Source organism: Salvelinus alpinus, chromosome 15, assembly GCF_045679555.1.
Source record: "Salvelinus alpinus chromosome 15, SLU_Salpinus.1, whole genome shotgun sequence".
NCBI classification, from domain to species: Eukaryota; Metazoa; Chordata; class Actinopteri; order Salmoniformes; family Salmonidae; genus Salvelinus; species Salvelinus alpinus.
In genome coordinates this window covers 9876605-9946680 of record NC_092100.1, presented here as the reverse complement: position 1 = coordinate 9946680, position 70076 = coordinate 9876605, and the positions used below count along the sequence as shown (strand labels likewise).

The following is a 70076-nucleotide window of genomic DNA, read 5'->3' as shown; positions in this document are numbered from 1 at the left end:
GAGGTAGAGGTAGAGGCGAAGACGGAGGTAGAGGTGGAGGTGGAGGCAAAGGTGGAGGTGGAGGCAAAGGTGGAGGTGGAGGTGGAGGCAAAGGTGGAGGTAGAGGTGGAGGCGAAGGCAAGGTGGAGGTAGAGGCGAAGGCAAAGGTGGAGGTGGAGGCGAAGGCAAAGGTGGAGGTAGAGGTGGAGGCAAAGACGGAGATAGAGGTAGAGGTGGAGGAGGAGGCAAAGGTGGAGGCAAAGGTGGAGGCAAAGGTGGAGGTAGAGGTGGAGGCGAAGACGGAGATAGAGGTAGAGGTGGAGGAGGAGGCAAAGATGGAGGCAAAGGTGGAGGCAAAGGTGGAGGTAGAGGTGGAGGCAAAGGTGGAGGCGAAGGCGGAGGTGGAGGTAGAGGTGGAGGCGAATGCGAAGGTGGAGGTGGAGGAGAAGATGAAGGTGGAGGTAGAGGTGGAGGCAAAGGCAAAGGTAAGTCCTTTAGCAGAACCATACACCAAATCTGTACCTCATTTAGCAGAACCAGACACCAGATCTGCAGTACTACTGGCACATGTTTTGCTTTAAACTCAGATTGTAATTCAATAACAAACATTTGGCAAAACACAACACACAATTATTTACCTTCGGCACAAACTTCACAACTAAAATATATTGTGTGCAAATGAAAAGCAACACTGTTCAACAAGCTAAGCTCAATTACTAATTGATCACATTCACTCTTCACATGTGCAAACACTAACTGTGTAAATGTTCACTTTGCAATCAGACTTTTGGTATGGATAAAAAGGCGGTGGAGGCAAAGGTGGAGGTACAGGTTGAGGCGAAGGCAATGGTGGAGGTGGAGGCGAAGGCAAAGGTGGAGGTAGAGGTGGAGGTGGAGGTAGAGGTGGAGGCAAAGGTGGAGGTAGAGGCGAAGGTGGAGGTAGAGGTGGAGGCAAAGGTGGAGGTAGAGGCGAAGGCAAAGGTGGAGGTAGAGGTGGAGGCAAAGACGGAGGTAGAGGCGGAGGTGGAGGCAGAGGTGGAGGTGGAGGCGAAGGTGAAGGTGGAGGTAGAGGTGGAGGTGGAGGTGGAGGTGGAGGTAGAGGTGGAGGCGGAGGCAAAGATGGAGGCGAAGGTGGAGGTAGAGGTGGAGGTGAAGGTGGAGGTAGAGGTGGAGGTGGAGGTGGAGGTGGAGGTGAAGATGAAGGTGGAGGTAGAGGTGGAGGCGAATGCGAAGGTGGAGGTGAAGGTGGAGGTAGAGGTGGAGGTGGAGGCAAAGGTGGAGGTAGAGGTGGAGGTAGAGGTGGAGGCGAATGCGAAGGTGGAGGTGAAGGTGGAGGTGGAGGTGAAGATGAAGGTGGAGGTAGAGGTGGAGGCGAATGCGAAGGTGGAGGTGAAGGTGGAGGTGGAGGTGAAGGTGGAGGTAGAGGTGGAGGCGAATGCGAAGGTGGAGGTGGAGGTGAAGGTGGAGGTAGAGGTGGAGGTGGAGGCAAAGGTGGAGGCGAAGGTGGAGGCGAAGGTGGAGGTGGAGGTGGAGGCGAATGCGAAGGTGGAGGTGAAGGTAGAGGTGGAGGTGAAGATGAAGGTGGAGGTAGAGGTGGAGGCGAATGCGAAGGTGGAGGTGAAGGTGGAGGTGGAGGTGAAGATGAAGGTGGAGGTAGAGGTGGAGGCGAATGCGAAGGTGGAGGTGAAGGTGGAGGTGGAGGTGAAGATGAAGGTGGAGGTAGAGGTGGAGGCGAATGCGAAGGTGGAGGTGGAGGTGGAGGTGGAGGTGGAGGTAGAGGTGGAGGCAAAGGCAAAGGCAAAGGTGGAGGCGGAGGTGGAGTTAGAGGTGGAGGTAGATCAAGAACAAGGAGAGTAACCTCTGATGAAATTCGGGCGACTGTGGTGTACCTTGTGGTCAACCACGGTTTGACCTTGAGAGGGGCAGAGAGTCCAGGCCAATCTGAGCCGCTTCATCGTAGCATCCATCATTTGAACGTTCCAAAATTAGAATATGTACGTACTGTACACATTGGACTTATCTACTACTTTTACTACTACTAATGCAACATAAAGCACAGTAAAAACTGTAGACTCCAACACATGATATAAAGGAAAACAAAGTAATGTATGAAATTGGGAGCTATACTACTAAGTAACATGTTTATCTTAGTATACTATACTACTATGTAACATGTTTATCTTGTATACTGTATTAGTGTAGTGTTTACTGTACTGTATGCTATTTTGTTTTTGCAGAACTGAACAACGATTACGATGTGGTGGTAGAATGTGTCTATTTACAGACTAACAGGAGGCTGCCATTGTGCAAAATGGTAATTGAAAATAATGCCATAAAACTGCGGGAAATCCAACAACAGATTAGTGAAAACCCTGCCATCTTTCATAACATCAGAGTGAGCTTATCAACCATAGCCCGCATCCTTAAGAAACACCATCTCCGGGGTGAAGCAAATCTGTCCCATTTGAAAGTAATTCCCAAAGAGTGAAAGATAAACGGTACGAATATGTGCAAGTAAGTACTGTACTGTATTACACTCCTGAAACATTAAAGACTCATTGATGTTGCCGGTGAACTTTACTATACAGTAATTACTGTATGTACTGTCATTTCAGAGAATCATGGAGATGGATGCATGTCCCATCCCCCAGAAACTCATATTCATAGATGAGGCTGGATTCAATTTAACGAAGACAAGGAGGAGGAGAGGAAGGAACATCATTGGTCAACGAGGTACCTGGTCAGCGCGGTAGAAATATCACCATATGCGCAGCTATGAGCCACAATGGGGTCCTCCACCGCCATGCCGCCCTTGGACCATACAACACTACCCATCTTCTTCATTTCCTGAACACCTTACATGAGAATCTTTTTCAGCCAGAGCAGAGAGGGCCAGGTGATCCTGAGCAGCAAATGTATGTTCTAGCATGGGACAACGTGAGGTTCCATTTGGCTGCTCAGGTCCGCAACTGGTATCCATGACCATCCCAGGTTTACAATTCTCTATCTCCCACCATATTCCTCATTTCTCAACCTCATTGAGGAGTTGTTTTCAGCATGGCAGTGGAAGGTGTATGATCGCAAACTCCATGAACGTATGGCTCTTCTCCAGGCAATGGAGGAGGCCTGTGGTGTGTGATAGAAAAATTACATATTTACATGATTTTTTAAATATGAATAGTTAACGCTTATATACTTAACAAATAGTAGGAAATTTCTGTTCTGTTTAATTCTGTGTTTCTGTAAAGAGATGGTTTCCACTCTAGCTTCCTGCAGTTAGTCTGGGCGAATGGTCAAGGAAATTAGTTTGACTTGGTGATAAAAACCTAAAGCTGGCATTCCATGTACAAGATGTGGTGTGTGTGAGCCGAGATAGAGATAGCCTAGAAGAGTTTAGAACAATGCCTCGTTGCCTCATCACCCTGGCATCTGAGAAACTAAGCGGCTTGGAAGTAAAACAAGATTCTGTGCAGATAACCAGCAGTTGGACCAAGGTGGCTTCTGGGAGGGGTTGAAACCAGCCTGACTAAGCATTTGTAAGTCCTATATAATATCTGTTTTTTCATTTTCAGTTAGGCTACTCAGCCCAAAAGTCAAGACTGTTGAGTTGACTGGTTTCATTATTGCAATAATTAATCGATATTGAATAAAGATGATTGTTTGAAGAAATGACAAAGTCTCTCTAACTTGAATAGAATATTCCACCACAGGTGACATTCCAGCAGAGTCCTGTCAGGGGTGGATGCGTCACGCCAGAAGATATTTTCCCCGCTGTCTGGCCAAGGAGAATATCACCTGTGATGTTGATGACAATCTGTGGCCGGACCAAAACAGACATGACTGATTTTGTTTCTTGGCTTCTGATTTTGATTTTACTGTATTTTGACAGTTTCTTTATCTATTCTGTGCAATGGATCTAACATACAGTACCGTTGTATAAATAGGCCTATTTTTCTTCCGTTGAATATGAAAAATATATTCTTTACACTGAAATAGGTTCAGATAGTAGATGCAGGACTCCCAAACGAGCTAAATACCCTTTATGCTGCTTTGAGGGATATAATATGGTGCCTTGTGTGAAATCTCGCTCTCTGTGGCTGATGTGAGCAAAGCGTTTAAACAGGTTAACAATTAAACAGGTTAACAATCAGACGGAATACCAGGGAGCGTTGTCAAAGCATGAGCAGAACACCCGGCAAGTGTCTTCACGGACATTTTCAATCTGTCCTTGTCCCAGTTTGTAATCCCAACATGTTTCAAACTGATCACCATTGTCCCTGTTCCCATGAGCTTCCCAAGAGCTCCAAGGTTTGTATCATTCACAACTAAAGTTGCCAAATAACTCTAAATCTAGCTGGCTTGAGCGTAAAAACATATATTATAGGACCTGTTTCAAATGATCACGTTTACACTCGACATAGCCACTTCATATGCGCACTTGCACCGAAATGGGAAAAATATCCTTTCTATTTTATTCAGCGAAATTCAATTATATTCTTATTATAAAATCATATACAATAATGGCACGGGACTGCTAAATGAACAAGCCTACAGCCTATGGCATGGTGTATAGCCAGAGAACATACAATAGGCCAACTCATATTCTGTTCTTCTGAAATAAATCTTCTTCATATCATAATGTTTCTTTAGACCTGTCTAAAATAAATAATGGATTTATTGTGATGGTGTATGTTAAACTGATTTAATAGACTTTTTAAAATGTAGATGTTCCAAAGGTAAGCATCAGTGGCGTGTATTCGTCTTGTATGCGTGGAGACATGGAGATGCTAAATGTGTTTATGTTAATTAACGGTCATTTATCGTGAGACTGCCAGTCTTTTGCATGACAATAACCGTCTGACAAAATTTTACGACCGGCCACAACCCTAGGCATGGATCCTCAAACAGTTATACAGCTGCACCATCGAGAGCATCTTGACTGGCTGGATCACCGCTTGGTATGGCAAATGCACCACTTTTGACCACAATGCGCTACAGAGGGTGAAAGACTTCAGCCACCCAAGCCATAGACTGACTGTTCACTCTGCTACCGTCTGGCAAACGGTACAGTAGCATCAGTTCTCGCACAAACAGGCTCCAAGACAGATTCTACCCCCAAGCCATAAGACTGCTAAATAGTAAATCAATGGTACCCAAACTCACTGCTCAGACCCTATCTACGCACACTCACTAGACTATATGCAGTGCCTTCAGTAAGTATTCACACCTATTTCCACATTTTTTTGTGTTAAAAAGTAGGATTAAAATGATTAAAATTTAATTGTAATTTTTTGTCAAACAATCTAGACAAAATACTCTGTAATGTCAAAGTGGATTCAAAATAAAGCACTAAAATATTTTGATTAGATAAGTATTCATGTCACATGTGCTCCCTCTCCGGCCTCTAGGTCACCAGGCTGCTCATTATGGCGCACACCTGTCACCATCGGTACACGTACCTGCATGTCGTCAGACTCACCTGGACTCCATCACTTCCCTGATTATCTTCCCTATATATGTCACTCCCTTTGGTTCCTTCCCCAGGCGTCATTGTTTCATGTCTGTGCTTTGTTTGTGTTTCTTGTTTTGTATTATGTTACGTTTATTTATTAAAACACTCACTTCTTGTACTTGCTTCCCGACTCTCAGCACACGCCGTTACAATTCAACACCATGAGTCAATACATGTTAGAATCATCTTAGGTAGCGATTACAGTTGTTAGTCTTTCTGGGTAAGTCTCTCTGAGCTTTGCAAACCTGGATTGTACAATATTTGCCCATTATTCTTCAAGCTCTGTCAAGTCGGTTGTTGATCATTGCTAGACAGCCATTTTCAAGTCTTGCCATAGATTTTCAAGCTAATTTAAGTCAGAACTGTAACTAGGTTACTCAGGAACATTCAACATCTTCTTGGTAACTAAAGTGTATAATTGGCCTTAGGTTTTAGGTTATTGTCCTGCTGAAAGTTGGATTTTTCTCCCAGTGTCTGTTAGAATGTAGAATGCACCTGGTTTTCCTCTAGGATTTTGCATGTGCTTAGCGCTATTCCTTTTCTTTTTATCCTAAAAAACTCATGAATGTCATGCTTGAAAATATGAAGAGAGCTACTCAGTGATGTGTTGTGTTGGATTTGCCCAAACATAATGCTTTGTATTCCGGACAAAAAGTTAATTTCTTTCTCACAATTTTTTGCACTATTACTTTAGTGTCATGTTGTAAACAGGATACATGTTTTGGAATATTTGTATTCTGTACAGGCTTCCTTCTTTTCCACTGTCATTTAGTGTTGTGGAGTAACTACAATGTTGTTGATCCATCCTCAGTGTTCTCCCCACAGTTATTTAACTCTGTAACTGGTTTAAAATAACCATTGGCCTTATGGTTAAATCCCTGAGTGGTTTCCTTTCTCTCCGGCAATTGAGTTAGGAAGGAAGCCTGTACCTTTTCAGTGACTGGGTGTATTGCTACACCATCCAAAGTTGAAAAACTTCACAATACTCAAAGGGATATTCAATGCCTGCTTTTTATCAATAGGTGCCCTTCTTTGCGAGACATTGGAAAACCTCCCTGGACTTTGTCGTTGAATCTGTGCTCGACTGAGGGACCTTACAGATAATTATATGTGTGGGGTACGGAGATGGGGTGAGTAGTCGTTCAAAAATCATGTTAAACTCCATTGTTGCACACAGAGTTAGTCCATGCAACTTAACATCTGACTTGTTTAGCATTTTTGTTACTCCTGAACTTATTTAAGCTTTCCATAACAAAGGGATTGAATACTTTTCACTTTTCAAGACATTTCAGCTTTTCATTTTTTATGAAATTGTAAAAATGTCTTAAAACCTCTTAAGGATCGGACCCTTTTTTTTAAAAACAATTTCCTAAAATGACATACCCAAATCTAACTGCCTGTAGCTCAGGATCTGAAGCAAGGATATGCATATTCTTGATATAATTTGAAAGGAAACACGTTGAAGTTTGTGTACATTTGAAATTAATGTCGTAGTATATAACACATTAGATGCAAGAGAAAAGCCATAATGTACTATTCCAGGTTAGGCGCAATTTAGATTTTGGCTACTAGATGGCAGCAGTGTAAGTGCAAAGTTTTAGACTGATTAAATTAACCATTGCATTTCTGTTCAAAATGTTGTCTCAAGACTGCCCAAATGTGCCTAATTTGTTTATTAATACATTTTAAAGTTCATAACTGTGCACTTTCCCGTAGAGGTTAACATAATTCCACTTTGACTTCATGGCGTATTGTGTGTAGATTAGTGGCACAATTTAAATGCAATCCATACCCATGGCATCCAAAAAGTTTGTTTTTAATTATCTGTCCAAAGGTGCTTTTTGGCAAACTTGAGTCAACCTTTCGGACGACATGGGTCCCATTATGTCTGGTGAAAACCACACACTGCATTCCACAGTAAGAACCTCATACCTACGGTCCAGCATGGTGGTGGTAGTGTGATGGTTTGGGGATGTTTTGCTCCCTCAGGACCTGGATGGCAGCAGGTAGCCTAAGGGCGGCATGTAGCCTAGTGGTTAGAGTGTTGGGCCAGTAACCAAAAGATTTCTAGATTGAATCCCTGAGCTGACAAGGTAAAAATCTGTCGTTCAGCCCCTGAACACGGCAGTTAACCCACTGTTCCTAGGCTGTCATTGTAAGTAAGAATTTGTTCTTAACTGACTTGCCTAGTTAAATAAAGGTTTAAAAAAATTATTTGCCTTTATAGAAGGAACCATGAATTCTGCTCTGTATCAGAGAATATCAGGCCATCAGTCTGTGAGCTGAAGAGCAGCTGGGTCATGCAGCAAGACAATGATTCAAAACACACAATCAAGTCTTCATGAAAAATGGCTAAAAAGTAACACATTTGAAGGTTTGGAATGGCCTAGTCAAAGTTCAGAACTAATCCCAATTGAGATGTTGTGGCAGCACTTGAAACGAGCAGTTCATGTTTGAAAACCCACAAATGTCACAGTTCTACATGGACGAGTGGGCCAGAATTCCTCCACAGCGATGTGAGAGACTGATCAACAACTACAGGAAGCATTTGGTTGCAGTCATTGCAGCTAAAGGTGGTACAACCAGTTATTGAGTGTAAGGGGGCAATTCCTTTTTCACACAGGGGAATTGGGTGTTGCATAACTTTAAATAAATAGAAACAAGAAAATGTTTTGTTATTCATAAACTCAGGTTCCCTTTATCTAATATTAGGTTTTGGTTGAAGATCTGATAACATTCAAAAATATGCACAAATAGAGATAATCTGAAAGGGGGAAAATACTTTTTCACAGCTCTGTATATCAGCATATATAGCCAATATATTTGATTATATTTGCACTTTTTGTTTCTAAGCATACTCACAGGACTTTACACACTCACTCACGGACACTCCGACACACACACACTCACACACTCACTTAATTTGCTCAAACACACATAACATGCACACACATTCATACTGACTCTAAACACACGCACGCACACTCATATACAATCATCCTTTACACTGCTGCTACTCTCTTTATCATATTTCCTGATGCCTAGTCACCTTATCCCTACACCTATCTACCTCTACCACTCCAGTATCCCTGCACCTTGTAAATATGGTATTGGAACTGACCCTGTATATAGTCACCTTACCCCTACACCTATCTACCTCTACCACTCCAGTATCCCTGCACCTTGTAAATATGGTATTGGAACTGACCCTGTATATAGTCACCTTACCCCTACACCTATCTACCTCTACCACTCCAGTATCCCTGCACATTGTAAATATGGTATTGGAACTGACACTGGAACTGACCCTTTATATAGTCACCTTACCCCTACACATATCTACCTCTACCACTCCAGTATTAAAGGTACCTAAAAATGAGCTGACATGAATGCACTATAGATATGCTATGGACATATTTAATTAACCTTCAAGAATGTGGTTGGGACCTGTTATGACACGTTCATGAAACGCTTATAGATGTCATAAATGCGCTATGGATATGAGGTCAAAGTAAATTGTTACCAAATATTTTGCAGATAATGTGGGCATGAAATGAAAAACATGTTAGGTGGGAGATTGTGACCGTCCTTATTAAAAGAAGGAAAAGAGAAAATAAATATTAAAAACTGCCTGTCTCTTGCCTGTCTCTTGCCTGTCTCCTGCCTGTCTCTTGCCTGTCTCGTGCCTGTCTCTTGCCTGTCTCTTGCCTGTCTCTTGCCTGTCTCTTGCTTGTGTCTGTGGTTATTGGAGCTAGAGATATCCTTGTTGTTTTTTTTATATATTGGGCCAACACATTTGATATTTTTGTATGTATGTACGCAACCTCCAAAATTATCACATTTTAATAAGTTTTATACCCTTTTGAAATGTATTACATGTTAAAGGAGCGCAGACCTTCAAAATCCCAACTCAGTACATACCCTTAGTACACACACACGCACACACGCACACACATACACACACACAAATGTAAATTGCCGCTATTATGTTTGCTTCTGCTGCCAGAAAAGTAATCTAAACTATACAAGGAAGAAGGAAGACATTTAAAATCTACACAGAGAACCTGTCTGTTGGCATTCTGGTTTCAGTTCCAGTAATTCACCTTGCCCTTGGAAACAATGTCCTGCATGTTGTAGTTATTCAAGATTGTAAAGAAATTGGCTAATCCTTTACTTGAGAAATAAACAAATACCAGTACGCCTAGAACTTGCCATTGTTCTATATAGAACCTTTCGGTTCTTTGGTCAACATGTAAGAACCCTTTTCAGAAGAAGATTCAATTATTGAGGGTTCTGGTAAAAAATATATATATATAGATATATATATTTAGGGGTTTCATATATGAACCCTTTTTGGTTCTCTATTGGTTCTTCAGTATGCTCCAAAAGTATTGGGACAATGACTCAGTACTCCAACACTTTGGATTTGAAATAATACAATGACTATGAGGTTAAAGTGCAGATTGTCAACTTTAATTTGAAGGTATTTTTATCCATATTGGGTAAACCGGTTGTTAAATTACAGCACTTTTTGTACATAGTTCCCCCATTTTAGGGGACCTAAAGTATTGGTACAAATTCACTTATTTGTGTATTAAAGTAGTAAAAATTTAACTATTTGGTCACATTCATAGCACACAATGACTACATCAATCTTGTGACTACAAATTTGTTGGATGCATTTGCTGTTTGTGTTTCAGAATATTTTGTGCCCAATAGAAATGAATAATAAATAATGTATTGTCATTTTGGAGTCACTTTCATTCTAAGTAAAAAATATATATTATATTTCTAAACACTTCTACATTAATGTGGATGCTATCCTGAATGAATCGTGAATAATGATGAGTGAGACATTTAGACGCACAAATATCATACACCCAAGACATGCTAACCTCTCACCATTACAATAACAGGGGAGGTTAGTATACAGGGGGTTTGATAGTTATGCCTCTGTAACTTTGTCAATCGTCATTATTCACGATTCATTCAGGATTATTGTATAATTTCAAATCCAAAGTGCTGGATTACAGAGCCAAAACTAGAAAAAAAAATAGTTGTCTCAATACTTTTGGAGCTCACTGTACGTAGCGCCTTTGTGCTGATGGGACAATAAACATTGAATTCCACATGCCCGTGCAACGTCTCTCCTAATGTTTTAATCACAGGTGAAAAGAGAGAAGGCGGTATCAGATTTCTAGATGACTAGACCACTCCCACTTTCAACCAGTATAATACTACACAGACCTGCAAAAAAATTAAACAGACACTGAAATAAATACGTTTGTTTGTGTTGCTAACGAACCCTTCTCTACTGCCAACATTCACAATGCTTTATTTTATTCTCTTTGTTGGGACGTTCGCCCTGTCCTCGGGGCAATTCACGAGTAAGTAGCCACTTCTGAATCCTATTTTTTGTGTAGTCAATATATATCAATGTAGGTATTGGTATGTTGAGATTCAATCAAGGCTATTGTGTTTTATCTAGCGAGCCTATACACCGTGTTTTATTGGTCAAAGTGAGCTTCACAAAAAAATCGCTTTGTAGGAATTATGACACAAATTGTGGTAATTGGTAGCTATTTAATTACTTTTGTCCAGTTGATGTGCACTTTAAACTGGTAATTGGTTGCAGAAAATGAAGATTATTTTAACAATAAACGTTGACGTAATCTTATCATCAAATAAAGTGTGTACACATCTATGATATGCTTATGATATGACGCACAAACCGATCTTTCAATTCACATTGGAATCTTTGTCAGGTTTGAGCATATCCGAGTTGCTTACAATACGGAAATACGTTGTTAAACATAGGCTAAATAGTATTCGCGCTGATATGGGGACTAGGCCTACTGTAAATTGCAGTCTGGACATGGACATGCCACACGTAGTCAATAAGCAAGATTAAATTCCCTACACATGTGCAGAAATCTCTATATTTTTAGTCCAAAACTTCTGTGTTCCAGAAGATCCAGAACCACAGCCACTCCTTGTTTCAAAATAGGATTTTTATCAGAAGCATGACATCATAAATTGTATCTCGTTCCATGAGCGTAGGGCACTGTGTGCACACATAGACCTAAGGGCTCTTCTATTCACTGAATATAGATTATTAAATAGCAGACAGTAACCCTACAATAGGTCTAGTTATAACAAAAATATAATTTCGTGGAAATATTCATCTACACACATTTCAGTCGCATTTCGAAAATGCTCTGCATGTTGGAGCCATGGCCAGTTGGACATTACCCAAACGTTATAATAAGATTCACCTACTATCACTGTTGTTATGGCCTGTTAGTTTGTTTACCTTTCGCGTGGCAAAGTCACTAACAGGCCAATAGCCATGGCAACAAGCAGATTCAGCACCAAGGAATTACCGCGATTTAACAGTTAGGCCCTAAAGCTTGAAAGTGGAAGATGCCATTTTTTTTACAAAATGATAAAGGAAAAACAATAAGCAGTCTAATAAGCAGTTCCTAAACAGACTTCCTACAGTCACTGACACCTTTCATTCTATTGTAATAACTTGACATAGACAGACTTCTACAGTCACTGACACCTTTCATTCTATTGTAATAACTTGACCTAGACAGACTTCCTACAGTCACTGTCACCTTTCATTCTATTGTAATAACTTGACCTAGACAGACTTCCTACAGTCACTGTCACCTTTCATTCTATTGTAATAACTTGACCTAGACAGACTTCCTACAGTCACTGACACCTTTCATTCTTTTGTAATAACTTGACATAGACAGACTTCTACAGTCACTGACACCTTTCATTCTATTGTAATAACTTGACCTAGACAGACTTCCTACAGTCACTGTCACCTTTCATTCTATTGTAATAACTTGACCTAGACAGACTTCCTACAGTCACTGTCACCTTTCATTCTATTGTAATAACTTGACCTAGACAGACTTCCTACAGTCACTGACACCTTTCATTCTTTTGTAATAACTTGACCTAGACAGACTTGCTACAGTTACTGACACCTTTCATTCTATTGTAATAACTTGACCTAGACAGACTTCCTACAGTCATTGACACCTTCCATTCAATGGCCATCACACATAGGCCTAATGAGTCCAAACTTTTCACAGAAGCTGCATGGACAAAAATAATGTCCAATATAAAGAAAAAACGTGAACGCCTGTTGACTGTTTTGCTGCTCGTGATATTTTAATAAAACATTGGTTAAAGGCTACTGATTAAGCTACTGTGTGCGTCTGCTGGCAAGATCGATACCAAAACTAATTTTGTTACTGCCGAGACCAGCTTTTGGTGAGTCTAAATATCAACAGTAGCGCTGATTGAAATTGGGACATTGGCCAACGTTTTTAAGGACACACCTCAAATATGTCCACCCTTCAGAGCAAGCAAGTCGAAATTAGCCAAAGAGCATGCGTTTGACACTAGCGCCGCCTTAACACTGGGCTCCCAAGTGGCGCAGCGGTCTAAGACACTGCATCTCAGTGCTAGAGGCATCACTACAGACCCCCTGGTGCAGTGGTCTACGGCACTGCATCTCAGTGATAGAGGCATCACTACAGAACCCCTGGTGCAGCGGTCTAAGGCACTGCATCTCAGTGATAGAGGCATCACTACAGACCCCCTGGTGCAGTGGTCTAAGGCACTGCATCTCAGTGATAGAGGCATCACTACAGACCCCCTGGTGCAGTGGTCTACGGCACTGCATCTCAGTGATAGAGGCATCACTACAGACCCCCTGGTGCAGTGGTCTAAGGCACTGCATCTCAGTGATAGAGGCATCACTACAGACCCCCTGGTGCAGCGGTCTAAGGCACTGCATCTCAGTGATAGAGGCATCACCTTAGACCCTGGTGCAGCGGTCTAAGGCACTGCATCTCAGTGATAGAGGCATCACTACAGACCCCCTGGTGCAGTGGTCTAAGGCACTGCATCTCAGTGATAGAGGCATCACTACAGACCCCCTGGTGCAGCGGTCTAAGGCACTGCACCTCAGTGATAGAGGCATCACTACAGACCCCCTTGTTTGAATCCAGGCTGTATCCCATAGGGCGGCGCACAATTGGCCCAGCGTCGTCCGGGTTTGGCCGGTGTAGGCCGTCATTGTAAATAAGAATTTGTTCTTAACTGACATGCCTAGTTAAATTAAGGTTACATTTTTTTAATCTTTATTAAAAACGCCAGCCAATCATAGAGCCTTATATGTGTTGTTCAGAACCTAAATTAAAAGTCAACTTTTTTCCATTCAGCTTGTGGTGGTAGAGACGCACGCTTGTTTGCATTCAGTCAAACAGCATCCACTGTTGCAATGACATGACTGTTACACTTCTCCGTTTTTGTTATGACAGCATTAACTTATTATTGGACATTCAGGCTATATTTCCTGTGGCAACACATCCTCCACTCTATTCAAAGTCCACAGCATTGCAAACATTTGGGATTGAGTGGTAAACACCAAGTCTTTCGCAAAATTGTGTAACAGGCTGTACATTTGTTTAATCAGCATTGATGATAATCTGTTTTTACTACATCAATTCTTTCTTCACAACCACAACAGCTAGCCCATCGTTTACAACATCAACCACAAGTTCCATAACCTTCACTGCTAACCCGTTGTTGGCACCAACAACAACACCACCTACAAGCACAGCCGGTGTCTTCGAGGGTTCAACAACACCCACACCCACAGCCGGTGTCTTAGAGGGTTCAACAACACCAACACCCACAGCCGGTGTCTTCGAGGGTTCAACAACACCTACACCCACAGCCGGTGTCTTAGAGGGTTCAACAACACCCACAGCCGTCCAACCAACAACAACAATGATTCCTACACCAAGTACGTGGGAATTTAGTTTTTATGTCAAATGTACATTGTGGGCCAAATGTGACTAACAAAGTTTGCTTGCTATCAACTTAGTTAATTCTTAATATAGAATTTATTAGCCCAAAGTGATTTACAGTACAAACATACAGCCCAGATGTTATTGTATTCAATTCCATTTACTTCCTGAGCATGGCATGCATTCTTTCTGTCTGTGATTGTAACAATCCTAGCTCATGATCCCCTTTTGAACATTCCTAATCATCGTTATGTTATTCATATATTCATACCAGTCAAAAGTTTGAACACACCTACTCATTCAAGGGTTTTTCTTTATTTTTACTATTTTCTACATTGTAGAATAATAGTGAAGACATCAAAACTATGAAATAACACATATGGTATCATGTAGTAACCAAGTGTTAAACAAATCAAAATATATTTTATATTTGAGATTCTTCAAAGTAGCCACCCTTTGCTGTGATGACAGCTTTGCACACTCTTGACATTCTCTCAACCAGCTTCATGAGGTAGTCACCTGGATTGCATTTCAATTAACAGGAGTGCCTTGTTAAAAGTTAACAGAGATGAAATAGTAATTAAAAAATCATGTTAAACACTATTATTGCACGCAGAGTGAGTCCATCCAACTGATTATGTGACTTGATCAGCACATTTTTACACCTGAACTTATGTAGGCTTACAATAACAAAGGGATTGAATACTTATTGACTCAAGACATTTCAGATTTTAATTTTTTATTAATTTGTAAAAATGTATAATTCCACTTTGACATTATGGGGTGTTGTGTGTAAGCCGATGACAAAAAAATCTAAATTTAATCCATTTTAAATTCAGGCTGTAACACAACAAAATGTGGGAAAAGTCAAGGGTTGTGAATACTTTCTGAAGGCACTGTACAAGGGAAGGGATCCAAAAATCACAGCGGTGCAGAAATATGGAAATATATGGTATAGTATATACTCCCTGAACATTGACCTTAACTATTTATGTGTCTCATCACTTCCATCTTCCTCAGACCTGACCACGTTTGCACATGCAGCGGTGAACTTATCCAGCTATGAAAATCTGGATAGCGATGCACTCGTTTCAAACATTGAGGAGGTATGTTGACAATCTATCTCTCTTCCCTCTGTCTCTCTTCCCTCTGTCTCTCTTCCCTCTGTCTCTCTTCCCTCTGTCTCTCTTCCCTCTGTCTCTCTTCCCTCTGTCTGTCTGTCAGTCAGGTGGGTATCAATTCAGAGTTGAATGCTTGATAAATTCCAATTCCTTTTGTAATTTTGAATCAAAATAGTAAACAGGATGAAGAATTTGAATTTATTAAATTGATATGGTTAAAAACTGTAAATCTATAGATTCCAGGTCCATGCTGGTGACTTTCCCAAGAGAATCTGTAGATCTCCCACTGAATGTGTAAAAAGAAGCCTTTTTGAACAGTGGTAGGCAAATGCAGGCAGGTATTATCATGGATGTGCGTGCAATATTACATTTTTGGGCCATCTTGGTTCTTTTAGATCAATAGAAAGCGATAGGTTAGATTCACCCAGGACAAGGACCTTCTTTTGTGTTTTGAAATCAGTTTTCTGCTTCCATGTGTTAGATTAATTACTTTTTTGTTTTCCTTTTGCTCACAAGAGTTAGCTATGAGGCAGGCAGATTAGCCTTGCTGGTGGAGAGTTTTGGTGAGAAAACTTGACACGAAAGCTAAAGCAACATGATTGATAGTGTTGGTTTGACCTAGATAGATCTCACCAAGAGCTTTCTGTTGATCTAAAATCCCCAAGTTACTTATTTGGCCCAAAATGTAACTTTGCCCCATACACACAGACCCATGCTACTATCTGCCTGCATAAAATCCTACTGATGTTCAAAAGGCCTCTTTACACATTTATCAAAAATCTTTGTCTATCTGGTAAATCTATAGATTCCCCTGTAAATGTGTAGATGAACCAATAAGATGGGGATCTATACATATACAGTACAGGTAATTCTATTTGATTTATTGTTTTTACACATTTAGAGTAACATATACATAAATGTATTTCTTGTATTTCAGTTCTTGAAGCAAATAAGCGATAATGCCCTTGGACCTCTGAAGATAACAGTGAAACGTTTCACACAATGTAGCGGCGCCCAGTGTGGGGACCAGCAACCCTCTACTACCTCTCAACCCTCCCCTGACACTCAACCCTCTACTACCCCTCAAACCTCCACTAGCCCTCAATTCTTCCCTGACACTCAACCCTCTACTACCCCTCCATTCTCCCCTGACACTCAAACCTCCACTGGCCCTCAAACCTCCACTGGCCCTCAACCCTCCACTGGCCCTCAACCCTCCACTGGCCCTCAACCCTCTACTACCCCTCAATTCATCCCTGACACAACCTCCGCTGGCCCTCAAACCACATCTTTAATAGATACCATTCCGGTTTCATAATCACCACTGATTCATCAGACATCTCTATAGCCGACTTGTTGATTGTTAACTTGTCAATAATTTGAAATGGAGTGGGATAAATTGAAATGTAGGTACATAAATATATGTCATACAAGTTCATACTCTAACTTTGAAGGAATAGCTATGATTTTTAAAAGTGAGTGATATTGGTAACACTTCCCATTGAGGTATCCTTTAAGTGAGTTGTAAAAGGTATATGAATACTTCAACATCAACCGTATTGACTGGGATTAGGTTTTGTATTTTACTGTATGACAGGGACTGGTAGATATTGTAATCAACAAGTTTAAATCAATATGTGGAAATATCTCCATTGACCCTGAACTTGGATGTAGTAAATAAAAGACTCTGCTTTGTGAAGATTTAAATCGCTTTTTCTATAAAGTATGGCAGACTATTTAGAAATGTTTGTTTTTTTAGCTAAATATTTTTTAGCTTTTTATTATGTTAATTTCATTACTTTTTAAGATGTATTCTTTGTGTTGTTTGCTTTTGTTAGGTTGGGCCCCTCTCAATCAAACCTGTTTTCAACCCCAGTGTTATTTATTGAACCTTTATTTAACTAGGCAAGTCAGTTTAAGAACAAATTCTTATTTACAATGACAGCCTACCCCTGCCAAATCCGGACGACACTCGGCCAATTGTGCGCCGCCCTATGGGACTCCCAATCACAGCCGGATATACAGGTGTAATATACAGGTCTGATATACAGGTGTAATATACAGGTGTAATATACAGGTCTGATATACAGGTCTGATATACAGGTCTGATATACAGGTCTGATATACAGGTCTGATATACAGGTCTGATATACAGGTGTAATATACAGGTCTGATATACAGGTCTGATATACAGGTCTGATATACAGGTGTAATATACAGGTCTGATATACAGGTCTGATATACAGGTCTGATATACAGGTGTAATATACAGGTGTAATATACAGGTGTAATATACATCAAAATCTTATTTTCCTGAGCCGTGAGCTCAGGAAACACATGGCTATGGAGGAGGCCTTGATCCATGTGGACTTTTCAGACAACTATGTCTGCAGATACACATGGGAGATCCAAGCTGTTGACTTTGGGGCCCCACACCAGCAGCCCACTCTACATACTGAGGTACTGTACGTTGACCAACAGGAGCCGATACGCTTCACAACCATCTCCCCCTCGAGGCACAAAGGCCCTCCTGCTATATGGAAACACCTCCATCCAGTGCTGGACTCCCTTGGTGAGCTGATGTCTCGTGATGTCAACTGTCTTTGTTCAACACGTGGTCCCGTGTGGCTCAGTTGGTAGAGCATGGCGCTTGCAACGCCAGGGTTGTGGGTTCATTCCCCACGGGGGGACCAGGATGAATATGTATGAACTTTCCAATTTGTAAGTCGCTCTGGATAAGAGCGTCTGCTAAATGACTTAAATGTAAATGTAAATACAGGCCTGGAATCAAATCAGGGTCTGCAGCGACACCTCTTGCATTGAGCTGCAGTGCCTTAGACCGCTGCGCCACTCGGGAGCCCAATTGTGGTATGTTAGTTTGTGCCCCTCTTAATCAAACCTTTTTATTTCCAACTCATTGTGGTATGTTAGGTTGTGATCCTCTCAATCAAACCTGTTTCAACCCCATTGTGGTATGTTAGGTTGTGATCCTCTCAATCAAACCTGTTTCAACCCCATTGTAGTATGTTAGGTTGTGATCCTCTCAATCAAACCTGTTTCAACCCCATTGTGGTATGTTAGGTTGGGTCCCTCTCAATCAAACCTGTTTTTCAACCCCATTGTGGTATGGTAGGTTGGGTCCCTCTCAATCAAACCTGTTTTTCAACCCCATTGTGGTATGGTAGGTTGGGTCCCTCTCAATCAAACCTGTTTCAAGGCGTTTCTAGGTTCAGACAAAACAACTTTCTTCTTGTGCTCATTTGGAATCATTGATTAAAAATAACATGCCAAATCTCTTATGGTGATTATATTGCTAACTGACTTGATTTAAAATTACTTTCAGATAATGTGGGCATGACATTTAAAACATGCTGTGTGGTTGATTGACTTAGATGGGGTTTTTGTAAAAAAAAATAAAAGCATTGTTGGGAGTGGCTAGTTTAAAGGGGGCCTGAGCATACTGATTTCACCTCGGTTTTCCTCCTCATTAAGTAAAATGCATTTTCGTTTTAGGGGTGTGGTTTGATGTGGGTGTGTTATGTTCACTATATAAAATAATATAAAAAATGTGATTTGTATTTGTTTTGCCTCTTGGGCCCCCTATAGGGGCAGTAGGTAGCCATAGCGGTGGCAGGTAGCCTAGTGGTTAGAGTGTTGGGCCAGGTTGCTGGACCATATCCCTGAGCTGACAAGGTAAAAATATGTTGTTCTGCTCCTGAGCAAAGCAGTTAACCCACTGTTCCCCGGGTGCCGAAGACGTGGATGTTGTTTAAGGCAGCCCCCCCGCACCTCTCTGATTCAGAGGTGTTGGGTTAATTCAGAAGACACATTTCAGTTGAAGTCATTCAGTTGTACAACTGACTAGGTATCCCACCTTTACAGACTTGGGCCCAGAATCTGACTCACAAAATTGACCAGTTACATGTATTTAAAATGGAATACAATGATATATATGTAAATATTAATCAGCTACCCAATCAAGGCAGGGCCACCCCAGTTACCCAATGTGAGTCCTCCTCTCCTTCCCCCATCTGACGATTAGCAGAGTGGCACAAGGCAGCGGCAGGTAGCCTAGTGGTTAGAGAGTAGGTGAAAATATGTAATTCTACCCCTGAACATGGCTGTTAACCCACTGTTCCCCATTAGGCTGTCATTGTAAATAATAATTTGTTCTTAACTGGCTTGCGTAGGTAAATTTAAAAACTTTTTTATATATATATAACATTTTGCCTATACAGTATATTGCCAAAAAACATACTTTTTAAAAATGGTATTATTTATTTTGTTGTCTTTTGGGCCCCCCCATGGGCCTGGGCCCAAGGTCTTCAGCCCCGGTAAGCACCTGCATTAATCCAGCCCTGGACATGTGGGCATGGTTGAAATCCATACCCAACTATCAAACCCAACCAGAAAATCGGCATATCTATAGACACACCTATGCCACACTTCCGTTTCAGTGATCTCCACCCTGAACGAATAGTGGGGTGAATAGCATGCTATTCTCATGCGTAAATTCAAGGTGTTATAGAATGCATTTTTGTTGGTAGGCCACTCTGATAGGCCTACATTATGCTCCAATAGCCAGAGTAGTCTACTTGGCCACTGTCTACAACTGTAACTTAAAGTGGGTACAACCTCAGTGGTCACAGTAAACGTTTGCCAGAAGTTGCACAGAATGCTCATAGCGTTCAAGTTTCCAAGACCATAAAATGTGCTGAAGAAAATGAGGGAACATTGGTTAACAGTTACATAGATGTAGAGGTTGTCCGGCAGAGACAAAGTAGTGTGTTTGTACTTAGAACAGTTGTTTTGGAGTGGGCATTTTACTGTTTTATGTCAATGCTGCATAAGACTACATAAAATATTTATATACTGTAGGGTATAAACATATGTAGGGTATCGTGACTCTATATGTAATGCCTATCAATGCTTTATGAAAGCTACATACAACCACAAAGTAACGTGTTACTGGAGGTTGCATCAGTATTGATACAGAGCTTACCTTTTTTCTAATAGTTTGAATAGACACCAACAATGTGCAACCACATTTTTTCTGATGTTTTTAAGTTACGCAAAGTATCTCCTCTAGTTTCTGTATGGCTGCAACGCAGCTAAACCTAAGATCTGAAGGAAAATATGTTTGATTGACAAGAAGGAAACTACAAAATGTATATGACTTGTTCAGATCCAGGCCAGGATTCACACTGCTCTGCACTGCGTAGACATTACATTGCACTTGACTTTGAAAAGCAATTTCGATGACGTTCGTGGCGGTCACATTCACGGTAAACTGTGAGAGAAAAATTACATATTTACCTTATTTGTTTGATATTAATAGTTAACAATTCATATTTAACAATTAGTAAGACATTTCTGTGCTACTAATGCTGTGTTTTTGTAAAGGGATAGTTTCCACTCTAGCCTCCTGCAGTTAGTGTGGGCAGATGGTTATTTATTTAACTAGGCAAGTCAGTTAAGAACAAATTCTTATTTACAATGACAGCCTACTGGGGAACAGTGGGTTAACTGCCTTGTTCAGGGGCAGAACAACAGATTTTTACCTTGTCAGCTCAGGGATTCAATCCAGCAACCTTTCAGTTACTGGCCCAACACTCTAAACACTAGGCTACCTTAGGACATGGGTTTTACTAGAGATAGCTTGAGCTGATAAGTGATCTATGACTTGGTGATAAACACCTACAGCTGGCATTCCATAGATAAGATGTAGGGTGTGTGACCCGAGATAGAGATAGCATGGAGGAGTACAACAAACCCTTATAGTTCCTAATCATCCTGGCATCTGGGAAACTCAGCCGGGGTGGGTTAAAAACGGCATCAAGTGCAGATAACCACCAGATGAACCTAAGATGGCTTATGATACCACCCGATCTGCATGCGAGGGGTGGAACCAGCCATGACTAAGCATTTTTAGGTGTCCTATATAAGATCTCTGTTTTTTCTGTTTATCAGGCAACTTTCGGCCCAACCCTTAACCTCTCTAGGGTATGTGGGACGGTAGCGTCCCACTTCGTCAACAGCCAGTGAAACTGCAGGGCGCCAAATTCAAAACAACAGAAATCCCATAATTAAAATTCCTCAAACATACATGTATTTTACACCATTTCAAAGATACACTTGTTGTAAATCCAGCCACAGTGTCCGATTTCAAAAAGGCTTTACGACGAAAGCAAACCAAACGATTATGTTAGGTCAGAGCCAAGTCACAGAAAAACACAGCCATTTTTCCAGCCAAAGAGAGGAGTCACAAAAAGCAGAAATATAGATAAAATTAATCACTAACCTTTGATGATCTTCATCAGATGACACTCATAGGACTTCATGTTACACAATACATGTATGTTTTGTTCGGTAAAGTTAATATTTATATCCAAAAATCGGAGTTTACATTGGCGCGTTATGTTCAGTAGTTCCAAAACATCCGAAGATTTTGCAGAGAGCCACATCAATTTACAGAAATACTCATAATAAACATTGATAAAAGATACAACTGTTATGCATGGAATTTTAGATCCACTTCTCCTTAATGCAACCGCTGTGTCAGATTTCAAAAAAACTTTACGGAAAAAGCAAACCATGTAATAATCTGAGTACGGCGCTCAGACGACAAATCAAGCCAAACAGATATCCGCCATGTTGGAGTCAACACAAGTCAGAAATAGCATTATAAATATTCACTTACCTTTGATGAGCTTCATCAGAATCAGGAATCCCAGTTCCACAATAAATTTTTGATTTGTTCGATAAAGTTCATAATTTATGTCCAAATAGCTCCTTTTTGTTAGCGCGTTTAGCCCAGTATTCCAAATTCATGAGGCGGGAGCACTAGGTCCAGAAGAAAAGTCAAAAGGTTCCGTTACAGTCCGTAGAAACATGTCAAACAATGTATAGAATCAGTCTTTAGGATGTTTTTAACGTAAATCTTCAATAATGTTCCAACCGGAGAATTCCTTTGTCTGTAGAAATGCAATGGAATGCAAGCTAACTATCACATGAACGCGCATGGTCAGCTCGTGGCACTCTGGGAGAGACCTTACTCAATCCCCTCTCATTCGCCCCCACTTCACAGTAGAAGCATCAAACAAGGTTCTAAAGACTGTTGACATCTAGTGGAAGCCTTACTGTGTCTTGGATAAGCAAAGAGTTGAAAAACTACAAACCTCAGATTTCCCACTTCCTGGTTGGATTTTTTCTCAGGTTTTTGCCTGCCATATGAGTTCTGTTATACTCACAGACATCATTCAAACAGTTTTAGAAACTTCAGTGTTTTCTATCCAAATCTACTAATAATATGCATATCCTAGCATCTGGGCCTGAGTAGCAGGCAGTTTACTCTGGGCACGCTTTCATCCGGACGTGAAAATACTGCCCCCTACCCCAAAGAAGTTTTAAGAGTGTGGAGTTGACAGTTTCATTATTGCAATAATTCATCGATATTAAATAAAGATGATTGTTTTAAAAAGATGACAAAGTCTCTTTCACTTGATTAGAATATTCCACGACAAAACGCTGTGGATTTCTGCTCAAACGTAAATTACCTTTAAAAGTCAAGTCCAGTGTGCTGTCAGCACAGAACAGTTTGTTTGATTCCCGGCCCCAGTCAGTCTTTCGATAGGAATACAGCCCCATTTGATTAGTTCACAATTGATACCACCACATGCAGATGTGTTTTATATATATTTACACACTATAATATGGGAATAATACTGTGAAAATTAGGATAATGCCCTTTTAGTGTAAGAGCTGTTTGAAAAGATCGCCTGAAATTTCAGGCTGTTTTGGCCATCCATGGTGACATCACCATGCGGTAAATTAGTTAATAGACCAATAGAGTTCTAAACCTCTCTGCCAATAACAGCTACATTTCAATTTTCTACTCCCAGACAGTCCTAGCAAAATTCTTGCTTGAGAAATTGAAATTGTTTCTTTTTTAACAGTTTAATTGAAAACAATTGCAGTAAGGTACAGTATGGTAATTGTTACTCAGAAATGATTTGATATTGAGATCAAAACGGCTGCATTAAACCTTTAAACACACTCTCTCACACACACACCCAGTGCCACAGACAGGACTATTGGAAAACATGTGGCAAGGCAGTATTTTCCACAGCACTTTTCAATAATTTTAATAAAATAACGATGCTAAGCGTTAAAAACAGTGCTGTTTTTTTTCTTCCTCTCGATTTGCCTCATGATTTGTCAACTCGCGCACAATTTCTCTGTCCTTCACATCAGAGTGCTACTGCATGTTCTTTGCCTGTCTTGACCAATCAGATTCACGGAAATCGCAGGTCGCACAGGCTGGGCACCAAGATCAAGGCCCGCTCCCCGTTTTCCTCCAGCATTTATTTAGCATGGGAGATAACACGACAGACACAAACAACAACTCTTAAAATGTTGCAGCCTATACCCCTAAACACTAGTGATCTGACATGCTGTATTGCATGGAAAGACAATATTTTTCAGTCTGATCAACTGTCAGCTACTAACAACAGCAGCTGCATACAGTAGCTTAGCCTACTATGCGCCCTGTCCCTCTGGCCAGGGTAAACAAAGCAGTAAAGTTGTGTATTTATAGCTCGTTTATTTGTGAACAAATGTGAATGGGATCAAATTTGGTGACAGACTCTGAGTACATGTTTAATTAGACCTACAGGTTGCATAAGGCAGGACTACACAAAAAAAGCAAGCTCAGCCCTGTGAGTTTTATTTCCAATCATGTTGCTTTCTATATCTGTGGATAGGAACCCCCCCTAGTCCTTCTTTATAATATAATTCATATGAACAAGTACAAGGTTGCTGCAGTTTGACAGGGTTTTCATCCTCCCCAAGGCCAAGAGTTTTTCCAGGAGTTTTTTAAAACCATGTGACCTGATTAGAAAAACTCCTGGTCCCATCATAGCCCATTTCAAACCTTTTTACAACAGATGAATCATGACAAACCATATAAGGTCCAGAGTTTTACCTGGTTAGGTTGCCAGATCAAGAAATAGGTTGCATCATATATGGCACCCCTTAAGGTTCTACAGTACATATAGTAGTTTTCACTAAAAGACACCCAGGCTACAGAGGACAGCTTCTTTCAATATTGAAAGTTCTTTTATTTTTTGCTAACCGCTTAACCACTCAGGCCACCTCCTTGACCTTGGTCCACTGACCACTAATTGGTATTTAAATTTATTTAAATAAGGCTAGTAGAGCAAATCTTGAAAAGCAAGACAAATATGCTCGAGGACTGGTCTTCCTCAAGAGGGAACAGAGACTTGCTGTTATACAGTAAGGGAACTGAAGGACCGTACAGATAACTGTACATGTACCTGTTGCACCCTTTACAACCACTGTGATTATTATTATTATTATTTGACCCTGCTGGTCATCTATGAACGTTTGAACATCTTGGCCATGTACTGTTATAATCTAAACCCCGCACAGCCAGAAGAGGACTGGCCAACCCTCAGAGCCTGGTTCCGCTCTAGGTTTCTTCCTAGGTTCTGGCCTTTCTAGGGAGTTTTTCCTAGCCACCGTGCTTCTACATCTGCATTGCTTGCTGTTTGGGGTTTTAGGCTGTGTTTCTGTATAGCACTCTGTGACATCGGCTGATGTAAAAAGGGCTTTATAAATACATTTGACTGATTGATATGTGTGGGGTACAGAGATGAGGTAGTCATTCAACAATCATGTTAAACACTATTATTGAACACAGTGAGTCCATGCAACTTATTATGTAGCTTGTTAAGCAAATGTTTACTCCTGAACTTATTTAGGCTTGCCATAACAAAGGGGTTGAATACTTATTCACTGAAGACATTTCAGCTTTTCATTTTTTATTAATTTGTACATGGGGTATTGTGTGTCGACCAGTGACAAAACATGTAACATGAGTTTACATGATTCCATATGTGTTAATTCATAGTTTTGATGTCTTCACTATTATTGAACTATGTAAAAAAATAGTACAAATAAAGAAAAACCCTGGAATGAGTAGGTGTGTCCAAACTTTTGACTGGTACTGTACGTCCCACTGTCGAACAGACCCTTGGCACACTAGCTGTAGCGAAGATCTTCAGCAAGCGCGACGTGAACATGGGCTTATTTCAGGTCCCGCTAGCTGAGGAGTCAGTTAAGCTAACAACCTTCATCACACCTTTCGGACGTTACTACTTCATCCGCCTGCCTATCGGCATCGCTTCAGAATCTGAACACTTCCAGAATAGAAAGGTGACAGAGGTCACTGAAGGCCTGGAAGATGTGGTCTTTCACATGGATGATGTGTTAGTCTGGGGCCAAACACAAGATGAGCATGATGCAAGACTTCATGCCGCATTGCAGAAGATGAAAAAGGCCGGTGTAACTCTGAACATGGACAAATGGGACCTGTCAAAGCAGGAAGTTAAGTTCCTAGGCCACATTATCTCGGACAAAGGAGTACAGCCCAACCCGACAAAGACAGAGGCTGTCAATGAGATGGCAGAGCCATACAATGTCAGCTAGCTGCAGAGTTTCATAGGAATGGTGAACCAGCTGGGAAAGTTCATCCCCCCCAGTTAACTGAAAAGGACAAACCTCTCAGAGACCTACTCTCAAAGAAAAACCACTGGTACTGAGAGGCCAACCAAGTCAGAGCCTTCAAAGAGCTGAAGGAGGAGATGACATCCACACCTGTGTTAGCCCTGTACAACCCAAACAAAGAGATCAAGGTGTCAGCCAATCATCTTCCTACGGACTAGGATGGGCGCTGCTGCAAAAGTGGAGCAAGGAATGGAGACCCGTTGCCTGCGCTTCCCTGTCTCTCACACCAACCAAGCATAGATACGCTCAATTGGAAAAAATAAGCTCTGTGGCTGATATGGGAATATAAAAGATTCATAGACTTTCTCATTGGTCAACACTTTCAGTTGGAAACTGACCACCTTTCCTAGCCTTCTGGGGAACCAACCCTTGGACAGCCTTCCCCCACGAATCCAGCGCTTCAGGGTGAGACTGATGAGATACTCGATTGCTCATGTTGCTGGAAAGAGTCTGTGTCACACCCTGATCTGTTTCACCTGTCTTTGTGTTTGTCTCCACCCACCTCCGTGTGTCACCCATCTTCCTCATTATCCCCAGTGTATTTATACCTGTGTTCTCTGTTTGTCTGTTGCCAGTTTGTCTTGTCTTGTCAGGTCTTACCAAGTTCTGTTTCCTAGTTTCCCCAGTTCTGACCATTCTGCCTGCCCTGACCCCGAGCCTGCCTGCCGTTCTGTACCTGCCTGACTCTAAACCGTTTACGAACCTCTGCCTGTCCTGTCCCCAAGCCTGCCTGCTGCTCTGTACCTTATTGACTCTGCCCTGGATTACGGACCTCTGCCTGCCTTTGACCTGTCTTTTGCCTGCCCCCTGTTTGGGTCAATAAACATCTGACTGTAGCTGTCTGCATCTGGGTCTTATCCTGAGTTCTGATACTATGGACGACAGACACACTGTCACGTGCACCAGTCAAAATCAAAGATATGTGGTAGTAGAGTAGTGGCATGAGGGCACACACTTCATGCGTTGTGAAATCTGTTTTTAAAATTATATAAGTATATAACTGCCTTAATGGGGATCCATAATAAATACAAATACAAAGCTACTGCTGCAGAAAAGGAGCTCATCGAGAGCACAAATATATATGTGGATGCCATCATGGAACAGCTTCCTAAATTGTCAATCTGAGAGAACAACTCAAAGCCAACAATGTGTGCAATGTGTCAGGAAGAATGGTCTGAGTTCAGCGGATGGACCACTGAAACTATACTGGGCAAAGCACGCTTTTCTCACAGTGCACGACGGTCTCCTGTTGAAAGGAACAATGCTTGTTATTTCATCAGTGTCCTCACCAAACAATGTCCTCACCAAGCTGCACAAAGGTCATCAAGGTGTGGTCAAGTGCAGAGAACGCGCACAACAAGCTGTGTGGTGGCCTCAGCCAGCAAATGAACAAACTTGTGATTTAATGCATGTCCTGCAGTTAAGAGCGCACAAACCACACAGAACCACTCGTACCATCACAGCTTTACATTTAAAGATCATTTCCAATTGAGCTGGCATACTGTATGCAGCATTTACCGTGAATGTGATCTCCGAGAACGCGGGAACATTGCCTTTAAAAGGCGCATTGTCCCAAAATGATTGTAAGCGTCCGGGTTAGAGTCCTGCTCCTCGAAAGCAGCAGCTCTACCCAATTGTAGACCTGCACAAGGCTGGGATGGGCTACAGGACAATAGGTAAGCAGCTTGCTGAGAAGGCAACAACTGTTGGCACAATTATTAGAAAATGGAAGAAGTTCAAGATGACGGTCAATCACCCTCGGTCTGGGGCTCCATGCAAGATCTCACCTCGTGGGGCATCAATGATCATGAGGAAGGTGAGGGATCAGCCCAGAACTACACGGCAGGACCTGGTCAATGACCTGAAGAGAGCTGGGACCACAGTCTCAAAGAAAACCATTAGTAACACACTACGCCGTCATGGATTAAAATCCTGCAGCGCACGCAAGGTCCCCCTGCTCAAGCCAGCGCATGTCCAGGCCCGTCTGAAGTTTGCCAATGACCATCTGGATGATCCAGAGGAGGAATGGGAGAAGGTCATGTGGTCTGATGAGACAAAATAGAGCTTTTTGGTCTAAACTCCACTCGCCGTTTTTGGAGGAAGAAGAAGGATGAGTACAACCCCAAGAACATCATCCCAACCGTGAAGCATGGAGGTGGAAACATCATTCTTTGGGGATGCTTTTCTGCAAAGGGGACAGGACGACTGCAGGGCCATGTATCGCGAGATCTTGGCCAACAACCTCCTTCCCTCAGTAAGAGCATTGAAGATGGGTCGTGGCTGGGTCTTCCAGCATGACAACGACCAGAAACACACAGCCAGGGCAACTAAGGAGTGGCCCCGTAAGAAGCATCTCAAGGTCTTGGAGTGGCCTAGCCAGTCTCCAGACCTGAACCCAATAGAAAATCTTTGGCTGAAAGTCCGTATTGCCCAGCGACAGCCCCGAAACCTGAAGGATCTGGAGAAGGTCTGTATGGAGGAGTGGGCCAAAATCCCTGCTGCAGTGTGTGCAAACCTGGTCAAGAACTACAGGAAACGTATGATCTCTGTAATTGCAAACAAAGGTTTCTGTACCAAATATTAAGTTCTGCTTTTCTGATGTATCAAATACTTATGTCATGCAATAAGATGCAAATTAATTACCTAAAAATCACACAATATGATTTTCTGGATTTTTGTTTTAGATTCCGTCTCTCACAGTTGAAGTGTACCTGTGATAAATTACAGACCTCTACATGCTTTGTAAGAAGGAAAACCTGCAAAATCGGCAGTGTTTCAAATACTTGTTTTCCCCACTGTATATATACTTAAGTACTTTAGTCACATGCACCGAATACAACCTTACTGTGAAATGCTTACTTGCAAGCCTAACCAACAATGCAGTTTTAGCTTAGTGATGAACTTTGAGGGCACTATGGTGTTGAACGCTGAGCTGTAGTCAATGAATAGCATTCTCACGTAGGTGTTATTTTAGGTGAGAAAGGGCAGTGTGGAGTGCGTCCTGGTAATCCGTCTGGCCCCACGGCGTTGTGAATGTTGACCTGTTTAAAGGTCTTACTCACATCGGCTACGGAGAGCGTGATCACACAGTTGTCCGGATCAGCTGATGCCCTCATGTATGCTTTAGTGTTGCTCATCTCGAAGCGAGCATAGAAGTAATTTAGCTTGTCTGGTAGGCTCGTGTCACTGGGCTATGCTTCCCTTTGTAGTCTGTAATAGTTTGCAAGCCCTGCCACATCCGACGAGCGTCGGAGCCGGTGTAGTACGATTTATTCTTAGTCCTGTATTGATGCTTTGCCTGTTTGATGGTTCGTCTGAGGGCATAGCGGGATTTCTTATAAGCGTCCGGGTTAGAGTCCTGCTCCTTAAAAGCAGCAGCTCTACCCTTTAGCTCAGTGCGGATGTTGCCTGTAATCCATGGCTTCTGTTTGGGGTATGTACGTATGGTCACTGTGTGGACGACGTCATCGATGTACTTATTGATGAAGCCAGTGACTGATGTGGTGTACTCCTCAATGCCACCGAAGAATCTCAGAACATATTCCACTCTGTGCTAGCAAAACAGTCCTGTAGCTTAGCATCTGTGTCATCTGATCACTACTTTATTGACCGAGTCACTTAGTTTTTTCTTGTAAGCAGGAATTCGGAGGATAGAATTATGGTCAGATTTGCTAAATGGAGAGCGAGGGAGAGCTTTGTACGCGTCTCTGTGTGTGGAGTAAAGGTAGTCTAGAGTTTTTTTCCTCTGGTTGCACATTTTACATGCTGGTAGAAATTAGGTAAAACAGATTTAAGTTTCCCTGCATTAAAGTCCCCGGCCACTAGGAGCACCGCCTCTGGATGAGAGTTTTCTTGTTTGCTTATGGCCTTAAACAGCTCGTTGAGTGCAGTCTTAGTGCCAGCATCGGTTTGTGGTGGTAAATAGACAGCTGCGAAAAAATATAGATGAAAAATCTCTTGGTAAATAGTGTGGTCTACAGCTTATCATGAGATACTCTACCTCAGGTGGGAAAAACCTTGAGACTTCCTTAATATTATATTTTGTGCACCAGCTGTTGTTTACAAATATACACAGACCGCCACCCCTTGACCGCCACCCCTATCTTGCTGATGCAGCGTAAACCCCACTAGCTGTATTTTATCCATGTCGTCGTTCAGCCACGACTCGGTGAAACATAAGATATTGCAGTTTTTAATGTCCCATTGGAAGGATATTCGTGATCTTAGCTCGTCTATTTTGTTATCCAATGATTGTACGTTTATCATGGCACATCACGCTTTATTGTGGGTGACAATTTTAATACTCATCACTGCGTTTTCTACCAGAAAGTTGGTTGGACCTCTATGATGCCACGTAGGTTGACACATTGCTATGTTTTCATTTATACAGCCCTTTTACAAAAAGTCCCACTGTGGCTAACATCATTACTAAAATTTAGCAGCAGTGGTGGCAAAGTACCCAATTTTCATACTTGAGTAAAACTACAACAAAACTGATACGGAGGCTTCCTGATCTTATGTTGAATAGAGCATCTCCCTGGCTGACTACCTCTTCTCTCCTGGCTGTGCGTCTCTCCTGTGCGGGCTAAACCTGCCCTGCTCTGCCCTGTGGTGCTGTTGCACTGCTCTGGCGTCTGCCTGTCCCTTCCTCGCCTGGGGCTGCTACTCTTCCCCCGGCCTCTTCCCCGCTCTCTCCTCATCGGAAACTTCACTCCTCCTCTGCCCCTATCTTCCCTCACCTTGCCCTGCTTACACCTCACGGCAGAGTGAGTACCATGACAGTTCTATATAATTGATGTCAATGACTCTTGCATAGCGCATCACATTTTCCACTTTCTCATGAATTATTTTTTACAAGTATAATTAAAACGCCAGACAGGCGATCGAGACAGGCAGGTAGACAGACAGACACTGGCCACTACCCATAAGCAAATGATTGGCTTTAGACAAATGTTCAGTAGCAGCAGGCAATTATTTTGATCTGTACGTTTCTGATTTGACATTATTTTTATTTAACCTTTATTTAACGAGGCAAGTCATTTGAGAACAAATTCTTATTTTCAATGTTGGCCTACCAAAAGGCAAAAGGCCTCCTGGGATTATTATTATTTTTTAAATAAAATCTAAATATAGAACAAATCACAAATCACTACAAAAGAGACAACACAACACTACATAAAGAGAGACCTAAGACAACAACATAGCAAGGCGGCAACACATGACTACACAGCATGGTAGTAACACAACATAACAACAACATGGTAGCAACACAACATGGCAGCAGTACAACATGGTAGCAGCACACAACATGGTACAAGCAATATTGGGAACAAACAGCACAAAGGGCAAGAAGGTAGAAACAACAATACACCACGCAAAGCAGCCACAACTGTCAGTTCATTCAATGTTGATAATTCATTAGGGGCATATCTTATAGCCTTGCTGGATGGAGGTTTGCACATAAACAAACCTTTAAAAAATGTATTTTTTAAATTATTGTTTGAGATATTAAACACACCACCAAAAGCTCGATTATGTTTAATTTGAGGGACCTAGAGAAATGATGTTGTTTTGAAGCTCATTCCATGCAATTAATTTTACAAAAAGTGTAACAAGACTTGTGACAACTTTTAGGGATAAGATAATAATGTCTAGACCCGATTTCCCCAATATTTATTACGGTACTAAATATGTTTTATTATTATAATTTAGATGAGCCTTCTATTTAATTATACATATTCACTTTTACATAAAGTGAATATATCAATTGATAGCGACAGAGTCACACATTGTATAAGATTACTTCCCAAGCTAAATCACATTTTTCAGTGGCAGCTATAGGTTTTTGGCTAAAATGTCCATGTAGCCTACTGGGTAAAGTACTTAATGCCTTTGACCGAAACATGGAGAAATAGTCTAAGACCCCTCCCAATTTGTTCTCCAATCTCGTAAAAAAAAAAGGTTCTGTGTCGTTATTCTTGCAATGCTGGTGTATTGAAAACCGGTTATCCAATCATTTTGACCCCTATATTTTTTTGTTTTTTTTAAAATCTCTTCCTCTGAGCGATTGTATAGTATAAAATAATACAAAATGTTCTTTTTTTTTGTTTGTTTTATACCTCAGCTCATTAATTATTTGTATTGTTTATTTCATTGTCTTTTTTGCTCATCTTTATCAAGGGATCCAATCATTTGGACCCCACTGTACATCATAATATATTTATTTTATTTCAGTTCTTGAAGAAAATAAGCAGTAATGCCATTGGACCTCTGAAGATAACAGTGAAACGTGTCACGAAATGTAGCGACGCCCAGTGTGGGGACCAGCAACTCTCTACTACCCCTCCATCCTTCCCTGACACTCAACCCTCTACTACCCCTCCATCCTTCCCTGACACTCAACCCTCCACTACCCCTCACCCCTTCCCTGACACTCAACCTCTACTATCCCTCCATCCTTCCCTGACACTCAACCCTCTACTACCCCTCCATCCTTCCCTGACACTCAACCCTCTACTACCCCTCAACCCTCCCCTGACACTCAACCCTCCCCTGACACTCAACCCTCCCCTGACACTCAAACCTCCCCTGACACTCAACCCTCCCCTGACACTCAACCCTCCACTAGCCCTCAACCCTCCCCTGACACTCAACTCTCTACTACCCCTCAACCCTCCCCTGACACTCAACCCTCCACTAGCCCTCAACCCTCCCCTGACACTCAACCCTCCCCTGACACTCAACCCTCCCCTGACACTCAACCCTCCCCTGACACTCAACCCTCCCCTGACACTCAACCCTCCACACCCCCCACTTCCCATCCAGTCACCTATCCAGTTTCATAATATTCACTGATTTATTAGAAAACTGCTTACTTGTTGACTGTTAACTTCAAATTCAAAATATAAATTACAATTTTAAGGCAACTTGAAATGTAGGTATAAATATATGTCATGGAAATGCGTACTCTAACTTTAAAGGAATAGCTATGATATTTAAAGTAAGGGTTATTGGTAACATGGAGTTCATAAATAATTAATTAACAGTATTGGATTGGATATGGTAATGTACTTTACTGTATGACAGGGACTGGTAGATATTGTAATCAACAAGATTAAATGGATATGGGGATATATCTCCATAGACCCTAAACTTGGATGTAGTAAATAAAAGGCTCTGCTTTGTGAAGATTTAAACCAATTTTTCTATAAATGATGGCAGACTATTTCGAATATGTTATTTTTTAGCTTTTATTATTTTTGTTTCATTACTTTTTAAGTTAAGATATATTCTTTGTATTTTTATTATTTACTTAAATCAAGTAGTAGTAAGTAAGTACAGCACATAAAGACTAAAATGAGATGCCCTGTGTACATGGTAAACATTGCCGTCTGGTGGCAACACAAAGATTATGGCTGATAACAAACCTGTCACGTAACCCCATTGTGTAATGTCTCAATAAAAACATGTTTCAAAGCGTTTCTGATGACATTAGCATATTTCGGGGTGTGGTTTACACACAGCTCTTTTTTGGGCAACCATGAGTCAGAGTGCCATTCCAGTTTAACTATTGTGTTGTGTTATGCTAATATATTGCTATGGCCATTTACAGTAATTACTGTCATAGTTACAATACATTTGGAAAGTATTAAGACCCCTTGGCTTTTTCTAAAAGGGATTAAGTCGTTTTTCCCCCTCAGGAATCTACACATAATACCCCATAATGACAAAGGAAAAACAGGTTTTCAGACATTGTCAGTATTCTTTTTTTAAATAATCAGAAGTATTTATCAGAAGTATTTACAGAAGTAATCAGACCCTGTACTCAACACTTTGTTAAAGTAAAGTACCTTTGGCAGCGATTACAGCCTCGAGTCTTCTTGGGTATGACGCTACAAGCTTGGCACGCCTGTATTTGGGGAGTTTCTCCCATTCTTCTCTGCAGATCCTCTCAAGCTCTGTTAGGTTGGACGGGGAGTGTCGCTGCACAGCTATTTTCAGATCACCAGAGATATCAAATCAAATTTTATTGGTCACATACACGTGATTAGCAGATGTTATTGCGGGTGTAGCGAAATGCTTGTGCATCTAGCTCCGACAGTGCAGTAATATCTAACAAGTAATATCTAAAAAATTACAAAACATATACCCAATACACACAAATCTAAGTAGGAGTGAATTAAAACTATATACAGTTGAAGTCGGAAGTTACATACAACCTAAGTGTATGTCATTAAAACTTGTTTTTCACCAACTCCACAAATTTCTTGTTAACAAACTATAGCTTTGCCAAGTCGGTTAGGACATCTACTTTGTGCATGACACAAGTAATTTTTCCATCAATTGTTTACAGACAGATTATTTCACTTATAATTCACTGTATTACAATTCCAGTGGGTCAGAAGTTTACATACACTAAGTTGACTGTGCCTTTAAACAGCTTGGAAAATTCCAGAAAATTATTTCATGGCTTTAGAAGCTTCTGATAGGCTAATTGACCTAATTTGAGTCAATTGGAGGTGTACCTGTGGATGTATTTTAAGGCCTACCTTCAAACTCAGTGCCTCTTTGCTTGACATCATGGGAAAATCAAAAGAAATCAGCCAAGACCTCAGAAAAACAATTGTAGACCTCCACAAGTCTGGTTCATCCTTGGGAGCAATTTCCAAACGCCTGAAGGTACCACGTTCATCTGTACAAACAATAGTACAGTATAAACAACATGGGACCACGCAGCCGTCATACCGCTCAGGAAGGAGACGCGTTCTGTCTCCTAGAGATGAACGTACTTTGGTGCAAAAAGTGCAAATCAATCCCAGAACAACAGCAAAGGACCTTGTGAAGATGCTGGAGGAAATAGGTACAAAAGTATCTATATCCGCCTCCCGGGTGGCGCAGTGGTCTAGGGCACTACATCGCAACGCTAGCTGCGCCAACAGAGACTCTGGGTTCGCGCCCAGGCTCTGTCGCAGCCGGCCGCGACCGGGAGGTCCGTGGGGCGACGCACAATTGGCCTAGCGTCGTCCAGGTTAGGGAGGGTTTGGCCGGTAGGGATATCCTTGTCTCATCGCGCACCAGCGACTCCTGTGGCGGGCCGGGCGCAGTGCGCGCTAACCAAGGGAGCCAGGTGCACGGTGTTTCCTCCGACAAATTGGTGCAGCTGGCTTCCGGGTTGGAGGCGCGCTGTGTTAAGAAGCAGTGTGGCTTGGTTGGGTTGTGTTTCGGAGGACGCATGGCTTTCGACCTTCGTCTCTCCCGAGCCCCAATTTCGTGGATACCACGAAATTGGGGAGAAAAGGGGGTAAAATTTTAATTAAATAAAAAAAGTATCTATATCCACAGTAAAGCAAGTCCTATATCAACATAACCTGAAAGGCCGCTCAGCAAGGAAGAAGCCATTGCTCCAAAACCACCATAAAAAAGCCTGACTACGGTTTGCAAATGCACATGAGGACAAAGATCATACTTTTTAGAGAAAGGTCCTCTGGTCTGATGAAACAAAAATAGAACTGTTTGGCCACAATGACCATCGTTATGTTTGGAGGAAAAAGGGGGAGGCTTGCAAGCCGAAGAACACCATCCCAACCGTGAAGCTCGGGGGTGGCAGCATCATGTTGTGGGGGTGCTTTGCTGCAGGAGGGACTGGTGCACTTCACAAAATAGATGGCATCATGAGGGAGGGAAATAATGTGGATATATTGAAGCAACATCTCAAGACATCAGTCAGGAATTTAAAGCTTGGTCGCAAATGGGTCTTCCAAATGGACAATGACCCCAAGCATACTTCCAAAGTTGTGGTAATATGGCTTAAGGACAACCAAGTCAAGGTATTGGAGTGGCCGTCACAAAGCCCTGACCTCAATCCTATATAACATTTATGGGCAGAACTGAAAATGCATGTGCGAGCAAGGAGGCCTACAAACCTGACTCAATTACACCAGCTCTGTCAGGAGGAATGGGCCAAAATTCACCCAACTTATTGTGGGAAGCTTGTGGAAGGCTATCAGAAATGTTTGACCCAAGTTAAACAATTTAAAGGCAACGCTACCAAATAATAATTGAGAGTATATAAACTTCTGACCCACTGGGAATGTGATGAAAGAAATAAAAGCTGAAATAGATCATTCTCTCTACTATTATTCTGACATTTCATATTCTTAAAATAAAGTGGTGATCCTAACTGACTTAAGACAGGGAATTTTTACTTGGATTAAATGTCAGGAATTGTGAAAAACTGAGTTTAAATGTATTTGGCTAAAGTGTATGTAATCTTCCGACTTCAACTGTTCAGTACAGTCGTGGCCAAAAGTTTTGAGAATGCTGCTTCAGCATCTTTAGATATTTTTGTCAGATGTTATTATGGAATACTGAAGTATAATTACAAGCATTTCATAAGTGTCAAAGGCTTTTATTGACAATTGACAATTACATGAAGTTGATGCAAAGAGTCAATATTTGCAGTGTTGACCCTTCTTTTTCAAGACCTCTGCAATCCACCCTGGCATAATGTCAACTAACTTCTGGGCCACATCCTGACTGATGGCAGCCCATTCTTGCATAATCAATGTTTGGAGTTTGTCAAAATTTGTGTTTTTTTGTTTGTCCACTCGCCTCTTGAGGATTGACCACAAGTTCTCAATGGGATTAAGGTCTGGGGAGTTTCCTGGCCATGGACCCAAAATATCGATGTTTTGTTCCCTGAGCCACTTAGTTATCACTTTTGCCTTATGGCAAGGTGCTCCATCATGCTGGAAAGGGCATTGTTCGTCACCAAACTGTTCCTGGATGGTTGGGAGAAGTTGCTCTCGGAGGATGTGTTGGTACCATTCTTTATTCATGGCTGTGTTCTTTGGCAAAATTGTGAGTGAGCCCACCCCCTTGGCTGAGAAGCAACCCCACATATGAATGGTCTCAGGATGCTTTACTGTTGGCATGACACAGCACTGATGGTAGTGCTCACCTTGTCTTCTCCGGGCAAGCTGCCCCAAACAATCGGAAAGGGGATTCATCAGAGAAAATGACTTTACCCCAGTCCTCAGCAGTCCAATCCCTGTACCTTTTGCAGAAGGTGGCTTCTTTGCTGCCCTTCTTGACACCAGGCCATCCTCCAAAAGTCTTCGCCTCACTGTGCGTGCAGATTCACTCACACCTGCCTGCTGCCATTCCTGAGCAAGCTCTGTACTGGTGGTGCTAGATCCCGCAGCTGAATCAACTTTAGGAGACGGTCCTGGCGCTTGCTGGACTTTCTTGGGCGCCCTGAAGCCTTCTTCACAAAAATTTAACCACTCTCCTTGAAGTTCTTGATGATCCGATAAATGGTTGATTTAGGTGCAATCTTACTGGCAGTAATATCCTTGCCTGTGAAGCCCTTTTTGTGCAAAGCAATGATGACGGCATATGTTTTCTTGCAGGTAACCATGGTTGACAGAGGAAGAACAATGATTCCAAGCACCACCCTCCTTTTGAAGCTTCCAGTCTGTTATTCGAACTCAATCAGCATGACAGGGTGATCTCCAGCCTTGTCCTCATCAACACTCACACCTGTGTTAATGAGAGAATCACTGACATCATATCAGCTGGTCCTTTTGTGGCAGGACTGAAATGCAGTGGAAAGGTTTTGGGGGGATTCAGTTCATTTGCATGGCAAAGAGGGACTTTGCAATTAATTGCAATTCATCTTATCACTCTTCATAACATTCTGGAGTATATGCAAATTGCCATCATACAAACGGAGGCAGCAGACTTTGTGAAAATTCATATTTGTGTCATTCTCAAAAAATTTGGCCACGACTGTACATATGGACGAGCGATGTCAGTAGGAATTAATTAAGATGTTTGATCAGGTTCACGTTCGGGCTCTGACTGGGCCCCTCAAGGACATTCAGAGAATTGTCCCGAACCCACTCCTGCGTTGTCTTGGCTTTGTGCTTACAGTCGTTCTCCTGTTGGAAGGTGAACCTTCGCCCCAGTCTGAGGTCCTAAGTGCTCTGGAGCAGGTTTTCATCAAGGATCTCTCTGTACTTTGCTCCGTTCATCTTTTCCCTCGATCCTGACAAGTCTCCCAGTCACTGCTGCTGAAAAACATCCCCACAACATGATGCTGCCACCACGATGCTTCACCATAGGGATGGTGCCAGGTTTCCTTCAGACGTGACGCTTGGCATTCAGGCCAAAGAGTTCAATCTTGAGAGATTCTTGTTTCTCATGGTCTGAGAGTCTTTAGTGGCCTTTTGGCAAACTCCAAGCGGGCTGTCATGTGCCTTTTACTGAGGAGTGGCTTCCGTCTGGGCACTCTACCATAAAGGCCTGATTGGTGGAGTGCTGTAGAGATGGTTGTCCTTCTGGAAGGTTCTCCAATCTTCACAGAGGCACTCTGGAGCTCTGTTAGAGTGACCATCGTGTTCATGGTCACCTCCCTGACCAAGGCCCTTCGCCCCCGATTGCTCAGTTTGGCCGGGCAGACAGCTCTAAGAAGAGTCTTGGTGGTAGTACCCGCAAAATAGTACCCGCAAAACGTCAACGTCAACAGACGCCTCACGTCAACAGACGCCTCACAAGTCCTCAACTGGCAGCTTCATTAAATAGTACACGCAAAACACCAGTCTCAACATCAACAGGGGAGAGGCGACTCTGGGATGCTGGCCTGATTGTGGAGGCCAGGTCATCTGATGCAGCATTCCATCACTCTCCTTCTTGGTCAAATAGCCCTTACCCAGCCTGGAGGTGTGTTTTGGGTCATTGTCCTGTTGAAAAAAAAAAAAGATAATCCCACTAAGCGCAAACTAAATGGGATGGTGTATCGTTGCAGAATGCTGTGGTAGCCATGCTGGTTAAGTGGGCCTTGAATTTTAAATAAATCACCAAGTGTCATCAGCAAAGCACCATCATACCTCCTCCATGCTTCACAGTGGGAACCACACATGCGGAGATCATCCGTTCACCTACTCTGCGTCTCACAAAGACATGGAGGTTGGAACCAAAAATCTCAAATTTGGACTCATCAGACAAAAGGACAGATTTCTACCGGTCTAATGTCCATTGCTTGTGTTTTTTGGGCCAAGCAAGTCTCTTCTTCTTATTGGTGTCCTTTAGTAGTGGTTTCTTTGCAGCAATTCGACCATGAAGGCCTGATTCACACAGTCTCCTCTGAACAGTTGATGTTGAGATGTGTCTGTTACTTGAACTCTGGGAGGCATTTATTTGGGCTGCAATCTGATGTGCAGTTAACTCTAATGAACTTATCCTCTGCAGCAGAGGTAACTCTGGGTCTTCCTTTCGAGGTCCTCATGAGAGCCAGTTTCATCATAGCGCTTGATGGTTTTTGCGACTGCACTTGAAGAAACTTTCAAAGTTCTTGAAATTTTCATAATTGACTGACCTTCATGTCTTAAAGTAATGATGGACTGTCGTTTCTCTTTGCTAATTTGAGCTGTTCTTGCCATAATATGGACTTGGTCTTTTAACAAATAGGTAGGGGTGGTATATCTTCTGTGTCACCACACACATGATTGGCTCAAATGCATTAAGAAGGAAATAATATATTTAGATATTCCATATGTGTTATTTCATAGTTTTGATGTCTTCACTATTATTCTACCATGTAGACAACAGTAAAAAATAAAGAAAAACCCTTGAATGAGTAGGTGTGTCCAAACTTTTGACTGGTGCTGTATATATATATATATATATATATCTTCAGCCATTCCTGGACCTGTGACCATAAACAAGCTACATATGGACAGTACCAAAAGAAATGATCTCATGACTTTGTCTCTTCACAGCAAAATATTCAGAGCTGGGAAGGTTGTATCCCTCATATATATAAGATTCTATTGGTTGCAATAATTTTGTATAATAATTTAAATTGAACAATTATAAGTTTTGAATACAGTGTCTTTTCAGTTCATAAACCATTCATAAACCATGTGCCATGCAACATCGAAAATCTCTTCCCAGCTATTTTGCAATCTGTATTGGCACTGTCAATTTTTTGGTCCTTAAATGAAACTGGTATATTTATTGATCACAATTTTCTTTAACCAATGTTGGTCTTAATGCAGTACAGACAGACAAGCTCCTTACTTTTTCCCCTTCCTCGTGCCTCTTCCATTTTTGCGGTAATGCTGCAGTTGGTTGTAATTCTGTGTAGAGCAGACATTTCCATATATTTTTGTTAGCTGCATGTGTGACATAACGCCACCAGTCCTATTTATGATATAATTTACAACGTTTATACATTTTCTTATTTATTTTTTATCATGCTTTTTTATCAATTGGTATATATGATTTTAACCTCAATATTTGTTGTATTATTTGTTCTGTCTTTTCTGGATTAAACTGAAATTGCAACCAACTTTCTATGGCTTGTTTAAAAAAATAACTACACTGCTCAAAAAAATAAAGGGAACACTTAAACAACACAATGTAACTCCAAGTCAATCACACTTCTGTGAAATCAAACTGTCCACTTAGGAAGCAACACTGATTGACAATAAATTTCACATGCTGTTGTGCAAATGGAATAGACAAAAGGTGGAAATTATATGCAATTAGCAAGACACCCCCAATAAAGGAGTGATTCTGGAGGTGGTGACCACAGACCACTTCTCAGTTCCTATGCTTCCTGGCTGATGTTTTGGTCACTTTTGAATGCTGGCGGTGCTCTCACTCTAATGGTAGCATGAGACGGAGTCTACAACCCACACAAGTGGCTCAGGTAGTGCAGCTCATCCAGGATGGCACATCAATGCGAGCTGTGGCAAGAAGGTTTGCTGTGTCTGTCAGCGTAGTGTCCAGAGCATGGAGGCGCTACCAGGAGACAGGCCAGTACATCAGGAGAAGTGGAGGAGGCCGTAGGAGGGCAACAACCCAGCAGCAGGACCGCTACCTCCGCCTTTGAGCAGGAGGAGCACTGCCAGAGCCCTGCAAAATGACCTCCAGCAGGCCACAAATGCAATTCCAGTCTTCAGGGGCTTGATTGGTGTCACTTGTCCCCCATCCCTACTAAACACCCTAGGAACCTCTTACCACATGCAGTTCAACCCAAACAAGTGCAAAGTCTTGCATATTTTCTTTACAAACAAGCCACACCCTTTGGAACCCCTGTACCTAAATGGAGACACTGCAAACAAACATCTGATATTTAACTGCTGGGACCCTGGAGCAAAGATGTCCAGGTGGACCAGCAGGTGGAGTCCTTGGTGAAAAAGGGGTTCCAGAAGCTCTTTGTGGTTCTCTGTGGCTCAGTTACATGGCACATTCAACACCAGGATCGTGGGTTCGATTCCCACTGGAGCCACCCATTCAGAAAATGTGTGTACAGATGCTTCGGATAAAAGTGTTAACTAAATGGCATATACATATTACATTATATATATATATATATATATATATCTGTGCTGCGTCGTCTCGAGTGTTTAAGTGTCAACAGACCCGGCCTAGTGGCCATCTACACCACCAACTTTAGGTCTGTACTACAATACGGTGCCCTGGCATGGCACTCCTCTCTCACCTCAACCATGACTGCACAATTGAGAGTGAATACAGAAGCGAGCATGCTGGAATATCCTTGGACCATGATACAGCAGCTACACGTCAGAACACTCAACCCTCAGCCTCTGGCCATCGTCTCCTCCAGTCTGACAACAGGAACCTCTTACCACAACCAATCACCACAACCTCTGGATGAAAATGACACCTATCAAAGCAAGAACTGAATGATCTCTAAGATCATCCATCCCCTACATCAGGGATAGGCAACCCTGTTCCTGGAGTGCTGCAGCTACTGCAGAATTTAGTTCCAACTACAAACCACACCTGATCAACTGAGCTAATTGATCAGTTCAGTGATTGCCTTAATTCAACACACCTGGTCGGTTAAATCAAAAACAGGGCCAGGGTTTTCTACCCCTGCCTTACATGAACGCCAACTCCAAACATCCACAACAATAGTTCCCTAAATGTATGTTGCATGCATGTTTAAAAAAAAAATCAGAGTTCAATTGTATTCTGCCATGTGAATGAATTCAATTAATTTGAAAAAATGAGGACAAAGAACTAGTCCTGTCTAACAGATATGTCACTGTAATTTTAGCCATGAATTTGCCACGAGCCACAGCATACCGATTTATTTTCTAGATTGCTTGTCATCAGGACGCCATATGAGGAGGTCAAGGCTCCCTTGCTCACAGTATGAGAGGGTCAACAAAACGTTACAATAATGGCCTTCAACTTCTACCAATGTTTTTTTAGCTATTGTAAACACAGAATTTAGGTAGAGAAGGAAGGCAGGGGCTCGAGTGTAAACAATCGGCTTGTGAAATCGCCCAGTGTGAAGGCTACTATCAGGTCATGTTGTGCAGTGTGCTTTGAATTTGAAGCACAGATCCTATTGTATAGTGTGAGATGCTGCCACCATTTCAGATTCGTGAAAATGTACTTAACATACTTAGCTTTAACATACTGTAGATCTTTACTCTTCTGAGCATCTTCTTTATGTGCCTCCTCTTGACGAGCCTCCTCTCTACTTGGCTCCTGAATTGCTGTCACGATCCTCTTCCTGGAAATGACTGGACCAAAGCGCAGCGTGGTACGTGTTCATGATATTTTATTTAATCAGAACACTTGAACAAAAAATAACAAAGAGAAAAACAAACAGTTCTGTAAGGTAACGAAACTATACAGAAAACAACTACCCACAAACACAGGTGGGGGAAAAGGCTGCCTAAGTATGATTCCCAATCAGAGACAACGATAGACAGCTGCCTCTGATTGAGAACCACACCCGGGCCAAACACAAAGAAATAGCAATAAAGAAACTAGAATGCCCACCCTAGTCACACCCTGGCCTAACCAAAATAGAGAATAAAAATCTCTCTATGGCCAGGGCGTGGCAATTGCTTCATAGAGAGGGAAATATTATTAGATACAAATGTAATTGATCAGATACATCCTGCAACATATATACAATTTCAGGTTTTAATAGTTATTACTGCTATCACACACACAGAGGAATCAGTCTTACCTTACGATGACATTACAAGTGCAGATATTGCCCTTCCCTTAAAGCCAAGGTAACGTATGACCTGTGGTCAGCATCCGACCCTGTCTATAATAAGTATCCTCGTACCTGTAGCTATGTGGTATATGTATTATATAGCATGTCTACCTGCAACAGCTCTCAGCATATCCACTACCATTAAAAAGTTTGGAGTCACTTAAATTGTTTTATTTTTTTCTGCAAGAAAAGCCAAATGTTTTGTCTATTAACATGACATCAAATTGATCAGATATACAGTGTAGACATTGTTAATGTTGTAAATCACTGTTGTAGCTGGAAACAGCTGATATTTTTATGGAATATCTACATAGGCGTACAGAGGCCCATTATCAGCAACCATCACTTCTGTGTTCCAATGGCACGTTGTTAGCTAATCCATGTTTATCATTTTAAAAGGCTAATTGATCATTAGAAAACACTTTTGCAATTATGTTAGCACAACTGAAAACTGTTGTTCTGATTAAAGAAGCAATAAAACGGGCCTTCTTCAGACTAGTTGAGTATCTGGATTTGTGGGTTCGATTACAGGCTCAAAATGGCCAGAAACAAAGAACTTTCTTCTGAAACTCATCAGTGAAGAGTTCCTCCAGCATAGTGTTAGCTGTGACAACAGCCTGCACACCCTGTAGCTTTCCAGGAACAGGGTTTGCTGACCAATGCTCTACATGCCATGACCGGTCAGGAATGCCTGATCCCTACTAACCATAGTACAAGCAGGCCCACTATACTTTACAGCAGACATAGTTTATTGTTATTGTGGTGTTGGCCTAAAGACTACTCAAACACCCATAAATGCAGTCTTTAGTTTATTTTCATTTTTACAAGGACAGTTTTACATTAATCAACGTTTCAGTAAAAGCGCCGGTTTTAGCCAGCCGGCTCATTTTCAACTGCAGTCCCTTGATCTTGATCTGGACTTGGGCTCAGAACCCAGTGACCTGGTCCATTGGCACTAGTTCCTGAAAACCAACCGCTAGCCCCTGGGAACTTGTGTGGATTTGGAAGTATTGGATAGGTGTAGGCAATATGCTGATAGCTCCACCTTGACCTCTGATAGGCCAGGTGGGATTAAGGAAATGTCCCGGATGCGATATGTATTTTTTTTAATGTTTTTTTTTACAGCTTTATTGCTACATATACAAACATTTTACATACACATTTTGCATACACATTTTACATACATGGTACTTTTATATAAAGCAGTCACATAACAATAATACTTTTCTATACATAAACTCTTTAATCCCGCCACTCTCAGCCCATCCCACCTATCGCCATAGACCAGCCTCGTTCGGTTTCCATATGCCATATATTTTCAATTGTGCTGTGGTGTTTTACATTATTTTTTAACCTTTCTAATCGTGTAGTATCCACAGATTGTGAGCTAAAGATGAAAACCTTTCCTACAATTATTATATTATTTATTGACTGACTATGGCTTTCCAAATCGCCCAACACTGCTACAGTGGGGCAAAAAAGTATTTAGTCAGCCACCAATTGTGCAAGTTCTCCCACTTAAAAAGATGAGAGAGGCCTGTAATTTTCATCATAGGTACACTTCAACTATGACAGGCAGAAAAAAAAATCCAGAAAATCACATTGTAGGATTTTTAATGAATTTATTTGCAAATTATGGTGGAAAATAAGTATTTGGTCACCTACAAACAAGCAAGATTTCTGGCTCTCACAGATCTGTAACTTCTTCTTTAAGAGGCTCCTCTGTCCTCCACTCGTTACCTGTATTAATGGCACCTGTTTGAACTTGTTATCAGTATAAAAGACACTTGTCCACAACCTCAAACAGTCACACTCCAAACTCCACTATGGCCAAGACCAAAGAGCTGTCAAAGGACACCAGAAACAAAATTGTAGACCTGCACCAGGCTGGGAAGACTGAATCTGCAATAGGTAAGCAGCTTGGTTTGAAGAAATCAACTGTGGGAGCAATTATTAGGAAATGGAAGACATACAAGACCACTGATAATCTCCCTCGATCTGGAGCTCCACGCAAGATCTCACCCCGTGGGGTCAAAATGATCACAAGAACGGTGAGCAAAAATCCCAGAACCACACGGGGGGACCTAGTGAATGACCTGCAGAGAGCTGGGACCAAAGTAACAAAGCCTACCATCAGTAACACACTACGTCGCCAGGGACTAAAATCCTGTAGTGCCAGACGTGTCCCCCTGCTTAAGCCAGTACATGTCCAGGCCCGTCTGAAGTTTGCTAGAGAGCATTTGGATGATCCAGAAGAAGATTGGGAGAATTTCATATGGTCAGATGAAACCAAAATAGAGAAAAAACTCAACTCGTCGTGTTTGGAGGACAAAGAATGCTGAGTTTCATCCAAAGAACACCATACCTACTGTGAAGCATGGGGGTGGAAACATCATGCTTTGGGGCTGTTTTTCTGCAAAGGGACCAGGACGACTGATCCGTGTAAAGTAAAGAATGAATGGGGCCATGTATCGTGAGATTTTGAGTGAAAACCTCCTTCCATCAGCAAGGGCATTGAAGATGAAACGTGGCTGGGTCTTTCAGCATGACAATGATCCCAAACACACCGCCCGGGCAACGAAGGAGTGTTTGGTAAGAAGCATTTCAAGGTCCTGGAGTGGCCTAGCCAGTCTCCAGATCTCAACCCCATAGAAAATCTTTGGAGGGAGTTGAAAGTCCGTGTTGCCCAGCAACAGCCCCAAAACATCACTGCTCTAGAGGAGATCTGCATGGAGGAATGGGCCAAAATACCAGCAACAGTGTGTGAAAACCTTGTGAAAACTTACAGAAAACGTTTGACCTCTGTCATTGCCAACAAAGGGTATATAACAAAGTTTTGAGAAACTTTTGTTATTGACCAAATACTTATTTTCCACCATCATTTGCAAATAAATTCATTAAAAATCCTACAATGTGATTTTCTGGATATTCTTTTCCCATTTTGTCTGTCATAGTTGAAGTGTACCTATGATGAAAATTAACGGCCTCTCATCTTTTTAAGTGGGAGAACTTGCACAATTGGTGGCTGACTAAATACTTTTTTGCCCCACTGTATTTGTAGGGTCAATTTTAAGTGAATTTTGTGTTTTTTTTAACCATTTCTGAACCTGTGACCCGAAACAACCTACATAGGGACAATACCAGAATAAATGATCTATTGATTCTGTCTCTTTGCAGCAAAATCTACAGAGCTGAGATTGTTGTATGCCCCATATATATAGCATTCTGTTGGTGGCAAGAATGTTTTATAATCATTTAAATTGAAAAACTCTAAGTGTTAAATCAAGTGTAGTTTTTTGTACCAGTTCATAAACCATGTGCCATGGAATTGGTATATCGAAACTCTCCTCCCATTTATTTTGCAACCTGTATGGCGTAGCTGTCAACATGTTTGTCCTCAGATGAAACTGGTATATTTTTCTATTTATGCCCTTTTCCACTTGCCGCCTCCATTTTTGTGGTAATGCTGCAATCAGTTGGTTGTAAATTTGGATTGAGCAGATATTCCCATATATTTTCGATAACTGCATATGTGACATAAAAATCAAGATGTTTTTAATGTAATATGTATTTGTTGTACTGTATGTGTGTTTATAGTTTTGTTTAATGTTGTGTTAGTATATGTAAGTTATTTTGGCTGAAACGTTGTTCCCCCTGCTGCTATTGGACCAGGTTTCTCTTGGAAAAGAGATATTATCTCAATGAGAAAAAACCTATATAAATAAAGGTTAAAAAATATATATATAAAAAAATAACTACTCTGTTTCTATTAATAATATCATGAATAAATATAATTTAAAAAAATTTCATTTTTTCCCATAATCAGTATATTTGAGTTTAACCATGACAGTTGTTGTAATATTTGTTCTATGTTTTCTGGAGGATAAAACTGAAACTGTAACCAGCTTTGTATGGCCTGTTTAAGAAAGAGCGATACATTAAACAAAATTACATTTTTAATTAGTCGGAAATGAGAAGTTGTAATCTGTATGAAGGCAAAAAGGCCATTTTTGAACGAAGGATGAGCCTTAATAATCTACTGGAGAACCATTTAGAGTTTCAGTATAACTTATGTATGAGTGAAGCTTTTAATGAGAGGTTTAAAGCTTTAATATTTAATCATTTTAGCCCCCCAAACTCATGTTCATTATATAAATTGGCACGTTTAATTTTGTCTGGCTTAGAATTCCAAAGAAAATTAAATATTTTTTGCTCATAAGATTTAAAAAACTAGTCATCTGGAGTAGGCAGTGGCATTAATAAGTAAGTAAACTGTGATAGGACCAAAGAGTTAATCAATGTGATTTTTCCATAAATAGACAAGCATTTACCTCTCCATGGTTGCAGAATCATATCTATTTTTGCTAACTTTCTATTGACATGAATTGTGATAAGTTCATTTATATTTTTTGAGATGTAAATATCAAGTATGTCTACTTCACCAGCCGCCCATTTTATTGGTAAACTCTAATGTCACAAACTCGTTCATTATTCAAAGTAAACAGCAGATATGAAAAGTTAACACTACCGGTGATGTTTCTCTTTGACCCTGGATCCTTTTGATTGGTAAAGTTAGTTGGTGGACCAGAGTCTAGGTTTGGGAGGACAGAAACTTCAGAAGGTGTAGAGACAGAGTTGTTTCCCTCACGTGCGACATATCTCTCTTCTGTTGTCCATTCTGCAGACAAGCCTGTTGGATATCAGGGTAATATGTACATGTAGGTCGAGGTAAAGTGACTGCATAGATAATAAACAGAGACTAGCAGCAGCATAAAAAAGGGTGTCGATGCAAATAATACATGAACCTGTTTAACTGCATTGATATGGCTTAGTTTGTTAATTTGTTTGCCCTAAAACTAATTTGTCAAACTAATCATCTTCGTATTAATCCCACCACTATTTCAAAAAGGATTCCAGCCCTTTAAGGACTTGCTCCTCTTTTGGGTTGCAGACAAAAGGTAGCTGAAATTACACCCTTTGCAAAAAAGCTCTGGGCCATCAGGTAATGTATTTGAACTCTATACTCACAATGCCACATCACATTGTGACTGTAGTCTCTCAATTGCTACAATTACAGTTCTGCTCACCAACATGAGCAGAGAGCAGGCCGATTGGGCCTTTAACAATAGACTCCAGACCGTTTTTGTTGTTGGTCAACTACTTTCCCTTCTACTCTTCAGGACCTATTCTGTGGCAGCAGTAGGTAAGGAATTCAGAGAATTATGTTGATGTGTATTCAAGCTACAATTGAGACTAATATTGTGATTAATAACAGTTGTAAACAGACAAACTGCCATTGGTTGCCATTATTACATTTATGATAAAATTACCTAACTATGCATGACAGACCACTGTTAAATATTTCAAAATTGGATTCGCACTGGTCTAATGTCATTGAGCTGTGAATAATACCATTCTATCAGTCCTTTCATAAGAGCAAATCGTTGTTTGTTTTTTTAAAAGAGAGTGTGTTGTACTGGACATATAACTTATTCAGTATAATGATGATTTGATAAGATTTGGTATAGAACAAATTCACTTCTCCATCTCAGAAACCACTCCAGTTCACCAATTTCTGAACAAAGGATCAACATTACCGGTCATAATACTTTCTTTTCAGCCAATGTTCATAAAAGAAAAGAACATGAATAGCCACCATCTCAATGTCACATTGAACAATGGCAACAGGGTAAGAGACATTGTCTGCTTTACAAATTATATCCGGTCGAACTACTCCAAACAAATGTTCCAGATACTACTGATAGACCCTGCTATCTCACAGGACTAACCTGATACTACTGATAGACCCTGCTAGCTCACAGGACTAGCCTGATACTACTGATAGACCCTGCTATCTCACAGGACTGGCCTGATACTACTGATAGACCCTGCTATCTCACAGGACTAGCCTGATACTACTGATAGACCCTGCTAGCTCACAGGACTAGCCTGATACTACTGATAGACCCTGCTATCTCACAGGACTGGCCTGATACTACTGATAGACCCTGCTAGCTCACAGGACTGGCCTGGGTGAAGGAGCACACACAGAGGGTCAACTGATGGGCAAAAACTCACATTGGAACCATCAATGTCAACAGGTTACCATGTCACCTGCTCAATGGGACAGATTTACTTAGTATAAATACTAAGTGCGCTTGTTATTTGTCAGAGGAAGTGAATCATGAAATGTAAAACAAAAGTTCAAACGAAGAGGTAAAATATAACAGATCATTTCACGATTACATTTTTGTGTTTTATTCTTTTTGCAAACTCCCTGGTAATTAGTATAGTTTCTGGCAACATTGAAACCATATAAAGCTATTTTGACTGGAAATCTGAAACTGATATACACCATTTATTGGCCCAGCGTCGTCTGAGTTTGGCCGGTGTAGGACGTCATTGTAAATAAGAATTTGTTCTTAACTGACTTGCCTAGTTAAATAAAATAAACAGTTAATCAAATGGCTGCCCGGACTATTTGCATTGACCCTCTTTTTTATGCTGCTGCTAGTCTCTGTTTATTATCTATGCAGTCACTTTACCTCGACCTACATGTACATATTACCCTGATATCCAACAGGCTTGTCTGCAGAATGGACAACAGAAGAGAGATATGTCGCACGTGAGGGAAACAACTCTGTCTCTACATCTTCTGAAGTTTCTGTCCTCCCAAACCTAGACTCTGGTCCACCAACTAAGTTTGCCAGTCAAAGGGATCCAGGGTCAAAGAGAAAAATCACAGGTAGTGCTAACTTTTCATATCTGCTGTTTACTTTGAATAATTAATGAGTTTGTGACAGAGTTTGTGTTATTCTGTGGAAATATGTTGTAAGGCGATTGACCTTGACCAGACCGTCTCCACACTATGGCCAAAATAGCTGAATTCATACTGTGTCCATTTTCTAATACACTTTTGAAATAAAAACATTTTTTCAGTCCGTTTAGGTGTGCATGTGGCACTCTTTGGTCCAAGAGAATTTATTGTCCCTGAGTTACTTCTTGCCCTATACAAAGAGGTTAGTACTGTTTACACAAACAACCAAACTTTATGCGATCATACTGATACTGTAAAACAAAAAGTTACGTTAATAACAATAATGGTAAATGTAAAAAATACCCCAAAATTTCCCAATGATGATAATCTGAATGTCAACAGTATAAATGTCAAATAAAGTGAAACTGCCTGCTGTCAACCATTAATCAGCAAGTCTAAAGGTCAATGACTGAGCAGTTTGTGTTAGCTTTGGGCAGTCACTCAGGTTTATCATTAATTTATTGTAAAAGGGTCAACTATTGTTGTGGCGCTTGTATATTTTAAGGCTTGGCACTTAAAAGAGCCATATAAGCTCTTGTAAAGAAAGCCATTATCAAGAAATTACTACACTAATGTCATCAGAGATTGTGGCTAGTTACAAGGTTTAGGTTTCAGTTAGGGTTATTCACACTGAAAAGGCACACATTCATTAAGAAACACACTGTAGCAAGCAAGAAAAAAAAACACTAATACTCAGAGTGCAGTAAAAACAAAGTAACAGCAGGACACACTATGGATTAACTAGGGATTAATGATACTGTAATAACATAGGCATAGTCAACTGTGTTTGAATGTTCAAGTTATGTTCATAAGTAACTTCATGATCTCTCTGTTCTTTTTGAGAAGCCAGTTCTCTACAGTCTTGGAGAGAACAGAGGGGTGCTTTCCCTGCGAATACTGGGAATAAGAAAGAGTGACCTCTGACCACTGAGATTGCATCACATCGTGGACTCTTCTGAACCTCTCCACCTGAAGATGCAGACCTCCTTCAATTCTTTATTCTCTGTTGTCTTCTTGTTTATTTATAGTATATCTCTGTAGTGCTGTAAGATTACTTTCAAATTGGTTTATTTGCCTGTTATATCAGATGTATTAAAAATGAACTTCATTATGATGAAACATTTTACGGTATATTTGTTGGCTCAAAAACAAGACAGACAACCCCGCCCATAAGACTGGCTAACCAATAGCAATAGGCATAGAGTCTTTAATCCCACCCTTTCTTCCGGTGCTTCTTTCCTTCAGCGCGTTGGGAAGTTTCTTATGTACACATTTCATGTTTGTGCATGGAGCTCCCAAGTACAATAGTCCATGTAAATAAAACTGATCTTTTGACGTTTTTTAAACTCTTTGGAGCGTGGTCTGAGCGGTGTGCGTTGTCTTGTAGCTAAATACTAAAGAGCAAAGAGGGCGATTTACTATGGCTTGTCCGATCTATCCAAAGGACACACCGCAGCCCACCGAGGACATCGAATTTCAGCAAGTACTGCGTCAAATTGGAGGTAAAGAGAATATATACTTAATAAGTGATGCCGTCAAATCGGGTGAGGAGGACGAAGCCAGTGGGATATTAAAGGAGTTCATTCAGGACATGTTTCATAGCGGGCGCACTGAAAACCTTGGCACGGGCCATACCAACAACAACACTAATGGTCAGGTTTATTCCTCTCCAAATAGTCAAGGGGATATTACAATCGAAAATAATGGGACATGCGAAATAGTAATCAACTGCAATACTTTGCCTCAAGCCCAGGGCAACGAAATACCTCTGTCAACGAGGCCAAAGGATTTAGTGTTAAGTGCCAAGTCTATGGGAGAGGATAAAGGACCACCGAGGCTCAATGGGAACGTCCAAAAGACCAAAACCTCAAGCATGAACAGTTGTAGAGGAAAGCGAATAATAGACTATCCTATTATAATATTCATATTTAGACAGGAGTTTTTCAGTGGCAGTGCAAATGCAATTTACCTGAGAGAAATTCTGAAGGATGTTAGGTCACGTGTGAAACGTGCCGGTGTCCGCCCAGCACTAGTCGGGTTAATACGCTCAATAGGTGAGAGCAACGAGACGCGTGAATCAGTGGGATTTCTGGAGGGCCTGCTTCGTTCAGTGTTTCGGAAACATCCACCAGAAGCCATCTGGGCAGGGCATTTCATTCCCAAGACGGAGGATAGGATGCTGGCCATCAAGAAATATGCCTGCAAAGCCATCTATTCGGCCCAATCCTCAGGTGAAATACACATTTTCAAATGTTTGTGGTTTGTAAACCATGGTCAGTTATTTTATGCACCGTTTCATAGGCCTTATGAATTGTTTGTACTTTTAGCATTTTTATGCTTAACTAATGTTTGGCCATAGGCATATAGCCTATGTAGGTCAGTTCATGACACACATAAGACTGGGGACATTTTTCATGCATTCGATATTCTCACAGGCTAGTGGACTTCAGAACAAAATAAACATTCATTAAGCAATCTGCCCCATAGATTTGCTGCCAAATGTTCATGCTCATTATTGCCTTTGCAGATAATTCTGAGGAAAGAGGGAACATGTTTTTCAGGCCATTCCAATGTTTGCCTTGGCCTAGAGGACACAGCAGCCAGGCCAACAACACTTCAGCAAACAGGCAAAGAGGTATAACAAATGTTGTCCTCTTCCCATTCCGCTTTCCATGTGCGTCCTTGACGGTAAATAGGGTAGATAACAGTTCAATGTTGTTTTTCAGGTGATGCTGCTAGTGCAGAGGAAGGGATCCCTCTGAAGACTGGTGTTTTGTCCGCTGGACCCTAGGCAGAGTCAGACTGTGGTGTAACCAAAAAGGACAGTCATGATGACACTCATGGGTCATGATTTCCCATGTCCAACTGTGGACAATACTCAAAAGTTGGTCTCAAGGAACATTGGTGTCTGTACAAGTCTGCAGTTAAGTCACGTGACTGGCACATTGGCCTTACAATGGGTTGATGATCAGTCACGGAAGAGTTTATACATTAGCCTGTGATTATGAACAATTTGAATTTAGAGATAACTCAAGTTACGCAACTTAATACATTTAGTGTACATGCGTATCTTGTGAGGTTACTCTGTTACATAACCATCCATGTATGTTGTCACTTGAAATAATTGTCATGTAATATCTGCTTTTGTTGTTACAAAGAGCCCACCTTGAATTGTAAAACAACAATGAAAAAATGTGTGACCAACAAACACTATGACCATTTACTTCATTCTGTTCGGTAAGTGTTTTGATGTTATTTTCTTTTGCTTGACTTCAATTAATGTTAAGCAACTAGTGAGTTTGAAAACATTGTTTTTTAAAACAATATATATTTAATAGGCGCAATGAGAAAGAGTTAGAAACAATTAGAAAGTCCAAAATGTGAGACGGCATGGTGCCTTAGAAATTCAGTCGACACAAAAAAAAAAATTGGGTTAAAAACAACCCAGCCCTGGGTATAAAACAACAACCCAGCCTTGGGTATAAAACAACAACCCAGCCCTGGGTATAAAAAACAACCCAGCCCTGGGTATAAAAAACAACCCAGCCCTGTGTAAAAAAAACAACAACCCAGCCCTGGGTAAATAATGGACAGAACAAACGTTGAGTTATATTTGACCCAGCCAGTTGGGTAACTTAGTTGTATTATTGAGCTATGATCCACCGGGTCAGATCAGAAGACTGGAGATGTGGCTTAGTAGGGAAGTAGCTTTCAGATAGTTATTTTTGGCCAGCTGTAAGAGTAAATGTAATTCCGGTTAATCTGTTCTGTTGTATTGTCAACGCATGATAAGGTTGAGTACTGACACTTTTGTAGCTTAATGAGGTTTACACAAGTTGAGTTCCTCAAGTGCCTATGTGTATCCCAATGTTGGGATAGTTACCACTTTGTTATGATATTTAAATAATAATGTTATTAATTGTATATAAAAATATGTAATGTGCAAAAATATTTAAGGCTAATTTATATTTGCAGTGTACAAACATCACGATGAACAGGAATGAAGTTTACTCTCATGGCTGTCCAAAAATACTTATCTGAAAGCCATGCCCCCAATAAGACCCATCTAATGGGTAAACAAAGCATGAAAGTGAATTAAAAACCCAACAGATGGTTAAATTAATTGAAAAGTGTGGCCTGTTGGGGGAATTGTTTGGGGCCTTTTGTGAGCGTAAATGTCATTCATGTTCATCTTTTTTTTAACCTTTATTTAAGGAGGCAAGTCAGTTAAGAACAAATTCTTATTTACAATGACAGCCTTTTTAATTATAATTTTTTTATTTAACCTTTATTTAACCAGTTGGGCCAGTTGAGAACATGTTCTCATTTACAACTGCGACCTGGCCAAGATAAAGCAAAGCAGAGCAGCGTGACAAAAACAACAACACAGAGTTACACATGGGATAAACAAACGTACAGTCAATAACACAATAAAAAATCTGTATACAGTGTGTGCAAATGAAGTAAGGCAATAAATAGGCCATAGTGGCGAAGTAATTACAATTTAGCAATTAACACTGGAGTGATTGATGTTCAGATGAGGATGTGCAAGTAGAAATACTGGTGTACAACCAGGGAACAGTGGGTTAACTGCCTTGTTCAGGGGCAGAACAACATATTTTTTACCTTGTCAGCTCGGGGATTCGATCCAGCAACCTTTCGGTTACTGGCACAACGCTCTAACCACTAGGCTACCTGCCGCCCCATTGTTAAGTTTGTACACTGCAAATTTCAATTTTCCTTAATATTTTTGCACATGACATGTTTTTATATAAAATGTATAACATTATTTAAATATAACAAAGTGGTAAATATCCCAACATTGCAATATGCATATGCACTTAAGGAACTCATACTCTTGTGTAAGCCTTATTAAAGCTACAAAAGTGTCAGTGCTCAACCTTAACATGTGTTGACAATACAACAAAACAGAATACTAGGAATGACATTTACTCTCACAGGTGGCCAAAAATAACTTTCTGAAAGCCAGTTCCCCACAAAGCCACATCTCCAGTCTTCTGATCTGACCCGGTGGATCATAGCTCGATGACTCAAAATCAACAACCCAATTTAAATTTAAAAAAAATGTTGTTTTTAACCCAGCATTTGTGTTTGTGTAATGACAATAGTAGTTGCACTAATCCAACCATAATCCAATGGGTTATGGGTTTACTTGAATTTGTATTTAGATTTTAAACTAAAGGATTGTATAATTGCACTGTGTATAGTTTGTATATGTATTGCTACATTATATTTCTTGTACGCCTCATTCACTGTTTTAATGCAATTCATTAATAGTTTTGAAGTCGCTGCTTGTTATGGAACCAATGGAGTAAAACTGCTGCAGTTAATTAATTACGATAAACTTATCAAATAACACATTGTATTTTCAAAGAGCAACCACGTACTGTATCTTTCTTTAAGTTATGTGAAATTACTGATTTAAAAGGGGTTGTTAACAAAAAGTTGTATTTCACTTTAGTGTAGCGTGCTTGCTTTCTCGACCTACAAGTGATAGTTTGCTTTCTCGAATACTAGACATTATAGCTTCAGGGGCCTTTTATTGCAGGTTCACTAGGGTCATCCACTATAGTAGTTGACTCCTGGTATGTTCCTCTGCCCAGGTTTGTTTCGTTGCAGCCTTATTAATCATATTCAAAAAATTCCTCATCAATCTACAGAACGCGATACCCTATAATGACAAAGCGAAATCTGTTTTTTTAGACATTTTTGAAAATGTATTAACAATAAAAAACATAAATACTTTAATTACATAAGTATTCAGACCCTTTGCTATGAGACTCGAAATTGAGCTCAGACAAATTGTGTTTACATTGATCATCAACATTGGGATGTTTCGACAACATGATTGGAGTCCACCTGTGGTAAAATTCAATTGATTGGACATGATTTGGAATGGCACACACCTGTCTGTATAAGGTCCCACAGTTGACAGTGAATGTCAGAGCAAAAATCAAGCCATGCGGTTGAAGGAATTGTCCGTAGAGCTCCGAGACAAGATTGTGTTGAGGCACAGATCTGGGGAAAGGTACCAAACCATGTCTGCAGCATTGAAGGTCCCCAATAACTCATTCTTAATGGAAGAAGTTTGGAACCACCGATAATCAATTACTAACTAATATTTGACATATTTGAATACTTCTTTTACCAACGTATTGCCAAGGTCCGTGCAAAGTGAAACTTGAATACAACTGTAGATCTGAAATAATTGGATGGTGAAAATTGCATCCTGCTAACCAGAAAAACAAGGTGAAGCAAAGTCAGGACAATCCTTGTACTGCCAAGAGACATACTTTTTTTTGTTGTAAAAGAAAACTAAAAGCAGTAGGCATTTAGAATTAAATGTGGAGTGGAGTTTATAGTTAGGTGATGATATCACGTCCTCCGAATACCTTAAAAAATCATTAATTCTAAAAACACAGTTTCCATCATTTGTCGAAAGAAAAATCCACCCCTCTCGAACGGATAAAAATGTCTCCTATATCTGCCATTTCCATTACCTATGTCGCAAAGATTTTTTAAAAATTAAACCTGCCTAACATGATGACCAAACCGGCTCCGTGTGCGCCATCTTGCGCATGTTGATTTGTCTATCCCCACCAGACACTTTCAAGACATGCAGGTTAAAATACCAAAAACAGCTGTGAAACAACTACTGTATATTAATTTGGGAAGAGGTTGAAACAAATGAAATTATATTTGTCACATGCCCCGAATACAACAGGTGCTTATTAACAAGCCCTTAACCAAGAAAATATATTAAACATTTAAAAATTAACTAAAGTAAAAAATAAAATAAATACTTTTTTTATGTAACATAACAATAACGAGGCTATATACATGGGTACCAGTACTGAGTCAATATGCGGGGTACAGTCGTGTCGCGGTAATTAGGGTAATATGTACATGTAGGTCAAGGTAAAGTGACTACATAGATAATAAACAGTGACTAGCAGCAGCATAAAAAAGGGGTTCAATGCAAATAGTCCAGGCAGCCATTTGATTAACTGTTTATTTTATTTAACCTTTATTTAACTAGGCAAGTCAGTTAAGAATAAATTCTTATTTACAATGACAGCCTCCCAGAAGGCAAAAGGCCTGCGGGGACGGGGGCTGGAATTAAATTAAACAAATAAAAAAATATAGGACAAATGACACATCACGACAAGAGAGACAACACTACATAAAGAGAGACCTACAACATAGCATGGCATGGCAACATAGCATGGCAGCAACACAGCATGGCCGCAACACATGAAAACACAGCATGGTAGCATCACAACATGACAACAACATGGTAGCAACACAACATGGTAGTACCACAAAACATGGTACAAACATTATTGGGCACAGACAACAGCACAAAGGGCAAGAAGGTAGAGACAACAATACACCACGCGAAGCAGCCACAACTGTCAGTAAGAGTGTCCATGATTGAGTCTTGGAATGAAGAGATAAAACTGTCCAGTTTGAGTGTTTTTTTGCAGCTCGTTCCAGCCGCTAGCTGCAGCGAACTGAAAAGACGAGCGACCCAGGGATGTGTGTTGCTTTGGGGACCTTTAACAGAATGTGACTGGTAGAACGGGTGTTGTATGTGGAGGATGAGGGCTGCAGGATGAGGGCTGCAGGATGAGGGCTGCAGGATGAGGGCTGCAGTAGGTATCTCAGATAGGGGGGAGTAAGACCTAAGAGGGTTTAGCAGTCTTACAGCTTGACAGTAGGTATCTCAGATAGGGGGGAGTGAGGCCTAAGAGGGTTTAGCAGTCTTACAGCTTGGCAGTAGGTATCTCAGATAGGGGGGAGTGAGGCCTAAGAGGGTTTAGCAGTCTTACAGCTTGGCAGTAGGTATCTCAGATAGGGGGGAGTGAGGCCTAAGAGGGTTTAGCAGTCTTACAGCTTGGCAGTAGGTATCTCAGATAGGGGGGAGTAAGGCCTAAGAGGGTTTAGCAGTCTTACAGCTTGGCAGTAGGTATCTCAGATAGGGGGGAGTGAGGCCTAAGAGGGTTTAGCAGTCTTACAGCTTGGCAGTAGGTATCTCAGATCGGGGGGAGTAAGACCTAAGAGGGTTTAGCAGTCTTACAGCTTGGCAGTAGGTATCTCAGATAGGGGGGAGTAAGGCCTAAGAGGGTTTAGCAGTCTTACAGCTTGGCAGTAGGTATCTCAGATAGGGGGGAGTGAGGCCTAAGAGGGTTTAGCAGTCTTACAGCTTGGCCGTAGAAGCTGTTAAGGAGCCTTTTTGACCTAGACTTGATGCGGTTAGCTGATACTTAAAATACCTATCCAGGCATTGTAAGATCTGGCATGCGTGGCAGAGGAACGCACCGACTGTCTGCAGTCTACTTCTAGATTAATGGGGGAAAAAATTGCACCAAACATCTTAGCTATATGTAAAATTGTGCGACTAAGAGCTCCTTGGCAATAACGTCAAAATTAATTACAGATTTCTTGATTATCTTAGACAAAGATTATGGATATACTGACAAGATACATTTCTCTCTGCCCTAACAATGAGAGTCATTGTCCTCAAAGCGGCACAGAGGGCTGTCTAGCTCTCGCCTATCCTTTCTTTGGATTGGTGGATAAATGTCAGTATTGTAATCCTTTTTGGAATATTCGATTACAGTTGTTGACGTCAACCGCCTGGTTTCAATGGAGAGAGATGCTATGCTACTAGCCTCATACCATGAATATGCGTAGCCAACTTGAGACAACGCCGATATACAGTGCTTTTTCTCAACGTTTCCGGGATGTAACGTGCCCTACTTATATCAATACACTAGTAACAACTTTATCATTGCGAAACTTCTATTCGATCAAATGAACCTTAGGTAGCAAATAACATGCTGACCACACAGCTCGTGTCGCATGCGCGAGCGTTGCAAAATAAATTTGCACATACATTTTATTCAATCATTGCACCCACACTGCTCGCGTGCGCCAATGAGCGTCTGCGTTGCCAGGCGCTAAAATAGAAGTTGCTTCTATTTGTGATGCAGAACGCGATGCAAGTCCTGCCTCTCCCATCTCCTCATTGGCTTTTAGAAGCATATACCCACGTGCCATCTCCTCATTGGTAATACCCACGTGGGTGATTGAAAGATCAAAGCCCTGACCTCAACCCCATAGAACATTTGTGGGCAGAACTGAAAAACCGTGTGCGAGCAAGGAGGCCTACTAACCTGACTCAGTTACACCAGCTCTGTCAGAAGGAATGGGCCAGAATTCACCTAACTTATTGTGGGAAGCTTGTGAAAGGCTACCCGTAACGTTTGACCCAAGTTAAACAGTTTAAAGGCAATGCTACCAAATACTAATTGAGTGTATGTAAACTTCTGACCCACTGGGAATGTGATGAAAGAAATAAAAGCTGAGAAAGATCATTCTCTCTACTATTATTCTGACATTTCATATTCTTAAAATAAAGTGGTGATCCTAACTGACTTAAGACAGGGAATTTTAAATGTCAGGAATTGTGAAAAACGGAGTTTAAATGTATTTGGCTAAGGTGTATGTAAACTTCCGAACAGTAAAATCTGTTGAGAAGCCTTTTTGTCCTAGACTTGGCACTCCGGTACCGCTTGCCATGCGGTAGTAGAAAGAACAGTCTATGACTAGGGTGGCTGGGGACTTTGACCATTTTTAGGGCCTTCCTCTGACACCGCCTGGTGTAGAGGTCCTGGATGGCAGGCAGCTTGGCACCAGTGATGTACTGGGCCGTCCGCACTACCCTATGTAGTGCCTTGAGGTCGGAGGCCAAGCAATTGCCGTACCAGGCAGTGATGCAACAAGTCAGGATGCTCTCGAATGTTGCAGAACCTTTTGAGGATCTGAGGACCCATGCCAAATCTTTTTAGTTTCCTGAGGGGGAAAAGGCTTTGTCCTGCCCTCTTCACGACTGTCTTGGTGTGTTTGGACCATTCTAGTTTGTTGGTGATGTGGACACCAAGGAACTTGAAGCTCTCAACCTGCTCCACTACAGCCCCGTAGATGAGAATGGGGGCGTGCTCGGTCCTCCGTTTCCTGTAGTCCACAATCATCTCCTTAGTCTTGGTTACATTGAGGGATAGGTTGTTATTCGGGCACCACCCGGCCAGGTCTCTGACCTCCTCCCTGTAGGCTGTCTCGTCATTGTCGGTGATCAGGCCTACCACTGTTGTGTCATCTGCAAACTTAATGATGGTGTTGGAGTCGTGCCTGGCCATGCAGTCGTGGGTGAACAGGGAGTACAGGAGGGGACTGAGCAGGCACCCCTGGGGGGCTCCAGTGTTGAGGATCAGCGTGGCAGATGTGTTGCTACCTACCCTCACCACCTGGGGGGCGGTCTGTCAGGAAGTCCACGATCCAGTTGCAGAGGGAGGTGTTTGGTCCCAGGATCCTTAGCTTAGTGATGAGCTTTGAGGGTACTATGGTGTTGAATGCTGAGCTGTAGTCAATGAATAGCATTCTCACATAGGCGTTCATTTTGTCCAGGTGGGAAAGGGCAGTGTGGAGTGCAATAGAAATTGCATCATCTGTGAATCTGTTTGGGCGGTATGCAAATTGGAGTGGGTCTAGGGTTTCTGGGATAATGGTGTTGATGTGAGCCCTTACCAGCCTTTCAAAGCACTTCATGGCTACGGACGTGAGTGCTACGTGTCTGTAGTCATTTAGGCAGGTTGCCTTTGTGTTCTTGGGCACATGGACTATGGTGGTCTGCTTGAAACATGTTGGTATTACAGACTCAAACAGGGACATGTTGAAAATGTCAGTGAAGACACCTGCCAGTTGGTCAGCACATGCCCGGAGCACACGTCCTGGTAATCCGTCTGGCCCCGCAGCCTTGTGAATGTTGACCTGTTTAAAGGTCTTACTCACGTCGGCTACAGAGAGCGTGATCACACAGTCGTCCAGAACAGCTGATGCTCTCATGCATGCCTCAGTGTTGCTTGCCTTGAAGCGAGCATAGAAGTGATTTAGCTCGTCTGGTAGGCTCGTGTCACTGGTTAGCTCACGGCTGTGCTTCCCTTTGTAGTCTGTAATAGTTTGCAAGCCCTGCCACATAAGACGAGCGTCGGAGCCGGTGTAGTATGATTCAATCTTAGCCCTGTATTGACGCTTTGCCTGTTTGATGGTTCGTCTGAGCGCATAGCTGGATTTCTTATACGCTTCTGGGTTTGGAGACCCGCACCTTGAAAGCTGCAGCAATACCCTTTAGCTCAGTGCGAATGTTTCCTGTAATCCATGGCTTCTGGTTGGGATATGTACGTACAGTCACTGTGGGGACGACGTCCTCGATGCACTTATTGATAAAGCCAGTGACTGATGTGGTGTACTCCTCAATGCCATCGGAAGAATCCCAGAACATGTTCCAGTCTGTGATAGCAAAACAGTCCTGTAGTTTAGCATCTGCTTCATCTGAACACTTTTTTATAGACCGAGTCACTGGTGGTTCCTGCTTTAACTTTTGCTTGTAAGCGGGAATCAGGAGGATATAATTGTGTTCGGATTTACCAAATGGAGGGCGAGGGAGAGCTTTGTACATATCTCTGTGTGTGGAGTACAGGTGGTTGCACATTTAACATGTTGATAGAAATTAGGTAGAACTGATTTAAGTTTCCCTGCATTAAAGTCTCCAGCCACTAGGAGCGCCGGAGCGGTTTCCTGTTTGCTTATTTCCTTATACAGCTGACTGAGTGCGGTCTTAGTGCCAGCATCCGTCTGTGGTGGTAAATAAACAGCCACGAAAAGTATAGCTGAAAACTCTCTAGGCAAGTAGTGTGATCTGCAATTTATCGTAAGATAGTCTACTTCAGGCGAGCAAAATCTAGAGACTTCTTTAGATTTCGTGCACCAGCTGTTGTTTACAAATATGCACAGACCACCCCCCCTCTTCTTACCGTAGTGTGCTGTTCTATCTTGCCGGTGCAGCATATATCCCGCTAGCTGAATATCCATGTCATCATTCAGCCACGATTCCGTGAAACATAAGATATTACAGTTTTTGATGTCCCGTTGGTAGGATATTAGTGATCATATCTCGTCTAATTTATTGTCCAATGATTGCACGTTGGCGAGTAATATTGATGGTAACGGCAGCTTCCCACTCGCCTTCTGAGGATCCTAACGAGGCACCGTGTCCTCTGTACCTGCGTCTCTTCCTCTTGCAAATAACTGGGATGTTGGTCTTGTCAGGTGTTCGGAGAATGTCCTGTGCATCCTGCTTGTTGAAGAAAAAAATCTTTGTCTACTCCGAGGTGAGTGATCGCTGTCCTGATATCCAGAAGCTCTTCTTACATACATGTGATGTTAAAGCTATTCGGCAATAGCTTGTTGGTCTCGCTGGGTCCTTTCCTGGCTTCCGGATTGTTGGCCTCGCTGGGACCTTCCCTAGCTTCCGGCTTGTTGGCCTCGCTGGGTCCTTCCCTGGCTTCCGGATTGGTACCATTACTGCCTCCTTTCAGCTGCCTGGTCCCCTCCTCCCAGAATCTGTACAACATCAATACCTTATCCAGTGCCTCATCACTAAGATGGGCCAACATAACATAGCACACCTCGTCTTTCCCAGGTGAAGTTAACCAGCCTTACCTATTGCCCGTTTCATCTCTGCCATGGTAAATGGTGTATTCAATGCATCATTTATATCCTTCCTCCTATCCAGCACTCCAGGGTGCTCCTCTCTTGTTCTCCCTCTCCCCATCCTCTGAAAAAGTTGCCAAGCTATGCACTTTGACAAATGCTTTGGCCATCATCTCTGCCTTCTCCTCATCTGTTACTGCCATATCCTCCCCACTCGTCAACACTGGATAGTCCCACTCCCTTCTGACCCCACTCATCCTCTTAACCCTCCACCACAATTTCCCCACAGGTATCGCCCTGCCAAGAACCGACGCCAACATGACCTCTTTGCCTGACAGATAGTTCTTCTCACCAGAACCTGCTTATACTGAATCAGATGTTGGAAGTTACACATCCTTTTCAGTACTCTAAATGCCCTGTTCCTACTCCCCAGCATTGCCCCACACTCCTCCGTCCACCATGGGACTGCTTTCCTCCTCCTCCTCCCTGAACTCTTAGGTATCGCCTCAGTAGCTGCCCCCACTAAAGCTGTTCTCACCCAGTTATTCATACTATCCACATCCCTTTTCATATCCACCCGAGCCATCACCTGCTCACTCAGCTCCTAAAACTGATCCCACTTTTCCCTTCCAAACACCCACCTGCCTACTCCATCCACTGACACCTCATCCTCCCTCCGGCCTACTGTGCATACTATGGGGTAATGATCACTCCCTACTGTCGACTCCTCCCATACCTCCCACTCACAGATTCCTGCCATCGCACTAGATACCAGAGTGAGGTCCAAGGCAGACTCTTTCCCTGTGGCTACATCAATCCTGGTCCCTCGGCCATCATTCAGGCACACCAGATCTCATCAGATTTTCCATCACTTGGCCATTTCCATCCATCCGTTTCACCCCCCAGAGTGTTGTGGGCACTAAAATCCCCACACCACATTAACTTACTTCTATCCTGGCCCTCCAACCTCTCCAGCACTTTTAGGTCCAATATCTGACAAGGATTATCTACTGAACAAAAATATAAATGCAACACGCAACAATTTCAAAGACTTTACTGAGTTACAATTCATATAAGGAAATCAGTTAATTTAAATAAATAAATTAGGCCCCGATCTATGGATTTCACATGACTGTGCAGGGGCGCAGCCATGGGTGGGCCTGGGAGGGCATAGGCCCGCCCACTGGGAGCCAGGCTCAGCCAATCCCAATGAGTTTCTCCCCACAAAAGAGCTTTATTACAGACATAAATACTCCTCAGTTTCATCAGCTGGTCTTAGACGATCCCGCAGATGAAGAAGCCGGATGTGGAGGTCCTGGGCTGGTGTGGTTACAGGTGGTCTGCACTTGTGAGACCGGTTGAATGTACTGCCAAATTCTCTAAAAGCATGTTGTAGGCGGCTTAAATTAGCATTTAATTCTCTGGCAACAGCTCTGGTGGACATTCCTGCAGTCATCATGCCAATTGCACACTCCCTCAAAACTTGAGACATCTGTGGTATTGTGTTGTGTGACAAAACTCACATTTTAGAGTGGTCTTTTATTGTCCCCAGCACAAGATGCACCTGTGTATTGATCATGCTGTTTAATCAGCTTCTTGATATTCCACACCTGTCAGGTAGATGGATTATCTTGGCAAGAGAGAAATGCTCACTAACAGGGATGTAAACAAATTTGTGCACAACATTTTAGAGAAATAAGCTTTTTGTGCATATGTAAAATGGGATCCCTGTATGATAAACTCTGAAGTCGGTTTGAGCCATGTTTTCTGCACACAAATCAGGCTTAGCTGGCACATCTACAATGAACTGCTTGAACTCCTGCCCATTAGCCAACAGGCTTTGAGCATTCCATTGTAGTATTACCACCATAACTAAGATCCAGTAATACATGACTCCACCCTCGGCTGATTGAGGTCATCTCGAACCTCTTCCCAGGTCAACCCTGTCATACTCAGATGTCTCCCAGCCACTTCCACTATTAGATGAATCCTCTCTATTTTAGACTCTACTTTAGCAGTGCTATTGATAGCTCCTGCTATGAACGTCACCAGCTTTCTCTTATCTACGTATACCATATCGCCGCCCACCTGCCCCGTAATCCCCGGTCTAGATGCTCCTACCCATCTCTCCCTTGAACCTGTATCTCTGTAGACGTGGACCACCCTCACTGCCTCAGCATATGACATATGACCCTTCTCTCCGCTCTCACTTGTTGCACCTCCACTGCCTGCTTCACTGCCTCACACCCACTATATGCCACAATATGAGCACCCCCTCAGCTGCAGCACTTTGGTTGTACATCCTCCTCACACTTCCCATACTCATGCTCCCCTCCACACCTGGCACACCTCTTTTTCTCTTTACAGGCTGTTGCCACATGCCCAAACCTCTGGCAGTTATAACATCTTAAAGGCTTCGGTGCATAAGCCCTCAGATAATAACCCTTGATTACTTTACCCTGTCCTTGAAGTGTAACAGAACAGATGGGCTATTTACCCTAACTCTATCCCTTGTCATAGCCGCGGGAAGTAGTTTAGAGGTGGGGGTGCTGCGATGCAGAAAAAAATGCATTTGCCCACACTGAAGACTTCTATACCGGTCTGCTAATACAGGACTAGTAAAGACCCAGTCTTTTTACTTTTGTAAAAAAAATATAATACTAAATGTATTTGTATTTAGAGTTTACCAGCATTTCTAACCTGAGTCTGATAATTATCTGTACAAAACAGTTAATCTGATAATACTTGAGGAATATAAAAATGTATTTAAATACTTTGCAAATGCTACTTGTTGAAAACTGAAATGGCCTATTCATTCCTTTTACTAGACACTCATATCCAGAGCAACTTGAGTGCATACATTTTCATACTGGTCCCCTGTGGGGATTGAACCCACAACTTTAGCATTGCCATGCTCTACCAACTGCACATTATCACATCACATCATCACAAACCACTTGATGTCTCAATGTAGGCCTACTCAATTAATGTATCGTGCATTGTTTTTCTTCATGTTGATGGAAAGTATACAGGTACCAAACCTAGATGACCAGCCTATGTACAATACAGTAATGTACATTTACATTAAATGGTTTATAAGAATGGTAAATTAATACTGTGTAAAAAGTGGTTGCTTTCCATGTTATTTTATCAAGAAAAATATTTAATTTGATGTGGATGTTTTGTGTCTTTGCCCATAACTTTGAAACTTTAAATGTAAATGTTAGAGTGCAGGGTTTTGTTCTTTCTGGATTCCATTAGCAGTGCTTCCCAAACTTTTTATAGTCCCGTACCCTTTCAAACATTCCACCTCCAGCTGCGTACCCAGGGTCAGCACACTCTCAAATGTTGTTTTTTGCCATCATTGTAAGCCTGCCACACACACACTATACGATACATTTATTAAACTCATAAGAATCTCACAACCTGGCTCGTGGGAAGTGACAAAGAGCTCTTATCGGACCAAGGTACAAATAATAATATAATAATAATCAATCATTTTGCTCTTTAATTAGCCATCTTACATATAAAACCTTTTTGTTCATCAAAAATGGTGAATAACTCACCACAGGTTAATGAGAAGGGTGTGCTTGAAAGGATGCCCATAACTCTGCAATGTTGGGTTGTATTGGAAAGAGGCTCAGTCTTAAATCATTTTCCACACAGCCTGCGCCTGTATTTAGTTTTGATGCTAGTGAGGGCCGAGAATCCACTCTCACATAGGTACGTGGTTGCAAAGGGCTTCAGTGTCTTAACAGCGCAATTTGCCAAGGCAAGAAACTCTGAGCGCAGCCCTATCCAGAGAGACGCAGACTCGGTCTCAACCTTTAAGTCTTTATTGAAGACTCATCTCTTCAGTAGGTCATATGATTGAGTGTAGTCTGGCCCAGGAGTCTGAACGTGAACGGAAAGACTCTGGAGCAACGAACCGCCCTTGCTGTCTCTGCCTGGCCGGTTCCCCTCTCTCCACTGGGATTCTCTACCTCTAATCCTATTACAGGGGCTAAGTCACTGGCTTACTGGTGCTCTTCCATGCCGTCCCTAGGAGGGGTGCGTCACTTGAGTGGGTTGAGTCACTGACGTGATCTTCCTGTCTGGGTTGGCGCCCCCCCTTGGATTGTGCCGTGGCGGAGATCTTTGTGGGCTATATTCGGCCTTGTCTCAGGATGGTAAGTTGGTGGTTGAAGATATCCCTCTAGTGGTGTGGGGGCTATGCTTTGGCAAAGTGGGTGGGGTTATATCCTGCCTGTTTGGCCCTGTCCGGAGGTCTCATCGTATGGGGCCACAGTGTCTCCTGACCCCTCCTGTCTCAGCCTCCAGTATTTATGCTGCAGTAGTTTATGTGTCGGGGGGCTAGGGTCAGTCTGTTATATCTGGAGTACTTCTCCTGTCTTATCCGGTGTCCTGTGTGAATTTAAGTATGCTCTCTCTATTTATTTTCTCTCTTTCTTTCTCTCTCTCGGAAGACCTGAGCCCTAGGACCATGCCTCAGGACTACCTGGCATGATGACTGCTTGCGGCCGTGCTGCTTCTCCAGTTTCAACTGTTCTGCCTGCGGCTATGGAACCCTGACCTGTTCACCGGACGTGCTACCTGTCCCAGACCTGCTGTTTTCAACTCTCTAGAGACAGTAGGAGCGGTAGAGATACTCTCAAAGATCGGCTATGAAAAGCCAACTGACATTTACTCCTGAGGTGCTGACTTGTTGCACTCTCGACAACTACTGTGATTATTATTATTTGACCATGCTGGTCATTTATGAACATCTTGGCCATGTTCTGTTATAATCTCCAGCCAGAAGAGGACTGGCCACCCCTCATAGCCTGGTTCCTCTCTAGGTTTCTTCCTAGGTTTAGGCCTTTCTAGGGAGTTTTTCCTAGCCACCGTGCTTCTACACCTGCATTGCTTGCTGTTTGGGGTTTTAGGCTGGGTTTCTGTACAGCACTTTGAGATATCAGCTGATGTAAGAAGGGCTATATAAATAAATTTGATTTGAAATCTGGCAGTGGCTTCTGATTAAATTACATTTTCACAGAACCGCTTGTTGCCATTTCAATGAGGCTCTCTTGTTCAGATATCGGTAAATAGACTGGAGGCAGGGCATGAAAGAGATAACGAATCCAGTTGTTTGTGTCGTTTGTTTTCGGGAAAGTACCTGCGTAATTGTGCACTCAGGTGCTTTGCTATATCACATTTGACATTGTCCGTAAGCTTGAGTTCATTTGCACACAAAAAAATCATACAATGATGGAAAGACCTGTGTGTTGTCCTTGTTAATGCAGACAGAAAAGAGCTCCAACTTCTGAATATAGTTGCGGAGAGTCCCTGTAATCCTAGATTCAGATCATTCAGGCAAGAAAAAACATCACCCAGATAGGCCAGTCGTGTGAGAAACTCGTCATCATGCAAGCGGTCAGAGAAGTGAAAATTATGGTCAGTAAATAAGTTATTTTCTCAATTAAAAAAAACTTGTCAATAAGTTGATCCCTTGATAACCAGCGCACTTCTGTATGTTGTAAAAGCGTTACATGGTCGCTGCCCATATCATTGCCTAATGCAGAAAATACACAAGAGTTAGGGGCTTTGCTTTAACAAAGTTAACCATTTTAACTGTAGTGTCCAAAACATCTTTCAAGCTGTCAGGCATTCCCTTGGCAGCAAGAGCCTCCAAGTGGCGTCGGGAGCAACTGCTTGTATGCGTGTTACCACTCCACTATGTCTCCCCATCATAGCTTTTGCGCCATCAGTACAGATACCAACACATCGGTCCCGTGTGGCTCAGTTGGTAGAGCATGGCGCTTGCAATGCCAGGGTTGTGGGTTCAATTCCCACGGGGGGACCAGGATGAATATGTATGAACTTTCCAATTTGTAAGTCGCTCTGGATAAGAGCGTCTGCTAAATGACTTAAATGTAAATCTTGACCACCAAAGTCCATTTGATGTCACAAAGCTGTCCAGTACTTTAAAAATATCCTCTCATGTTGTCCTGGTTTCCAACGGTTTGCAGAAGAGGATGTCTTCCTTAATTGACCCCCCATAAATATAACGGACATACCAGGAGCTGTGACAGACCCGCCACATCTGTTGACTAACGCATATAATTCACTGGCTTGTATGCGAAGCAGTAATTGTTTCAAAACATCTCCTGCCATGTCACTGATGCGTCGTGAAACAGTGTTGTTTGATGAAGGCATTGTCTGTATAGTTTTTTTAAACTTTCCCCCCAGCATTGTCCCAGCTATATCCATGGCAGAAGGAAGAATTAAGTCCTCCACAATAGTATGGGGCTTGGCTGTCTTAGCCACTCAGTAGCTCACCATATAAGACCCTTCTAGCCCCTTCTTATTAATGGTATCTGTTGCTTTTATAAATGTCTTACTACTCAGTCATCTTTATTCTCGCTCAAAAAAAACTCCTTTCAAATTGTAGTTTACCTCTTTAGAGCCAACACTCACAGGCAATCCTGTTATCACCCCTTTAATCCACTGCTTGAATGGTGCAGACAGAGGGTTGCCTCGCTTCTAGTCCTTAGGAAACTTTGCAGTATTTTGTTTTTATTGCTGCACTGCCGGAACTAGAAGCACAAGCATACCCACAATAACATCTGTTAAACACGTGTATGTGACCAATACAATTTGATTTAAAACTGTTGCTCTCCTCAAACTTCCTTTTCTACTTAATCCCCGCAGCCATAGACCTCTTGCTCCCATTCAAACCCCTGCTCAATTTCTCTACCGCTTTTGTTTTACGTTTTCTCTTTCCTACTCCCTTCTCCATCACAATCGCCTACCATCTCTGACCCAGTCACAGCCGTGCCGAACCACCGCCACAGTTTGATTGTTTGCTTACTCCCTTTCAACCCGAAAGACTGATACGTAGCAAAAGTGCTAGCGCCAGTTTGCGCCAGCACCAAGCGGATCCTCCCTTCGTATAACCAAATATCTCCAACCGGCACAACTCCGATATTTATTATGTTATTACTGCGTCCAAAATACCACAGTCGACTGCAGTTTCAAAGCTGTAATATGTTTCTGTAAGGGGCGCTAGGGGGCAGAAAAACAACGTGTGTAGGACAGGTAAAATAACTGATTCATTCGAGACTGGCAGAATAGAAGACCGTTTGTGGATAGAAATATACCGAAATTATGTTTTAAATATTCTAGCTAAGAATACAAAATATACAGCCCATTACAATGATTTTAGTCATCACTTTTCCTACCCCTGTCCAAGAATCAGGATGAGATTAAATAATTGACAATGACGACGAGCTGTAATTTAATCAGGCACTATCTAGGTATACCTAACTATGGGTTTTTAGAAAGGGGGCTTTCATTGTTGAACCAAAAATATTTTTCAACAGACAAGTGTCCCGCTGTTGTGGACAACTGACACATATACTGTACTTTCAAGGTGTTGACGTTTTATAATTTCATTGTCACTAACTGAAACGGTATAACCTGGGTTCGTGGATTAAGAGGGGGAGAATAAAGAACCAACCATGATAACGTCTGCCGGTAAGCAGTAACATACTAGCAAATGTCAGCGTTTTGGAAAAGATTGCTAACGGTAGCAAGCTAGCATCCATTG

The 70076-nt window shown here is 41.8% G+C and overlaps 3 protein-coding genes and 3 long non-coding RNA genes across 9 annotated transcripts in view; 5 read left to right on the top strand and 1 right to left on the bottom strand.

Annotated features, from left to right (window-relative positions):
- The window catches only part of LOC139540521 (neurofilament heavy polypeptide-like), a 3219-nt gene extending 1383 nt beyond the window's left edge, over window positions 1-1836 (top strand). Inside the window, exons 3-5 of the mRNA XM_071344405.1 lie at window positions 4-117; window positions 165-464; window positions 763-1836. Of these exons, the coding sequence (XP_071200506.1) occupies window positions 4-117; window positions 165-464; window positions 763-1836 (1488 nt within the window). The remainder of the gene's footprint in view (window positions 1-3; window positions 118-164; window positions 465-762) is intronic.
- Window positions 1837-10723: 8887 nt separating this feature from the next.
- Window positions 10724-18746, top strand: LOC139539457 (uncharacterized). The gene is made up of 5 exons (XR_011667950.1): window positions 10724-10878; window positions 14049-14327; window positions 15352-15437; window positions 16390-17477; window positions 18232-18746. It is a non-coding gene; the product is annotated as an uncharacterized lncRNA (long non-coding RNA).
- LOC139539459 (uncharacterized) lies at window positions 18334-19018 on the bottom strand. Its single transcript, XR_011667951.1, has 2 exons — window positions 18556-19018; window positions 18334-18405 (listed from the first exon to the last, which is right to left on the bottom strand). It is a non-coding gene; the product is annotated as an uncharacterized lncRNA (long non-coding RNA).
- Window positions 19019-48078: 29060 nt separating this feature from the next.
- On the top strand, window positions 48079-51031 carry LOC139539456 (uncharacterized). 2 transcript variants are annotated; one of them, XR_011667948.1, is made up of 4 exons: window positions 48079-48298; window positions 49679-49840; window positions 50035-50114; window positions 50759-51031. It is a non-coding gene; the product is annotated as an uncharacterized lncRNA (long non-coding RNA). The 2 variants fall into 2 exon arrangements; XR_011667949.1 differs by lacking the exon at window positions 48079-48298 and adding an exon at window positions 49205-49311.
- A 124-nt stretch (window positions 51032-51155) lies between these two features.
- On the top strand, window positions 51156-53120 carry LOC139539455 (uncharacterized). The gene is made up of 3 exons (XM_071342431.1): window positions 51156-52143; window positions 52440-52547; window positions 52639-53120. Exons 1-3 carry the CDS (start codon window positions 51333-51335, stop codon window positions 52701-52703), a joined length of 984 nt encoding a protein of 327 aa, XP_071198532.1. The 5' UTR covers window positions 51156-51332; the 3' UTR covers window positions 52704-53120.
- Window positions 53121-69268: 16148 nt separating this feature from the next.
- Window positions 69269-70076, top strand: part of LOC139539453 (26S proteasome non-ATPase regulatory subunit 1) — a 58010-nt gene continuing 57202 nt past the window's right edge. For 2 of the 3 annotated variants that reach the window (XM_071342429.1, XM_071342427.1), the window contains exon 1: window positions 69269-70003. In XM_071342429.1, coding sequence (XP_071198530.1) covers window positions 69988-70003 — 16 coding nt within the window. In that variant the 5' untranslated portion in view covers window positions 69269-69987. The remainder of the gene's footprint in view (window positions 70004-70076) is intronic. The other variant, XM_071342428.1, reaches the window with a different exon arrangement.

Excerpts from the sequence above, each read along its gene's own strand:
- LOC139539455 (XM_071342431.1), top strand. The coding sequence starts at position 51,333 with ATGGCTTGTCCGATCTATCCAAAGGACACACCGCAGCCCACCGAGGAC. Across the intron at positions 52,144-52,439 it reads CTATTCGGCCCAATCCTCAG|ATAATTCTGAGGAAAGAGGG; the intron begins GTGAAATACACA and ends TTGCCTTTGCAG. Across the intron at positions 52,548-52,638 it reads TTCAGCAAACAGGCAAAGAG|GTGATGCTGCTAGTGCAGAG; the intron begins GTATAACAAATG and ends GTTGTTTTTCAG.